A 72089-nucleotide genomic window follows, 5' to 3' on the forward strand; every position below is an offset into this window, starting at 1 on the left:
ATTACATCACCATCGGTGATGCTGTTGTTTTCATTGTTTTTATCAGCGTTTGATTTAAAATCCGAAGGATTTTCCAAGACAATTCTTCGCAGTTGAGATATTCTTCTGACTCTGGACACCGCCAAGTAGACTAAGTTGGACCATTCGATTCGATCATCAATGATCCAGACAGTTGTATCTGAAATAGTTAGTCCTTGAGAACAATGAATGGTCATTGCGTATCCTAGTGTCCACGGGGATTTATTCATCGCTAGTGCATCCTCAACAGCATCGATGTCAACTAGCACAATATCATTCAATACTAAATTCTGTTTCTCTGTCTTTCCTGGAATATCAACATTTATATTTTGTAACCGCGTATCAGTTGGTCTATAACATAACGGCGTTGGCAGCATTGGAAACTTTTTTTTGTAACTGAAATAGCTGTTGTTGAAGTGTGTCTCTGACTATCTTTCTACTCGCCACTATCAAATCGTTTGGTTTCCACACGCGTAAAAAGTCACTCATCGAAGTTTCAGGAATCATCTCTCGCATGATTTCACATTGAATTTTATTCGGTTGTAGCCTGATTAGTGTTTTAAATTCTTTCAGAGTTGCATCAAGTGCTCGGTAATCATCAGACACTTCTTCGTGATAATCAACAAAATTCCTCAGCCAATCATGCGGAGATGCGCCGACAAACGGAGGTGGTTGACCGTGATCGCCGCACATAATCACTGCAGTATTTTTCGTTAACAGCCAATCAAGAAATGTTTTTAACGTTTCCAGCGGTACCGTACATATCTCATCCCAAATTATTATATCATTGATATATTTTGTGCCCATTCGATCTGGCGTCCACTTACCGCCGCTGTATTTGAAAAAGCTGTGATAAGTACAAGAATTGACTCCTCGCTGTTTCATCTCTCTGACAAGCCTGTGTGTAGGTGTTAGCACAATCATATCTGAATTCCGAAATAATTCAATCGCTCGAGTTGTTTTACCAGACCCGCCCGGCCCGTTCAAATAAACAGTTTTATGTCTGGTGATTGGATCATCCACAGACGGTGCGGAAGATATTTCTGGCATTGTTGATTTATAATAATCATCCTCTGTTGCAACATCAGCGGATTCACAATACTCGTGCAACATCTCGGCTTTTATTCTCCACGAACCCCATTCATCTCCGCCGCAGAATTTCATTATATCAGTCAGTGATTCTGAATATTTCTTGTCGATGTAAAATGAATCCGTGGCAACTCTAACTGCGTTACCAGGAAATCGATTTACCATTGATAACAAATTTATAGAAACATAAGCCAGCATTGAAGATCTCAAATGTGTGTATTGAGGCGATTCTCCGTCGATATAACAATTGTGCCCAACTTTTTCCCGTCGGACAAGAACACATCCTCCCTGTTACAAAATATGTCTCTGGCAACCGCGTCGGCGATTATAAAATCCAATTCAGCTTCATCGATAATCAACCGCGAGTGATGCATTTTATGATCAAATGCTGCACCCTGAGTAAATTTACCGATTATTCTTCGTCCAAGATCTTTCGCTGTGATTTCACTGTTTTTGAGTTTGATCTTGAGAATTTTAGGAGCCTCACTGACGATGACATCCATCGGGGTATTTGGGCACTCTCGTGCATACTCGCCGATAACTTCATCGAGAGTTACACGTTCTGGTGTTGGTAACCAAACTGATGTCTGCGGTCGATAACATATGATTGCTTCGCTGACAGTCAACGATACCAGTATGCCGCTGTCAAGCATGTATCTCAGCAACACCATGGGTACCCAGCGCTTTTCAACGAAGTGTCTGCCAAACCAAACATAACAGCACGGATGAAGTCCCGTGGCGAATTCAAACGAAGTCACACGAGCAAATCCTGTCAGGTCAGCGTCGGGTAAACTGCCGTTTACGGCGACTCGTGTCATCGAGTTCGTGGGGTGTCCAAACCGCGCAAAGTATTCGCGGCACTCGCCGTTCCCGAGAAAGCTTCCTGGGTAGCAGGCAATCATATCCACGGAAGTCATATCCCGGTAGTCATATCGGGTATTCCACAACCCGCCATGACCATACTCGACACAACTTAATTGTATATCCGAAAGAAACTGACTTCGGGTTGGTCTCCACGAATTTCTTTCTCTGGCGGCGTGAGCGGCAACACTTGGAACTGTAAAACAATTAGCCAATAACTGCTCATCGCTGACATTTCTCATATACGTTTTTGCGAGTTTTTTCATTTGTTGGTGCAACGATTCTGTTCTGTATAATTCTCCGTTGGGTCTCACAAATTGATCATAGTCGCCATCTTCAGAGCTCCTAAATAACCACACCGACACAGGGTCGGTTTTACTCAGCGCGTAAATAACCTCGTATATGTTTCCACGATAAAACTTGACAACACGGTCTCGTGGAAATATTGTAACCGCATCAGTCCACGCGTGCGAATTATGATCAATAATTTCAATCGGTGTTCCTGACTTTTTATAATGCTTCGAACTGTATAATATTTCCCCGGTTAGTGTTTTTACTGTTATTGAGTATTTTAATTTACTTGATAGCGCAGCAACATCATTTATTGTTGCCCAGGTATTCTTAACCGATTCACCCCATGATGTTATTTTTTTACGTCGCAGGTCGGTTAAACCGTTTCCTCGTTTTGTGTTTTTAAAATGTTCCATTACTCGCTCGGCTACACAATTCAGCGTAGAAACGCTTGCGTTTCCAAATCGCATCGGAGCGAGTTTATCAATTTTTGGTTTTTTTACAGGATATATTCCATAAATGACTGCGGTTACAGGATACGCTCGAGCGTAATATGGTATATCAATCCCGGTCAGCATTCCTAGTTTACAGTTGCTGCTTAACAGAGCGGTCTTTCCGTTAGCAAGAACAGGGTCGAGTTTGTCACGGATAATCCACGTATCGTGTTCAACGTTGACAATAAATTTTATTCTGAAAAAATATTTCTTTTCACGTTGATGAAAATCAATATAATCAATAATTGTTTTTGCTCGGGCATCAGTCATTGTAGCATCGATGATGTCCTCGTCGCGGATAATTTTAAATGTCGACCATACATGAGAGGCTCCGTCGTCGCTGAATTCTTTTTTACCCTCGTTGATAATATTAAACAGATCAGTTAGATGCCGTCGTCGTGGATCCGGGTTTAGCCTGTCAAGATCGAATCTCCCGGCGCCAACTGCGGATAACCTCGAAAACTCCTCCATTGTTATATTTAAGACAAATATTTAAATAAGAAAATATTATATATATATACAATGAACAACTGCAGATGGTTAAAAGTTGGATCTGTAACAGTCTGTGGTAAGCCCTGTAGGAAGGAATTCTGCGGTGAACATATACAGAGCATCAAACGAGGAAGCACAGGACCTATTCGTTGCCTGCGATGTGGCATTGGTGTCAGGGGTAAAACACAATTATGTGCGGGGTGCTGGGGGAAACGATACCGGGAACTCAAGCGATATTACAATAAAAAAATAACGGAGACGCGCTAAAATCCGAAAGTGATTATATAACTAAGTTTTCAGACAAATTATAAATTAGACAAATACATGAAGTATAAATGAATCAAGAATTTGTCCCACATCCCACAATCAAGAATTACGAAGCATCACGACAGGGAATAGTCAGACACTGTAGGTTGAAAAAACCAGTTGGTGTTGTTAATAATGCTGGTTATCTCCAATTTGCTGCTGGAAAGAAACGCTATCTTAATCACAGGGTCGTGTTCGAGTGTTTCTTTGGGATAATCAAAGACGGTCTTGTGATCGATCACATTGATGGACAGAAACTTAATAATAATTTATCCAATTTGAGAGCTGTGACGCAGAGCGAAAATTGTAGGGCTGGTAATACTGGGGGGAAGAGAGAGTCTAGGGCAGTTGTTTCCATAAACTTAAATACAAAAGAAGAATTAATATTTCGTTCAATGACCTCAGCTGGCAAGTATTTTGGTATTTGTGAACCCTCAGTACGAAAAGTCGCAGAAAAAATATATAAATCCGCGTTGGCAAAAAAGTATAATAATCAGAAAATTATATTTCGTTATCGCGATGATTTCCTAACGGAGATAACTCCGTTAGGCATATCTCATGCAATTAGTCCCCTCCCCTTGTGCAATAGGTAAATTTATCGAGCGCAGTATTACAGGTACGAGCAGACGATTTTCTGCACAAGGAAGTAAATAACTTCCCTTGTTTTTCCCCTTGACAAGTCAAGGTGACAGCACAAGAATGATTTTATCTTCCGGATTTTATCAAAGCAAACGCGTATTTATCTTTTTTTTTTCACAGACAATATCGCTATTTTATTACACTTGTTCGGGTTTATGGCTCATCTGTGGTTTCCACATGATCATATTTAAGAAAATACGTTTTAAACAAATCACGCTGAGCTATTTCTGGACTTTCAAGTATCAGTCGGTTTATATACAATATCGTCCTAATACTATATTGGGGTTTCGAAACCCAACGAAGTTGCACACGTACTCCGTTATCGCCCCGTTTCGGGGTAACCTTTTACCCGGAAACAGGGTTGGTTTCCGGGTACGTGTGCAACTTGTTGGATGTAGAATATAACCCCGCATTGTGTTTGTACCGTCCTAGGATAAGTTATGTGTTTGTGCCGTCTTAGGATAAGTTAGAATTAAAATATATGTTTGTACCGTCCTAAGATAAGTTATATATACAATTGTAAAATACAAGTGCTGTAAATAGCTTCTACTGCTGTAAATACAACTGCTGCTGTAAATAGCTTCTACTATATGTTTGTGCCGTCCCTAGAAATAAGTTATGTGTTATGTGTTATCCCCATACGAGCCTTGCTAGCATATCAAATGGTAAGCTAGGAGGTTCACAAATGGGGAATGTCTCGTCGTTTCGCAAACACACCCTCTGGGCTTTCAAGACTGTTATTTGGCAGTTTAGGAGCTCATCGGGGGTAGTGTTTCCGCCCCCTCCTGAGTTTGGTAGGATGTCATAAGACACCCTAGAGACTCAAAGGAGATGTGATGTTTTTTTATTTTAAATATTTAAAAATATATATAAATATGAATCAAGAAAATATCAATAATGTGATTGATGCTATTCAAAAATTAGAAAAACAAGGATTTAAAATATTACTAAATGTTGAAACTATTCTGTCAGATTTTGAATCATTATACGAAGCTAAACGCGCAGGGCGTTATATTCTTCCTGCTCAATATCGATTCATAAAGATGATCCAAAATAATTTGTATAAATCGCTGGCCAGCGTAGCGGAGACACAAATAAATGAATTTGTTCCACTGTCTCGTGCAGTCGAAAAGATCAGGCTGGCACTGGCAGCCGAGTATGAAACTAAAAAAATAATTAACAATCGGGTCCGGAAATTAAAGCATTGTATGTCTGCTGAAAATCCAGAGAATTTAGAAAGCAATGATAGCTTTGTCACGGATGACAAAGTCATTCACGAAGTCAACGGGAAGTAAAAATACCTCACCTTGACTTCGTTAGATGCCTTGATAAAAACAAGGAAGTGAAATCGGGTACCTAGAAGTGAAATCGAAAGTAAAGAAAAAGTAATATTATTTTTTTACTGTGTAAATTATGCAACTGTCCGATTTCGTTGGTTTTCATAGCAAAACTTCTATCAAATCGAGGAAAATGGACAATTTCTTTGAGTTTTACTAGCAAATACCGTTATGAATCTGTGACTTTGGACTGTTTCTCTGGTTTTTACTAGCAATTACCATTATGAATCCGTGACTTTGGTCTGTTTTGTTAATTTTTACTAGCAAATACCCCCATGAATCCGTGACTTTGGTCTGTTGCAGAAAAATACTATAATAAAAAATAAAATCCCGCAGGAAAAATAATTATTATAGTATTTTTTTTGCAACTGTCTGATGTCACTGATTTTTACAAGCAAATACCCTATCAAATCGAGGAAAATGGACAATTTCGCTGGTTTTTACTAGCAATTACCCCTATCAAATCCGTGACTTTGGACGATTTCTCTGATTTTTACTAGCAAATACCCCATCAAATCCACGACGCTGGTCTGTTTTGTTAATTTTTACTAGCAAATATCCCTATGAAACCAGTGAAATGGACGATTTCGTTGATTTTCATAGCAAATACCGTTATGAAATCGGGAAAATGGTCAGTGGTAAAAAATATATATAAAGTAAAATATTTTTAAAGAATTTTCACTGAAGTATCTTATCGAGATGATCCCGTGAAATGCACGAGTGAGCAACATTGAGGATTTGGTCTGCATCACAAGTAATCATCGTGATATTGTTTTCGCGGAGTTGCTTCAGCTGAAAATCTGTCAGTAAAAAGTCATCATTGCCGTACTTATCGATGATTATTTTAACAACGCCCGGGGAATGATTTCCGGTAAATATTTTTCGGATGAATTCTTCAAGCGCGCGCTTGTCAACGATGGAACATTTCACGTGTTGATACATTTGCTATGTTATTCGCGTTCATTTAATATAATTTATTGTGACAGTGCTGTCATTGATGATGATGTCGCTGACAGTGCTATCATCGTCATCGTTGTCACTGTCAATAAAATCACTGTCAGAGACATCTTCATCTTCATCACTGACAACAAAATCACTGTCAGAGACATCCTCGTCATCATCATACTTCTGGTAATTCGAAGATTTTTTGGACATTATTATGATATGATATTATTAATTGAAAGTCTTAAGATGGAAATCGTTTCACGATGAAAGTCCTTAGGACGGAAATCGTTTCACGATGAAAATCTTAAGATTTTACCAGCAGATTAATACTAACAGTCTCCCACGCAGGTCCAACAGTCTATGTTGCTGGTCAGTGACTTTAAAATTTATCCTTGTCAGCGTAGGGTTATGACACCGCAACGATACCGGATTGATTGGCTCTTGCACAATCAAAAATCCAGGTGGCTCTCTAGGAGTAAATGAATACAGCATAAACCCTTGCTGGACTTGATTCGATGTTGTCGTGTCTATGTTGTAACTGCCATCGATGACATCACATACAAGATTGACCGCGACGACATCAGTGATTGCTACGATGCCCGGAGAAATATGCCGGCCATCGCTCGCTGTGGAATTATTGTGTGCTAAGATAACGGGTTCTGGTAGTATTCGTTTGTGTTGTGCAAGTATGTCATCGAAGTATTCATCGACGATATCAGTGACGAATTTTCGCAAGATGACCGGGGAAACATATCCTGGTAATTTAAAATTCGGCAGTTCAGCCTCGGTCAGCGAGTACTTATCCAAAAATTGTTGTTTAATGATGGAGCTACTGTCGGTTACTACCTGAATCATTCGTTCCCTAATATATTCCATATCCGAAGCAATCTGATTTAATATTTCGATTTGCTTAATAATTTCTCCACGTGAACCTGTTACATCAGAAAGATGTTCTTGGAAGCGTTGCCGTAGATGCGCTAGTTGCGTGCGGTGCTCCACATTAATAGTTTTAAAAAATTCAGTAATTTCGCTCAGATAAACACGAAATCCTAATCCTCCCACTCCCGTTGAATATGTTGCACGAGTAAAAGTCAACACAATATCGCCGCCGTCACTAAGAGGCGGGATCCACCTATCCACCGTTGCACCTTTTATATCATCCAGACGCGGCCTATAACCGGGTGTAATTCCGTGATATGACTTCGCGTCAGTGATATAATCGGATTTTTCGGGTGCAACGGGTGGTGTCGGTGGTGCCGGTGGTGGATTTCGAGGCCATCCTAATACTGTTCTGATTGAACTGTTATAGATATCAACGGCGTAACCCGGTGTTGAGATTTCGATGATCGTGGACAGCGTTGGCTCGTGTGCAGTGATTGATATTTTTGCTTCTTTTCCGGTGACACGTTTTATTTGACGCTGTATTTCTTTGTTGATTTCTTCGATCTGATAACTCCCAGTGGGTAACGCAATGACGTTCCAATCTGGGGTTCCATCAGCGTTATTCTGATACGAAAAAACAAATGAGTTATTTGGCAACTGTCCGTGAAATGATGTCGACCTGATATTGGGCCAACTGTGATATACTCGTAATTGTGCCAACGCGATTTCACTTACTGGAATTGCAGTTGGAAAATTAATGCTGAACTCTGGTTGCGTCGAGGATATTGATATCATTGATGTTTTTACCGGAGCTGTATTCGCGACTATGTCGAGCAGCGCTCGATGCTGAAGTATCTCCATCGCTATTGTTGTTCGTTTTCAAATGAAAACCGTTTGCGGTTTCAGTATTCGTTGCGCGCTCGTAATCGTTGTAAATGCTGGACATCAGCGTGAATTCAGAATCTGATATGTTGTTGTCGTCTACGCTGGATGATATCAACGAGGACAATTTCGAGTAGGCGCTGTTGGCCGCGTTGGCTACCCGGGTATACTCGTGTAATTTTGTTATCGCGCACGAAGATATTTTTTTCGCGATGATGTTGGCGACTCCAGCAATCGTCGTTGATGCTGAAATTGTGATTGTGATCGCGATTGCAGCAGTTACTGGTGTCAGCGCAGACAATAGCACACCCGTGGAGGCAACTACCGCGGATACCGAATACACTGTTATGTCCAGCGCGGTCACACGCCGTTTATATTTTTTATTTTTGTTGCGCATCTGTCAATGGTGTTTTTCAACGTTGATTGCCATTCGCGTACCTGATCATACCGGTATTGCTGAGCGCTTAATGACTCTGTCATCGGTGTTGTCGTTGATGATGATTTCATTATTCAATTACGCGGTAACCAATTGAGGCGTTTCTGCGACGAATTCCAAACACCACCAGTAGGATGTTGCGGTTAATTTCTTGTCTGCGACTTCAAGTATAAATATTTCTTTGGTTCCGCTGTTTAGTATTATAGTTACAACCCCGGAATACTTATCGGTGGAATGTCTCCAAGGATATGTTGTGAAGATTTCAAATTTAGCGGCTGAAAACACAGACAACCTGTACACGCCAGTGGCTGTTGCTGTGTATTTGATAGTGTTATTTTGTCGGGACCATGTTGCGAATCCCGATAATACCGTGAATACGATGTTGGTGATATGCCCGGGAGTAACTGTAACGGGGACTTTAATCAAACTGGTTTTGTTAACGATCTCAGGAATTCCCGATACGATATCCTGCTGTGTTTGTTTGATCGTGTCAATGTTGGTTTTGATTTCAGAAAGCTTCATATCGACGACCAAAGGAGCTCCAAAGAACTTATCCACGGTCTCGTCGGTTTTTTGATAATTTCTGCGAAATCTTGCAAACGCGCCCACATGAACATCATACTCTGCCCGCAACGTGGCTAGTTTACCGTCAATGGTGTCTACGTATTGTTTGTTTGCGGCATCTTCGGGACCTTCCGGATTTTTTTTGAACGGTTATTTTGTTGCCGTTCATGCTGAGTTCACCTGTCATTGTATCACCGGATTTTGCTACACGCGTCGCTGCGACTTTTCGTGCATCATCTCGCAGCATCGCAATTGATATCGACGAATCTCTGATTCTGCCGCTGTCAGTGAATACAACAATGTTGTCCGCGGTAGCTCCAAAGACCCTGCGAATTATGTCATTCCACTTAATGTTACTGGTTCTTAGTTTGCCGTGCCTGTCCTGAAAAATAACAACCTTATCTGGGTCTATCCCGGTCAGATTTAAAAGATCATCAATTTCATCTTTGGTCGCATACTTCGATAAATCGATATCTTTTTTTTCTTCCTTGGTTCTGCTTGATCTTCCGTAAATATCAACCATTATCTGTTATGGGGTTGTTTAAATTTGGAAATCATTGATGATTTTTCAACGTGTATTCATGCACGACTTTATGAGGAGGAATCGCTGGATGTTTTATTATCGCGGCCAGAACATTCAAAACGTCATGACCACATATCGGAGGATCAATTAATGTTTGTGTTGGTAACGTTGACTGCCAAACTGGAATTGGAAATCCTTGGACGTACCTGAGAAATTCAACTGGCGGTGCTAGCCCGTACGAATCGAAATAGATAATTCCACGCGGATCGATCGCGTAAGCAACCCAATGAGTCCCAGGGCCTTCCTTGTTGTCAAGATTAATAATTCCTGTTTCTGGATTATTCGGTCGTGCTGGTAATTCATCTCGCATAAATACACCTTTGAAGGATTTTATGCGTAATTGTTTAGCAACATTAAGTAAATCAAAATTAGATGCTGGAAGCTTCAATGCTGCAAGTGTTTTCAAAACCTTTTTGGGTGCCATGACACCGAAGTTCCCGGTAGTCTTAGACCGGATCCCTTTTTTTTGTATCCTTTCCCGGTGGCTTTCTTTAGTGCCATTCCAGCTGCGGTTCCTACTGCTCCTAACGCGGCTGCCTTTGCGACTGCGGGAGCAGCAGCAGCTATCAGTGCTGGTATCGCGGCGAGAAGAGGAAATATACCACCGGTTTTAACCATATCCTTGACCGCGGCCGGAGAGAGATCAATTCGAACTCCAGTCGTGCCCTGCTTCGCGCTGTTGAAATGTTTTATCTGAGTTTTAGTCAGCGACAGCTTGTTTGGACCGCCCGCTAGCTGATCGTGCTTTAACGTTATTGATGTCCCACATGTGCTCGCGTTTTTCGATTGTAATTTCTTCACCTGACCAGGAGTCAGTGACACATTAACGTAACTATATGACATTTTATTTAATACGAGATTGATCTAATTGTTTACACGTTGCTGCTAGCAATGTTACATATTTTCCACTGGAGCATCGATGACTCTCATTCGTCCACCAACACCTTCAAGTAGCATTGCTTTATCGGAGAGTATGACAGCGATCGCTCTAAAACCACCAGGAATTGCAGGTGGACCAGCAACTGCAGCGGGAAACTCACCAACGTTAGCCTTGAAGTGTATGTCAACGACCGATTGTTTGGTTAGATCAAGATGTTCCAGCGAAAAGTAATAAATCGGATACAACGTTGTGAAATCCAACTGTGATATCTGCAAACCGGTATCAACATTTTGATCACGTCCCATAAATGTCATCATACGCACGCGCAACTTGATTATTTTCAAAATCTATCACTATATCCTCGGATGGTTCTTGATGTCCGTTTATTCGCAGCGAAACTTCAGAGACAGCAAGTTTGTCAAATATCATATTCGAACGTATTTGACTACTTACTCTTGCGTTAGCCTGGAGCGCTACGAAAATATGTCGTGGTGCTGACACCCCCTGCTGTGATGCTATGTGCCACGTGAATTGCCCAGCACCGGCGCCCTGAATGGAATCTGTAGATGTTGTCAACCATGATATCAATGATTTACCACCTGTGTCCATGAAAGAGAGTAACCGTTGCTCTTCAGCTAACGATGGGGACATTACTGGCATCCACAACGCAAGCTTGAATAATATTACTTTACCAGGATTAACAGCAGGATCATCACCTTCTCGCCAGATAGCGTCGTTGTCGTCACCTTTTCTAACAAGTACAACTGCATGCTTGGCTCCAAAAATAACCTTTCTGACACCTCTGCAAAATCCAAAGATGTGAGACAGCGGAATTGCACATGAAAATTTTCTGCGATTACCCGATAACATTGATTTACGTACAGCAAAACCTAAATTATACTCTGGACTAGGCCTTAATATTGAAAACGCATCACCTGGCCTATCCGCAAATCCAGCTGGCTGTGGGTCAAGAGCAGTGTTTCGTGCTGTTTGTACTGGAATAACAGACCTGTGTTCAGGATGATCAGCATTATCCTTAGCAAACATCATAGTCGGACCAGCCGATCTAGTGTAATCATCTGAGTATCGTGCTAATCCGACGATTGTTGTGGCAACGTCAACGTTATCCTGAATCGTTTCAATTTCCTTTCCGTCGATGTTATATGAAGCACTTCTGAATAGTGCCATGATGCCGTTGTTGACAAGACCAACTCGAAAATTAGCTCCATATGGTGTATTAGCGACAATATCTGTTACAACTTCACCCGTGACTTCAAGGAATGCTTCAGCGGGTAAGAAATATCTACTTGTATCATGTACTTGTAACTCAATTCGTCCCCGCTGATTGGGTGATCTTGCTTCATAAGAATAATACTGATAATCACGCACAGATTCATCTTTAAGCGTTGGTGCATCCATGTCAAACGCTGGATCAGATACACGTTTGAACATTATATAAAATTATCGTCGTCTAAAACGAAGACCACTTCCTGATATCAGGCTCGTATTTATTTGTTCGGGTATTTGGTTTACTAGCGCCGCAAGTTTTTGATTTGCGGATTGATTTATTACTTTACTGACATCCGCGGGCATAAGTTCAGTACTCGGCAATTTTACTGGTGGTGGTTTAACCGCGCTAGGTCTACGTGCTAACCGTGACAGTCTACCCTTGACTGACGTAAATGCCTTTCCGGCAAGATTACCAACAGCTCCAAGGGCTTTATCCTTGACAACATCAACCGCTTTCATCGCCAATTGTTTCGCAATCGGTAACGCCTTAAGGGCTATCCTTGAAAACAAACCCGTAACAACATCACCGAGACCATCTCCGTAGGTTGCTCTGTAGACCGGTAATCGTGAATTCACTACTCTGACTGGACTAGGTCGAGTATCGTGTATGATCATTTTATTTAATTGTTGCTTTCTCTAACTAGTCGCTGTAATAACCATCTGCGAGTTCATTAACAAGTTCACGGTAGATGCCGATATCCATGATACCACGCTGAAATAGTCGTTGACAGATATCAGCCGCTTCATTAATTATTTCTGGTGAGTTATTTCCGGCACGTTTTCCTCCGATGAGAACTTCTAACCGAGATACATCATTGATGATATTATCAGGGCAGGGAATAAAACCCGATCCAGTTTTAGGTTCAAGCATCCCCAATTCTTCAAGAACATCCCCCTCCGGAAGATCAGAGTAAGACGGCGCTGGTTTCTCTTTTTTAGGTCTTCCCTTTCGTTTAGGTGGTTCAGGTGGCGGTGATTGATCTCTCTGCGGTAACTTTCTTTTTCATTTCCTTCGCTTGCATTTTCGCGATTTTTTTTTCTCTCAGTTCTTTATTATAACCAATTATTCCTGTTTTTATAAAATTATAGGTATCATCATTTGGAGGTATTCGGGGGAGATCTCGATTTATTTTATACACATGATCCCTCCACTCAGCTTGAGACATGCCCTTGGCAGCTTCTGGTTTTAGAAATTCATGTCTGCGACGATAATTTTCTACGATCCAAACAGAAAACTGCCGAAGTTCCTCTACGTTACTCAATGGAATATTTCTTATTTCGTCGATAACATCTTCGGTAAATTTTTTAATAAATGTTTCCTTGACAGTTACAAGTGGACCTACTGCACCTGGATCAGCTGCGGCTGCTACTTGTTGTTCACTAAGTTGTTTTATTGCTTGAAGCAAACCCTGCTCTGGTTTTCCACCCTCAATTGCAGCCTCTTCTTCAGTTCGTCATTTGATAGCAGTTAAAACCTTTCCAGTGACTGCAGTGATAGGTTTAAATAATTCCCCTGTGGTCGTTGCGAAACCCTCCTGTGCTTGCTGTCGTTACTGTAATTTTTCTCTGACTATCTCTGACAGGAATAAATTTTTTGATTGCTTCAAGTCGTTCTCGAGCTAGTCTAGCGGAATGTGCTTCTCCGATGTTGGCCATTATTGTTAACTTAAATTTTTAATTCACAACAGAAATCCTAAAATGATTAGCAGCAGAGAGACTACGCCACCAACGTCGTCGTCGACGTCACCCCGCGAAGAAACTATTTTTTATAGCGAGTTATCGCTGTCGAAATAACCCCGTTAGCCAGAAAAGAGGATTTAGTCATCATAGTTTCTGGCTAGAAGGGTTTATTTTGCGAAATAAGACCTTCTATCAGAAGAGTTTTTGATAGATGGTCCTGTTGGACGAAAAAGTTGGTGGGCCCAGTCTCTCTGCTGCTGCTCCTATTATATATTAATGAACATGAGGTTCTGATTGCATACATTCACTCTTTTCATACATTCATGTCTATTGGGAGTAATTCATTCATGACGGAAATATTCCTTTCTAATATTTCGGAGATTATTAGGTGTGGATTGCCGCTTGCAAAATCATCTTTTCATCAAATTTCATTTAATATAAACGATTCTTTCTGGTTGGTTGATTCATTGAAAATGCAAGCGTTAATAAAAGGAATAACACCAGAATATTCGGATTAATGTTTAGATCCCGAATGATGTAACATATTATATAGGGCAGTTGGAGGTGGCAACTATGATCTTGCTGAGTACTGCATTGATCGATGACTCTTTCTAGCCAAAAATGAAAAAAACTAATTTCAATTTAACTTATGCTCGGTGCTTTGGCTAAATGTTCTTTTCGTAAGTTAGATGATGTGCTAGGATTAAGGTGTGCAAAGACGTTAATGGGTTGGTGTAAAATGAGAAATATGCCCCTTATTAAAAATAACTTGTGTCAACTTATTGATTTGGCACATATCTAAGAATTTATTCTCAGCATTGCTTAATTATCTATTTTTAGAAAGAAAACGAATATAACAATTTTTTTAAATTTGTATGCAGAGGTAGAAATGAGGGGTTTGAAGAGATACACTGACCGGCCCATCTATAGATGGTAGTTTAGACAAGGTTCCATGTGAGTTCTGTTTCAATACATGAAGATCACTTGTGTTAGAAATTCTTTGATTATTTGGGATTTAATTTGCAATACCGTAATTTTTATTTTACATTTTTACTTTGTATCCTATGGAAATAAATGATTTGTTTAATTTTACAATGCTTGTTGCTTTTCACTCTTCTATTACTTGTTTTAAGACCATAGAGTCGTGATAGTACACATCATTGATATGTCGGTGAGTAGTCACTGGCAATTCGATGCATTAATGACCTTTAGCACGCACGAACTGATCCCACAAATGTTTCCAATCGATCAGCAAGATTATTAGGGTCACATAGTCTACCAAGGCCTTCTCTTTTCCTTTCGGATGTACATTTTGGTAACTATTGCTTTGTCAACCTTTGCATTTATTCATCTGTCCATTCTGGTTGTTTTTCCGTTGTGCACTATTCAGTTGCAGATTGTTGGTCTTGCTCTTTTGTTGGTCTTGCATATTTTTGCCGTATAATATTTACTGATGGAGGCATATGTGATGAGCCCTTTTGGTTGAGGTGAGGCTGCTTGATCCGAATATTCTTCTGTCACGGTTGAACAAACATCACCAGTTGATTCTTTTATGTGCATCACTCTCATTAAAAGTATCAATCATATTATCTATCTTATACTTTGTTTCAGTATCTTTTACGGCTTTACCCAAATCAAGTATGACATGATTATTATGATTCTTAAAACAAAGCTTGAACTAAGTTTCTGTGAGACACATGCTTGTCCAGACCCGGACGATATTTACCCTTGCAATTTCCGGTCAAATCGATAGTGAGAGAACTGTTGAGATTTCTTAATGATCCTCGCAAACATGTTACGAAATTCATCCCACGTTTAGTCAGCGGCACACCAAGTGAAATTAATATTTTCTAGACCATGTGAGTCATTATAATGAAATATCAGCTTGTTACAGTTGTCATAAATCACTCAAGGCACATGTGCGTATCGCTAATACTCCTGTGTTTTTGTGCTGATCTCTTGACAATATTTGTGAGGGATGAAATTGGTTCTCAGGCATCACGTCATCGAAGGCGGAAAGATTGTTTTCGTTTGCATCCAAATTGTCAATGGGACGTTGTACGTCCATGGCGAAAAAGAAATAAACGGAGGGTTGCCACTTTTGTTACTCATTACTTTTTGAAAATCTTTCAATACATTATAACCAGGATGATTATCAGCGTATGGTGCAATCACATTAAACCGACCCTACTTCAACCATCGTAAAATCATATTCAACAACAGATGAGTTTTACCTGATGCAGCTGGACAAATGATCAGCGCATGAACAGAGTTTTGAAACATATCACCATGTTTGGATGGTTTAGGTGTTGCCTGTGCAGAGACGTCTATGACGGCGAAATCGTTGACTTTTTACAATTTTTAATTTAACTAAAAGCATCTAAGATATTCCTTTTTGCGATGCCACTGAATAACACAGTATATAATATAAGTATGTCTTCATATTGTATACAATGTCGAGCAAAAACACGAATCGCAAATCACACTATAGTTCAAACACATAATGGACAAGCAGCGATTATTGGTAATTATGATTCTGATTCCGGGCAAAACAAAATAGAATTTATAGGTGGATACAAACGAATCTCACACACAGGGTCTGGTTTTAAACGCATTAGCAGTAACATCGCAGCTGGATTAACAGAGCAACCTCGAACACAGTGGAGTAAATATCTCGGTGAAGAACATATCCCTGGATACAATTAGTGTGGATCTGGTACACTGCCGGATATACGACTTGATTCTAAAAACCATCCAAAGCCTAGTGAAACACCAGTAAATCGTGTTGATTCTGCATGTAATTGACATGACCCTGCTTATTTGGCATAAAATGATATTAGTTCACGTCAACGCGCCGACGTGAATCTAATCCATAACTTTAATGCGATTACGGGACCAGGTGCTGGCGTACGATTATTATGATGATTCGTGAATGGCGAATTGACAGCTAAGATTGCACTTGAGGCTCTGCCTCTCACGGGGAAACGTCCACTCATTAAAAGTAAATAATATTAAAACAATGAACCAATGGATACATAATCAAAAACATTCTACGTAGAAGACACGGTGATAGCGATCCGATTTACATAAGGTGACGAAGACGCTCTTGCAAGGTTTGTTTCAAAGCACGAACATGTGAATATCCAACGTAGAATATTGGGACACATACAGCTTTTGGAAGAATATTTGCAGAAAGAATGCACTGAAATACGCCATATACACGAAGTGTCAGAAACTGACTCAACAACATTCTGTCACGACATTTCCTTTCCATTTATCATGATGATGGCAGCGAAATCGAGCCAAAGACACTGAGGGGTACAAAAAGTCCTAAGATTGACTAAGCTTGTGAATATTATATTTGAAGAATAACATATGATGAAATAGAATGCCGAATAACACAATTCCAGATACTTGTAGAGTTTTAAGAGGAAAACGAATCTACGAAAGAGCAAATGAATGAATAAAATATTTAAGTATAACGCCTGGTGTAACGAACAAGACACTTACATAATTTTAAAACGTGAATTTTCCTATAAAAATAAAGAAATTGACTCATATAGCAAAACAAGTCTTCTCCAGCATTCTGGGATAAAGAAACATTGAACCTAGTTATTTAGTAGCTGACCATAAATAAGAATATATAATATAAATATCAAAGTTTGCTTTTAATCTAAAAAAATTACTCATATCTGCAATACTTTTGAGCTATTATTTATAACTGGAATGATGAGAAATTTTGGACTACACATGAGAAGGCACACATATAATTGAGACTTTGTCTATGTCCCTGAAATTTGCCAAATAGGATAAGCTAAATAAGTAAACAGAAATGCCTAAAGAAGAAAGGGTTAGGAGCAAATCCAAAATATCAACGTCCGTCAGCGATGATAACGTCACTAACTGTTCAGATCATCGCTTTAGGCCCTAACACGCGATATAATTTATTGAACATGTTATGGTTTAATAATAACTTACACTTTGGGTGGTGAAGAACACAGAATCAGAAATTGGGATATATCTCTTTGAAGCAAGATTATGAACGTAATTGAGAATAACTAGAATTTAACAAGAGACAGATGAACACAAGAACAGAGGATTTACGCTAATCTAAACCTTCCAGACAGGTGTCTATCTACAAATGTATTAATAACTAACATCCCGGTAATTTTTGTGACCCTGACTATCCATTCTACTGTAACGGGGGCAATTCTTTATAAAGCTTACATTTAGCGCTTCTACAGTTTATGTACATCAGCAAGCATTTAACATAATTTATTGGACAGGGAGGTGGTGCCGATGCTAGTCAGTGATGGGCGGAGTCAAGCTTCATATAATCCACGCGTATTTAAGCTATTAAAAAAGGATGGAAATAAATGAGGAAAGATTGTAATGTCTGAAAGCAGAACTATATACATAGGAAAGAAATAGGGGAAAAGTGAGCGCATGCATTAACCGGGGAACAAATGGCACGACATATTGAACATTGAGAAACAATGGAATGGGGGTAATGTTAAATTTTGCATATGAACAAGTTCAAAACGAACCGTAAGGCATATCACAACACCCTTCAGGGAAATTATACATTAAATTTGCATCCAGCATCACACTAGTTTTCGCCTATTACTCACGTGGATGCTCCTGGGCCAAATGTGCAATGGTTTTACTGGCAACAATCTTAGTACCTTAATTAAACAAATGGCAGTGAAAGCAAACTTGCCAGAGTAGGCTTTCTAAACGTATTACAGACTCAAGTGTGGAAAACATTTATGTCAGAAACTAAACAAAACCAACCAGTAGTACAGAAATACCGGCTATACACATCACTGGCAGCTAAAATACTCAGTCTCTTAACAGATTCTGCAAACTTAGTAACAGCCAGAAATATGCTATGTCTAACCTATTTCATGATCCCATCCGCCTTCTGCCTTAAGTCCTCGTTTACTCCGAAATGAAAACTGGTGCACATACCTATTCGAGTGGATCAATTATCCGTTCACATTCTATTCCTCAAGCAAATTTTCCTGTAACGTATCGTTGCACCAGTGGTAGCAGCAATGACCATATTTCCAGGACAGAAACTGTACATTTCCCGTGCAATTATGAATTGAAAGTTCGTCATGTGCTTATCAGCTGTCTATCGTGTTTGGGGCAGAAGATGTTGTGGAGGTCTTTCATACTCGGGATTAATATTTTAATTGATATCAATTGCAACACTAATATGCCATTATCATCTCTTCGAATGAAAATGACTTCTATATCATAGTGACACTGATCACAAATTATCCATGAATAGTCCAAGAAAGAAAATTCTCCTACGTTTTGCTTTTCCTTAGATTTGTGTACTTAGCATCGTATAATTGGGTTCCAAAGAACTATTTTTCAAATTAAAAGTGATGGAAATTAAAAGTTATCATTAAGTGGTCTTGAGTACGTGCTTTTGTCCCTGTTAACTTGACAATCCAAATTGCTATCTATGACAATGCGACGCGCATGATGAAGTAGGGTAGCATATATATTGACTGCACCAAACGTTAACATTGAGTCTATAGGCAAAACAAAACAAACAAAAACAGAAACAACACAAACCATATGTCGTATGATACCATAACTTAGCTATAGCAGACGCTCACCTATGCAGTTCAAAATGAGGCTCAATTTCATTTTGTCTGGGGGCAGTGATAACACAGGAAACTAGGTTAATAAAACTATTTGTCAGAAAGCAGGGGTTCAAAGTTTGTATACGAGCTTGACAAGGAAGCCTCTACACCCTAGCTTTATGTACAAATATGGCCGGCCATGAAAGATTGTTACAGTTTAGCGAATTTCAAAACTACTTTTCAGTTCAACTGGCTTTTCGATATCTTGCCAAAGAACTTCACGAATATGTGGACACCACGCTGAAAGAAGTTCACCAAGAGATTTACACAGAATGTTCGAAGTATCTACCATGCAAAGATGATTGTAGTGTAGCTAGGACAGATACGCACAGGTAAGACTGCTTTAAAGACAGAGTTGGGGATGATTATGTAAGTTGTGATGTTTGCTCTCTGTTGGGAAAATAGACAGACGTATGATTAAATCATGTCCCATATCGTACTGAAACGCTGACCTCAGCGTTTTGCTGACCATGAAAACTTGCTGGCCAAGATACAAAACATTGACCAGCTGACCGTTTTTAACGTCCGTTATTTTCGTTCATTTGCATATCGTCAGATTCAAACAAGCTGTTTGAACTATCGTTTGACTGCTTGTTAGAAGGTTGTAAATTATTACAAAAATAAAAGAATTTCAAGATCTGTGTCAGAAAACCTGTTCTGGAATATGCAGAGACGGCCCTTATGCAACGTGTGCGATTTAACAGAAAGTTTAAAAAGCATAATGAAAGTTATTTTATCATAACTCCTGTACCTAGATGATATTACAGAAAATCCTAAGGCGTATTTGCATCATAAAATGAACACGTGTGCAATAAGAGAAAAAGTACTAACCGCTATACCAAATGGCGGATGCAGGCTTCTAAACAATTCATGGTAGTAATTCCATTCCCATGGCAAATCTATGGAAACACTATGATATAAAAATTCAATACCTGAATGTTTATAAATGCTCATGATCAAACCTATACCCTTCAGAATATACCAAAATCATTGAAGCAAGCTACTTTGTGGAGAAAATCACCAGCCTCCAATATACAGATCTGAAGTTTTAAACAGATATGTTTTTACTCATTGATCCTGGAAAGTTTATGGTAATACAATTTTGACACTCATTCAGAGATATTACTGAAACGAAATTCTAGGTGACACTACTATATATAACTAAATGCATATTACATTGGGCTCATTTCTATTGTACACATTAATCGTTTATATTTTAATCAAAATTCGTTGTTATCTGCATATGTAGTGATTATCTTACTTTTTCATGTCAAGCTTTATAAAGAACCGTGACGCAAACATGCACTCCTCATCAAGTAATACATTACTGTGTATTAAAGCAGACATACTAAATTTGAATCTCTCACTGTCTATAAAATAATATTTATTGGTTTACAAAATTCAGTTTTATTTTATTATTTCCGACTGACACAGATAACATACTGTGTATCCCACACATATCTTTCAAATCAAACCATTCAGTGTGATAAATGGCATACGGAAATGATGAAGTCATTGTTCTTTCAGATAAAGAGATGAAGATACACCCAAAAAATGTAAGAGATGCTGACATTCCAAAATTATATTAAAATCAACATATTTGATTTATTCCTCCAAAGTTTTAACCATACTTTAGTTTTTTGTAAACAAAAAACAAGCAAGTACCATCAACTTTATTATATTCAAATTAAATACTACTTATACTATATAACTATGGGATAAAATAAGGGAACATAGAATAAGCAAAGTAGATTTCTTCAAACCTGTGCTGTTAGTAGGAATAACGGGAAATAGTGTGCATTGGCTGAAAATACAAAGCCATTCAACGTCTTTTATGTAAGTATAATAAAATAACAATGGAAAAAGCTATTCAAAGCTCCTCTAATGAAAGTGACAGTAATGTTGGAGACAACTGGCATGTGTGTAAAATGCTGCTGTCCAATACAAAAGTAAGATGCAGGCGGATAAATGTTGGGAAGATGTTGTACTTCCAAGGTAAACAAATGTTTTAATGTAATAAACACAGTGACAGTTTACGAATGCAAACGAATCTGGGTAAACTAAAGAGCTCCATATTAAAGTTCTCGGATATAAAAATCTATATCAATTTTTTGTCAACGTTTAGGCAAATACCATATATAGTAAGAACAAGTTACAAGATCTACTATTTTGCCAACTTTTTTGTATCATGGAGTGTTACATTAAAGCAAAACATGCAATCACCTATTTACAGTCAAAGGGACGTAATACAAATTGTTTTGACACATCAGGTTGCAAAGCTTAATTTACAGCTCAATGAATCTGTATTGCCACTTGATATTTAGTGAAGGGCAATTTTACTTTTCTAAATAACTTGCGTAAACAAGGAGTATGCATGTCTGATATTAAATATTTTGTATTTTATTTAAACTAAGAAGAGACCACTTATTGCTTAGTCCATACAGGACAAAATGGATATGTGCTGAATACAGCATGCAGAGAAAACCAGCTGGAACGTATTGACTGCACTGCTCTTTTTCTTTCTCCTTCAGCCCAAAACGTAAAGAGAAAAATGATCTTGTTTGACAGAAAACGCTATGCTCTATATCAGTTGTTCCCATCCTTTATTGGTCGGGTCCCTAGAAAAATATTTTTGTTTAGCTTCGCGACCATGTCTACATTTTGATAAGTTTTGTCACCCTTATAATAATCCAGGTAACCCTCCGAGATCTTCCTGAACGTCCTCACAACCCTGATTTTGGTGGCGACCTGGGATTGGGAACTACCGCTTTGTATGCAGTTTTGCTTCGAAAATGTTTAATTTATATGATAAGATATAGAAAACCGGGTATGGAAGAAAGACAGCTTGTATTAATAGCTTCATACTAATATGACTTCCGCACGGTTCTATTGGCATAGAAAGCTTACGAACGATGCATATAGGTACAAACATACCTGCTCCATCTTCTAAAGGGATGTAGAAATGAGACAACAATACTGTTTGCAATGAAAATGATGGGGACAGTATGATGACTGGAATTAGGAAAAGTACAAAATAATTTAAGTTTACGAGAGAAAATGATATGAATATAATTGATACGCTATGTGATTTTATATATGCAAATCATAGTGGAGACCTTTTCAACTAGCCACCCATTGCAAATACGTGTTGCTATTCAGCAAACAATAGGTTTACAAAGAAATATTGGAGATAAATACACTTGGGTGTAAAGAAGATCTTACCACTGAAGAATAACAAGATGAGACTCTTTGAAGTTATGTAAATGATCCAACCACTCTAGTTTTTGGTCTGGTCTCAATAATAGGTGGTACGGAGGGAGTAACAAACACAGCTCCCTAAAATAACACAGAAACACGCCATCTTGCTTAGAATCATTTAAAGTGTTTCAGAGGTCGAGATATTTTTTACTGAGTTGTGCCAGGAAGAACTAAAATGCTGAGGTGAAAGTTAAGGGAAAATTTTGCACTTGATTTGAGTAAGAGGTGCTAGGTTGAAAAACCAGTCCAAAAGCACGATAAATGGACGTCAAAATTTAATCAGTAATTGACCACAGAAGCTATTATTAAGCGCTACCAAGGTGATCATAGCGTTTAGCTGTTAATTGTTTAAAAATTATTAAACAAGAATACCCAAAAAGTGGAATCAAACAGTCAAGGAGTAATACTTAGCTTACCCAAGAATAAAACCTCTAGAAAAAAAATTCCACGGTAGGGCAGGTACATAGTGCTTTTCACAACTGTAACTGGTATACCTATCTAGATACATCGGCTGTCTAATTTCAGATTTTGATTCTATGGTTCGACATCTGAAATGAAGCAATATATTGTTATGTATATCTATATTGTGTGTTTCTCTTTTGTTCATGATTGTAGATTGTTATGATCATTTGTAAACAACATATTCTAGAACAATTTTGTGTCCATAATTGTAGATTATATTGTACGAAAATAATCTTTTGTAAGCTATAAAAATAGGTTGTTTACATGGATTTGAGTTTTAAACCTAACTTTGATTATGAACTTAAAAGATTTTAGATAATTAGTATGTTTCCGGTTTGGGGTAAAATTTTCTGTAGAATATATTGCGACATAAATCATGTAGGGATGTATACGAAGGACTTTGTGTTAACTTTGCGAGTGGTTAGGTAACAATTTACACATCGATAATACCGAGCCATGACTATTTTATCCATATAATTCCAACTTTCTTCCTTTCTGTCGTCATAATCGCGGATTTCATCAGCAAAGAATTCGCTTTTCTGCTGCTCATTTATCTTTCATTAGGGGGCCACGAGTGGACGAGTGGTCTAAAGCGCACACCGTTCCGGATCACTGCCATCTCACCTCTGTCTGCGTGGGATCGAGTCAAGGCTCGGATAGCGTGGGTACGTGGGAAAGCCTGCCAGTAGCTTCTCGTGGGTCGGTGGTTCTTCCCTGGGTTTTCCAGGGTTCTTCCTCCACCAGTTATACTGGCCGCCATGTATAGCCTATCTTGTGCTGAAAACTGGCGTTAAACCCTAGAACAACAACAACATCAACAACATCTTTCATTAGCCTCTTCACTGCGCCAGAATACATAGCCTCATCGTCACTAGCCCAGAGTGGTCGACTCTTTATATAGTATTATATGATATCATGGTAGAACGCATCATACAAATAAGTTAGTATAGTCCATTTAAAAAAATGTTTGGTTGTTGTTGTTTAAACCAGGGTATTCCTTTCTAGAAATGGTACACTTGCGTATGGTACGTGTTGCTTAAGCATTCGTTCTTCCTTTCTACTCATTTCGATATTTTTAAAGCAAAATCGGATCCCGTTTTTAGTGAGATCAGCTGTTTGTTAAATAACTATGACCTTTACTAACAGCTGGTGGGATATGGGTGGGTGGATTTGCTCTTCTTATTATTATGGTGTAAGGCCTTGATATAGATTAAAAGCTTTACATAAAATGACCTGTAAACAAATTTAGAGCGCAGAACCGATGTGTACAAAATGTCCAGTTCATTATCACGTGACTGTTTATATTCAATCAGATTGCAATAAACTCGGTCGATTCATAAAATTGCATTATTCTGGTCTGAATTATAAATGAACCTCTTTAGTTTAATGATGAAGTGTTGACACATCGGCGATTTTGACGTATGTGGCGTACATATAGACTCTCTTCCTGTCCATCTCCCAACCACCACCATCTTTGGGTAGTAGCATATGACATTCTGCCATCTGGCCATACTATTGTCTCTTATTTAATAGCCTAAGCAATCTACCGAGTAGATTATGAACAAGGAAAAATAAAACGAAATTGTGGTTTGTACAGTAAAACCACCAACATGATGCCCTGAAACAAGAAAACAACATTCATTTGGTATTTTATTGGGCTCATATACGACCCAGGGCACTAATTCGGCTTCCAAAGTAATCATATGAAAACACCATTTGATTAAAAATACAATAATTTTACTTTTGTTAATGCTCATAGTCCAACCAATATCAATCCTTATAGGCCCAGCCATAATGGAAGTTTTTTTTTCGGTATGGACAAAACTATACTGCATTGCTTTGATCTTTGAAACATGTTATCCATTCCATGCCTAGTGCATCAGGCGGCACTCTTTTTATTGTAGATTGTTCCTAATTGAAATCTTTGAAGACATAAAAATTTAATCAAAATGTTAAAGAGAATCAATAGCATCTTACATGCTTTTCACTTACAGATATAAAAAGCTCTGAAAAGCTTTTTGTTTTGTTTTCATTATTATCTTTCGCTGTAGAGTGTTCGTAAGACAAATCGGTGAAAATCCTAAAATCGCATCCATTCAACCTTGCATCTCTTTTTTCACTCATATATAGGATTAGCAGTTCAAAGTTCACTTTTTAACTAAACTTTTAGTTTTCAATATTATTCAGTTGTGTGCCTTCAAACTCCTATATATTCTATTTTAAGTTTGCTGATTTCGAGACTGCTTCACATGTTTTCCATATGATTAGAAGGGTGTGTCCTAAATGTTTATTCATAGATTAATATTAAGCTATCTCTTCAAAAATCTGATGTAACAATGAAAAGGTTTAAACTATATGATATTGATTAGTTACCTTCCATTGCATATTTTATGTGTACCATATATAAAATATGATAGTTTTATGGACTAACTTCAAGACTTGAATTATATAGAAGACGACGTAATATATGATCTGGCTAATCAAGACGTAAGTGAGATAAATCACTATGGAGTAAACTTCTACAAATATGCCAAATGACTGGATTGACAATCGCTAATGGCAGATGTGGATCAGGTAGAGGGATAGGGAAATTTACATGTATCCATGGCAACTCGGCCTCAACAATGGATTATGTCTTAGCCGACGTATGTGCTTTAAAAATATATCATCCTTTGACATAGATGAGAGATTGGAATCAATACACATAGACATTATATTTTCACTTCTCTACATGGGTAACCTAGAGCAACAGTTACTGATATTTACCATGATGCAGCAAGCACAATGAAAACAATCAACAGAAAGCAAATTCTAGCAGTACTTATCCAAGAAGAATTATTAAATGTTAGGCTTGGTTTAATACAGATTGCACAAACGCCTAAAACAAAGCCTAAATATATCTAAAACAGTTCAGACTAATAAGTAAAAGTGAAACACTTGAAGATTATAAATTTTATAGAAATATGTATAAATCTCTTACAAGAAGCAAGCAAAACTATCATGAATTAACACATAGAAACAGCCTTTTATCTGCATTATACTCTAAAGATACACAACTCTTCTGGCGTCTTGTAAAGAACCCAAGTGCTTTTATGCACAACAGTATCATGCAACTTGGTATGAATATTTTTCGGAATTCTTTAATTTTTCCAATTCTGTTGACCAGATACAGGAAACTGAAAACGTTCAAGTAAATCACGGTACTTGAGATAGAGCAATCACTACAGAAGAGGTACGCCTAGCATTGAGTAAACTGAATCATAACAAAGCTGGTGGAATATATGCTTTATCCAGCGACTTCTTTACCTGTACGAGCAACATAATATCACCAATATTAAGAATATTATTTAATAAACTATTCGATGTTGGATATTAGCCAGATTATTGGGCAACTGTTATCATCATACCAATTTTGAAGAAAGGGGATGCAAAAGAACCCTCCAATTATAGAGGCATTCGTTTACTACCTGTATTAAGCAAAGTGTTTACCTAGATTTTAAATAACAGAATAAATAAATGGGTGGAGGAAAACGAATTACTGGGCAAAGAGGAAGCAGGATTTAGAGCGGGGTATTCCACAGCAGATAATATATTAAATACTATATACATTAATTTGTAAATATTTAAGAAAACGTAATTCTATGCATTATTTGTTTACTATGAAAAAGAGACTTTGATAGGATAGAGAGATGTTTACTGTACCAAAAGCTAGTTAGTGAAAATATTAGTGGAAACATTTAAGAATCATTAGGGCAATTTATATTGATGTGAAAGCATGTGCTAAATCCAACAGTCTTATTACCGATATGTTTGATTGCCCTTTGGTGGTGCTCCAAGGTTGTTTTATCGCCTTTTTTCTTTTTCTTTATTTTGGAATGATTTGAAACCATTTTTAGCTGAAGGAAACAGAGGAGTGTCTATATAAACCTTAGAACTATTTTCACAGTTGTATGCTGCCAATTTAATTGTCTTTGTTGACACCGCTCACCAGTTGCAAAATATGCTCAATCGGTTCTATACATATTGCCTAACGTGAAAATTATAGGTGAACATGAAGGAAAAAACCAAGAGTGGTTGTACTTCGCAGAGGTGGCTGTCTCAGAAGTTACGAAAAGTTGTACTATGGTAGAGATTGAATCATATAATAAGTATTTAGGATGTATATTTTCTTCAAAAAGCTCTTGGTATATGTGCCATAAAACTCTATCCTTGCATGCGATGAAGGCTGTGCATATATTGAAACAAAATCTTTCAAAATTTGGCAGCTTACCTGTAACTGGACGGCTTCGTCTGTTTTTACGCGAAGATAGTTCCCATATTTAATTATGGAGCCGAGGTCTGGGGATTTTATGACGCCAATGATATTGAAAAAGCTCAATTGTCATTTTGTAAATATATCATTGGTACATCTACATGTACTCCAAAAGCATTCGTATATAACGAATTAGGAAGAATTAGTATGCAGTGTATAATATATAAACATATTTTTATATATTGGCTAAGAATTCTAAAATGCAAGAAGACAGATATCCTAAACAATTCTTCAATTTACAGTTAAGAGGGGGGAGGGGCATTGCAATAGCTAGGCTATGTTAAAAAGCTTCTATTTACATTTGGATTTGGCAATGTTTGGTGTACTCAGGATGTAAATGATGAAAACATATTTCTTAGAATGTACATTCAGAGATGTGAAAACATTTTTCGACACAAGCTGCAGGATGAGATTACATTGATGGAAAGATTGCGTTTCTATTGGTCATCGGAGGTAAAATTTCCTTGTCAAAAATATCTAGAAATGTTGGGAGATAACGCTCTTTGTTATATAATCACTTTACTCAGAGCGAGGAACTTGCCAGTCTGAGTTAATACGGGAAGATTTGCTATGAGGAAAGATATTGTTAAATTTGTAAGCTTAACATGAAAAAAGAATTTCATTTTATTACTGCTTTTCCGCTATATGGAGAAATACGAAAAAAATATTTGCCCACCTTTGTGCATAAAAATCCAGCTTTAGAAACATTTAGGTGCTTTATACACAATGGTACTAGAAAACTTCTGATGGCTAATTTAGCAGTGCTTACTATAAAAGCCTTAAAGGTTAGAGAAACCGTTTTATCAACCACTTCTGCTACATACGACTTTAGATCAATATCACGAATCTTGTTCCAAACAAGTTTTAGGGTTACCCTTAAATCCGTTTGTTTGATTATTGTGCAGTATATACTTGTATCTCACCTATATCCGAAAAAGCCATAAAGATTACTTTCATGTATATTACTTCTTCTAAATACGATGTTCTTTTATTACTAACTATAACATCTTTTTGTACCGCATGATGTATGGAAATGTACTATTGGCCAGTGGCCTATATTGTAAATAAACACTATTATTGATATTATTATTATTAAAATAATTATATCATACTTATTATCTTTAATTTATTGAATAAGTTAAAACCACTACTGCTAGTAATAAACAACAATAATAAATAATAATATTATTATCATTATTCTTCTTAAAGTAACGACCACGTGAGTATAATATAAATAGTGATGACTTACACAACATTACGGCTTATATTATTACATGTGTTGTAAACAGTCTGTCAGTGCCCACCGGTTGCATCGAGTACTGGGCAGCGTTTTTGAAAAGGGTTCTGTCAACATATTAAGAAAAAGACAACGACTAGAAAATAATCCAAACAGTCACTTTTGGTCAAGAAATCTGCAAATGAGCGAAATTAACTGACATTTACAACGGTCAGCAAGTTTCGGTAGTCAGCTAAACGCTGACATTGGCAGATTCGTCGGGTATGTAAAATGACCGACACGCCCTGTGACTTCACCCATATAAACAAACATTTGACTTTGCTGGTACCTGAAATAGCAATCCAATCACGTAGGCCCTTAACTAGTAAATGCTGTGTCGTTTGCTTAGGCAGTGACGTCATTGGCACAACATTTGACTACATTCTCACAACTTCTAGTTTGGAAACTTCACCCCTGAACTGCAGTAATTGGTTAGTAATTTAACATCGGCGCAATGCATCATAGTAAAAGGAATGGACCTTCGGTACTTTCACTAAGGTGGAGGAAGATAGTTATGGTATCACTGTACCAATAGCATTTCCACAGAGCACAATGTCAATGTTTTGTGAAGCAGTGACAACACTTAAGAGAGATAATTCTGCAAGAACTAGATATGGGTAGGAGGTAACCAGTCACAATATATAGATTTTCACTGATGTGTATCACATATTTACAAAAGTCATGAAAAATGCAAACATAATCTAAACATAAATTAACTTAATCTCCGATGTATCCAAGTGACTCGACCCTTTCTTAAATATGACTGAAACTACAACTCTTATGCAATGCACCAATCGGAACTAACTTTGATGATTATTTCTTAATACAATGTTCCATGCAATCTTAGCTCACCCGCCTCCACCCGTTTCCCATATTTCCGCAGTTAATACCATTATATCTTTCTCTGCGTTTGCACAAGTGGAAGACGTGTGGAGTAAATTATCAGTAAAACACCTTACACACATCGCATTGTTGATACTTGACGCATGGACGGTCAGCCGAGTCAATAAATGATGATACAATCTTTTTTCTTCTCCAAACTATGCAAGATGAATTCAAGATTCCATTTCCCAACTGTTTCTTTTTTTTCTTTTCATTATGTATTGGGATAAACTTTCATCACATTCCGCAGGGAATCTCGTAAAAAATGAAATAAACATGCGATTTTGAATCCACATCATGAATCATAAAGTTTTCACACTTTAATATATTTTCGTATGAAATCTGTAATATACTGTAGTAATTATACAAATACAAATTGAATATTATATTGTGCAGTTATTTTACATCTCCCGTCTGCAGATGAGGGCAACGATATTTACTTATGACCAGTCCCACTTGGACGAGGAGTCGGGATGCTGGTGGTTAATGCAATAAATTACTAAGTCGATGGTCCAAGATGTCTGATAATTGAGATTATAGACCTACAATCAAATACACACTTGCCGGACATGAAAAGACAAATTCAGATATGCAATCAACATTAGTCCCAAGCTTTATCATTAATCCAGAGGAATTAGCCCATTGGTCAATCTCTGAAAACAAATTCATCCTGACAACACTGAAGAATTACTGGGCATGAAAAGAAATTATGATATACAAATGTCATAACGTCAAATGTCTTTTTGTCTATTTTCACACCAACCCACCCCGGCTTCATAGTAGGGACTTAGCAAAACAGTTACAATTGTGAAACTAATTGATTAATTTACACACACACACACACACACACACACACACACACACACTCACTCACACACACACATAATACATTATATCATATATAGAGAAACTTGGGTGAGAAAACTAATCTTTGTCGGCGTTTCTACCAAGATAATTAAATCCCAGACACTGGGTTACATTATTTATCAACCGACTCTATGGTTTATTGATTATAATGAATCAATCACAGGTTTTTAATTTTCAAACGATTCTTCTCATCACACACACACACACACACACACACACACACACACACACACACACACACACACACACTTTACATACAGCGTGCGTCGGACACCGGGCGCCAATAACCGGGTATGGTGCGCGGAACCGAAATTTTTGTTTTCTATCCGGGGTCTTTGAGTACGGAGAACCAAGCCTTGGTCGCCAAACAATGAGCGCCGACGGATGCTGAACTTCAGATAGAGGTTTTCAGACTGTAATGGGTTTTGTAGACCCGGCTTATAGGAAAGGATTGGTTCCATAATCCCCTTTCCATATGTTTCATAGGGTTCTATGTGGAAACGGGCTTCGAGTGTTGAGGATCTCTCTAGGTAAATACTTCGGGTAGAGACCCCTTCCTTTTCAATGTTCCCATTCAGCCCAAACTAAGCTTTGCAACACTTACCACCCGGTGTTGAGTCGGCCATGTTTCATTTACCGACTGTGATACCATGGATGACTTAGCCCTTACTCCATGAAACAACAGACTGGTGTCGTCCTAGATATGCTCGCTTCTTCAAGCCTTGATATCGAAGGGAGGGAAGGGGACTGCCAGTCGTCGTCCACAGTGCAGAGAAGGAATTATTAATCCATTTGTACCTGAAGAAAGGATCAATGAGATGATTCCTTCCTCCGCCCCGTTGAGAGGAAACGCGACCACCAATTCTTGGTCAGAAAGAGCAATTCTCACGGGAGGGAGATGAGACGAAATAATTCAGCTTCGTCTCAGTAAGGTGGACAAGATGAGCATCTGTTGATTTTCATGAACTCGGACGAGATTTTAAAAGAATCCATCATGTCGAGTCCTTGTCATCTGTTGGGGTCTTTTCTTTCATCCTACCTTATGGGTTTAAGGTGACGGAGGATGAATTGGCTTTTTCTCGCAGGTCAGTGTCCAAAACCCGCAGGATAGGGGTTGATAGAGGCTACAGCTTATATAGGATGTTCGTGATACCGCTTACGTTGGACCTGATATCGGTCCGATACTAGTTTTCTTCGGCTGTTTATCTCCAAATCTTGAAGGAGGAAGCATCATCTCCATCAGTGATGCATAAATTATTTGATGCCCTTGCAAAGACATACGACAGTTGCTGTGAATGCCGTGAATGTACATGGAACTCTCTACAAAGTTTCTTTACCACTGTAGGGATGCTGCCCCGGAGACATAAAAGGTTTTGTAGGAACACATCAAATGTCTTTAACAGGCAACCACTAACAACGCGGAGACGTTAGTCGGATACGGTACTCCATACAGTAGGCTCTCAAGATTGGAAACGTACGCAACACCTGTCCCTGACCATTATATCGGACTCAGCTACATCTGTTAAGAAACAACAACGGTTGCTCTTAGAAACAAGAAAACTATTAGAACTGTCAAACCCAGTCTGAAACTCCTTCCGCACTTCTCTCTTACGACAATATAGCCACAAAGGTCAGAGGAGGAATTCTAGGACATTATTCTTACCTGATAAGGGCAGTAAACGTTTCTCGGGAGTCACGTTTGCTTCTGATGCTCTCTTCTATTTAACATAGAAAAAGATGCTAGTTACAATCTCTTTTTGGAGGCAAGGTTGGACCCCTTAGAGTCTGTTTGGGTCCTTTTCACAATAACAGGTTACCAGTTGTTCCTCTTTCAGAATCATCCGCCTCTTTCTAGGACCCGTCTCCCCTTTTCACCATTCCCAAATGGCATTTCAAAGAGAAAAATGTGTACACCTTTCTAGAGCTCTGTAGTGAATGTGACGAAAATACAACGTCCAGGATTTTATTCCCAAATCTTTTTAGTTGCAAGAAAGGAAAACATTTTGATTCAGCATAGTTTCTTCCCTTTTAAAACAAGTTTCATTGGAAGAGCTTTTCAGTATAGAGCCAGCCGTCTCAGCCAAGAACATCATCAGGCCAAATGTCTCCATAAATCTCCAGGATACATATTTTGACATCCTCATCATCCTGTCCAAAGGAAGTTCCAGTGGTTTGTCCTGGGACAGAAGATCAAAATATGGGGTGTTCCAGCTTCCACACCCATAGCCTTCGCCAGAGTGACTGGTGTAATAGTGGTTTATTTCAAGGTCCATGCGGGTTCGCATGCTCCAGTACGTCAACCGTGGTGGATGCAGTTCGTGCACAGACGAGCCCTACTAAGTGACTTATCAGTATATTGTGCGATGGTGACTCCTCTATGCCTGATGCCCAATCAGGAGAATTCGCATCTAATTAGTTCTCAGAATTTCTTTTACGTGGGAACGGATTTCTTGCCAGTCAATTGCGAGAACATCATTCTTTCCCTTTGTATCGATGCCTCAAATTTAGGTCTGGGGGCTCACCTAAATCCCAAGTGGTCAGTCCTGCCTTTTGTTTCAGGAAAAAACATCCCCATACATTAACAATCGAGAAATGGCAGCTGTTATACAGGCACTTCAAATGTTCGTCAACCGTAAAAGACATAAGTGCGTCCTGGACCTTATACAAAACCCACTGGTCGCAACGTAACTCACCTCAAATAACCACGGGGTGCTCATACTCCTTTTCTCGTCCTCGAGGTCTGACGTCTCCTCCGACGATCACTCTTAGAATCCTCCGCCTTTCCGGCAAGATAAATGTTCTGGCGGTAAGGTTGTACACAAAGGAGACGAGAAGTACTCACGGAATGTTTTCTTCACAAGTCGGTAGAAGAGATCGTTTCTTCATTTATGAGGAAGTTATATTCCAGATTAGCTCGCAACAAAAAGATGTCTATGTGTGTATTTCATATGCCAGACTAGAGAGACACTTTCAGTCTGAAGCGGTATCGACCGTATTTCCTACTATATCCAACCTTTGAAAATAATGCATCAGGTTCGTCAAAGAGACTTAACCTTTTAAAAACAGGTCTCTTCTCAATAGTTTCTCCATGGTCAAAGCAATTGGCCTGTTGAACGACAAATCTCAGGGAAATATCTCTAAGAGTGGATCTGCTTCGCAGCAAAGAGGGTTCCTCATTTCATCACGATCCTCAAATTATCTTTTCACAAAGGTTTTATATACCACGTGAATAATTTTTTTGTAATTGGCGATGTAAATCCACTCCTCTTTTGACTGCAATTGCAGATTGTCTTGTATCAGTTCGATGAAACACATTGCTCAGCATCCTCCATTAAGAGCCTTGGAGCAGACCTCTTCAATACTCTGGAGTTCTCTATAGGTGCTATAATGTGGTAAGACCCACATTTTTCAGGTATTTTAAGCTCAAAGAGATTAGTTCCTTGTACGTTAATCACTGATATAACTTCTAGTGTGTTATTTAGCCGTTATATAAGCCCCCTCATTAACCATTGATTAAAGATACGTTCGAGAACATATCGTGGCCAAGGAGCTCGAATGAAATTAGTGATTTATGAGCGGAAAAGGGTTCTTTACGGTTCAGTGATAGCTACGACGTGGTCTTTCTGTTCTGCTCATCTGGGTTTTTGACCAAGAACCAACATTCGGTTGCTCCTGTTTCTACTGAAATCAGCACTCTCAAATGTATCTGTGCTGAGGATAATCAGGATAGACTCCTTTGCCCAGGTAGAGTCTAAAGTTTCTATATATTTAAATCAAATTAGCAGAGAAAGGATAGTAACCGTCTTTTTCCCCATAAAAACACTTCTAATATTTCGGCAGTTGCTATGGCGAGGGATATTGTGTGTGTGTGTGTGTGTGAGAAAGAGAGAGAGAGAGAGAGAGAGAGAGAGAGAGAGAGAGAGAGAGAGAGATTTTTACGAGAATCCCGATGATCAGAGTTCACGAGGTCAGTTCTATTAATGCGTTTTAGGCTTTTCTTTTAATCGTTCTTTTTTGGATCATACCATGATAGCCGACTTCTGGAGAAGTAACTTCACTGTGTTGTTTTTGCACTCTATACCCTATATCATTACCGCAACAAGGTAAAATCATTTATCCTTTGGCCCCAATTTCATCAGCCCAACAAGCAGTCAAGCCATCCTCCTGTCTGCAGGAAAGCATCATACGGACAGCAATAACACTTGACATCTTATATTAAGGAAACAATCTATCACAGGGAACGAAAATTCAGCAACTAAAAAGATAATTTGGTAATTCATTACAGTTATCACAATGTAACTGTTGTGGTTTTGGTTTTCTTTTTGATGGGGATACTACTTTAAATTAGGTAACAATTCCCTCTTGTCTCCCAACACACACACACACACACACACACACACATGACTTTATGGTACTGAACTAGGTAACAGAACGAAGTAGAACCAAAAAGTTTTGTAAAACAATTTAATTATCAAAATTCTATATGAACATGTGAGAAACGTACAGTATTATGCAGTGAACTCAAAATAATCCTGAAAAAGAATGAATAGTTCCGTATAAATTTCAGAATCGGATTTGTACTGGTTTGCCAAGAATCGTAACGTTGTCAAACTGCGTTGTCCAGAACTACTTTGTATAATTCACAATTATTCAAAATAATATTATAGCCAAATGAACATAATACTTGACCGACCTGTCTAATGGAAAATGGCCTAATCGTGTCAACATATTTAGCAATAATTTTATTATTAGAAACTTTCAACACATACCCAACCATCTGTTTATTGCTCCTATGCAATTTTACGCCCTTTGATATCTTCAAATAGACCATATGCACTGACACTATATCCTCCTACAGATAATCACTGCAATGTACAGGCATGAATAAAAATTTTAAAAAATATAAACACACACACACATATAAGCTGGGTAAATCTCTAATTTTAATCATGTATCAGAAAGAATTACACCTTTCATCCCTACACATTTCACGGATCCATTTGAGTTTGGATGTGACGAGTTTAGTTTTGCTCTGACATATATGCTTCTCGGAGTTAGTATGCTGCATATGTAGTGACTGGCTTATTGGGAAATATTAAAATTCTTAGATTTGTGGCAGACTCAGTAACGCCAGTGTTGTTCAATCATTTTGTATGCTGGGTGACAATTTCTGATGCATCAGTGAAGTCCAGTGTTATTCATTTATTCTGTTTAGTTGATCCAATTACGGATGACATAACAGTTGGGTTTGATAACTCAGTGGTGGTAAGTGTTGTTGAATAGTTCTGCTTACGGGATATATACACGTAGATACACTGGATAAAAAAAAGACAACATACAATAAGCAGCTACAATCGGCATCTGAGTCAATTCTAACCGTCGTATCACGAGAGGTTCTAACTTAGAAGTGGTGTTAAGACTAGTAAGCACTGAAGGACGGACATAAACACGTTTCAATTTTACACTTTAGAGTTTTCCAGACAATAAGATACGAAATCACACCAAACACAACAGAAAATACTGTAAATTGTTTCCAACTCATAGCTCTTACACCAGGCCATCCCGAAAATATTAAAAACGTTTTCTAAATTATTATTACCTTCTGCTGTGTAGAGCTACAAAAACACCTTGCTGACACTTGTAAATCTGACTATTTTTACCACACCATGAGGACATCCAGGAAACGCTTGTACATTTTTAAAATTGGCATTACCATCAAAAGATTTAAAGGAAAATATATTGCCTTGCAGGGCATTTAAGAAGATTTAGAGAAAGCGGTATGAAAATCAGCAAACAGATACATGACCTTCGTGAATATTCTTCTTTCATTCCTTTGGTTTTCTCATACAATTGATTAAACGCAATATATTTACAATAAGAATATCTAAAATTGTTCAGCTGTCGACATCCAAGCGAATCGAAGATTCCAAAAGCTTGTGTATCCTTTAGAGAGTCCAATCAGTCTTGCACACACTTGCTTCGACACGGGCTTACTAAGAACGGAAATCTAATTTGAATATTTGAGTTTCCAGACTGGCTTAAATAGGTATCTACACGCGTAATATATAGGTGAATAAGGTGACATTACAGCTCTCTCTCTTGAAGAATGACACTGAGTACTGGCATGAAAAATTACAAAAGAACAATGGACGATTTGACATTGAACTTTACTCTTCCGTTGCTGCTACAAGAGAATAGCATTAATGTACTGAGCATAATATACTTGATTCACTTAGGATCACAGAAATGTCATTACTTTGCACACTTTGTATCAGTTCTTTATATTTGCGAACTGTCAGATTTAGAATTTACATTACATATTTCTTTCCTTTGTGTTTAATCCTTTTTCGACAGATCATCCATAGTAGGCAGTCCAAAATATAATTTAAATCAAATAAGAGAGAAGATTTAATATTTATATTTTCTTCCCACAAAGTTGTATTATAATTCATATTTCCACAGTTTAAATATTAATATACTCAAATATGTGAATTTAATTCAGTATGGTGTAAAATTGATTCTGAATATTCTTATTTATGATTTTGGTACCAAGTGAAATTTGTCTTTGTTTATAAACGATGCAGTATTAGTTTTATTGAGCAAGAATTGTTACCTCAATAACATTCATAACAAGAGGAATCTTAGACCTTTAGCCTGCGGACTCTGCCTTCAAATGCCCTGACTTGGGTGGTAACCTTCTTTTTTTAATCTCTCAGCATTAATGTGCTCTGTATGTAAAATTTATAATATGTATCATGCCGTCAACCATAATTGTATATTGTTATGTCTCTATAGTCTTCAAATATGTAATACTAAAAAGCGAAACCATCATGTTTAGTAACATTCAACAAAAAATTGATTTCCCTAGAACGCAAAAGCGAAAATTTAAAAGGAGCTTACATTATTGTGAATTAAAACCCAAATAATCCTAAAAGTTATATCACAAGTCTAAAATTGTATAGAATGTTCCGAATGAATTGCAATATTGAATGTGATGATGTGCCAATAGTCTTGAATGAGCAGATGTGCAAATAATCTTGATTTATCACAATAATATAATCCACCATATCTTTGAACAAACTCACAATAATCCCATAATAGTGATTTAGTTAAAAGTGTCAATGGACACTTTGTAATTCCAATGAATAGCCTTTAGATAAATGATTCCTCTCAAATTATATCGGAACACAAACACAATGATTCTTGAGACTGAACTTAAAGTAGGAATGAATAATTCTGTTTATCAGAACTTTACCCTTATCAAAAATTATTCGACACAACAAGATGGCCCGGACGTGGGTCATTAGTTCTCTTCAAGAACTGTCTAAGGTCAAAAGACCATGTCAACATATTTACAAATATAATTGTGTGTAGTTAAAATATATTTATTGGGGGAGTTAACGTTAAAATGTGCATATCATTGCGGGTCATGAGGAAACGTTGGGAATATATTGCGTTTGTTTGGAGAACACAGCCCAACAATTTAAGAATTAAATTAGTGTTAAAAGCAGACATATTTAATATTAATTTATATACAGAGGTGCTGTCATTGGAAATGTGGCGTTATATGTTACAAATATCTTTCTTGAACGATTGACCTGTTTTCTTCAAGCTACTGATTGAATTCCTTTCGGAATTTTAATACGAAAATCTTGCAGAGTGATACAAAGTATCTGAAATAAGTGATGCACCAAATGTTTCTTTTTGACAATAAGCTTGTCATTCTGACCCCCACCCCACACCCTCGCACCGGTATAACTATTGCTAAATCTGTATGTCCGTTTCTCTGTCCATAATCCGTCAGTATGTAAACATTTTTATTTGTGGTTCAAGACTGTGGAACCGTTCAAGTTGATTCAACCATACTTGTTACATACGTTAATCAAGTTGCATAGAGGTATCTTTAGGTACTGAAATTTGTGTTAACGCGGAAACAAGGTAAATATAATATGTAAGTAGGGTCTACACAATAGGGTTCTATCATATGTAGTATACAAATTAAAACGAATTGATCATAGCGTACTTTCAGCGAAAGTTTTTGCATAAGCTGTGGAATGGGAGATAAGTCATCTTCAGATGATTCTTGTTGAAAAAGATAAACATGAGTGTGCTATTTAATCGACCTTTCACAGCATTTAGCGTTTAAATTTGACGAGAAATGTACTTTAAATTTATAGAATTAACAATGTGTACATGTTTTCATATAACATCAACTCATCAGGTACATACCATCATGAGAAGATTATAAAATGAAATTGCATTGTAAAAATGGACCATAAGACTATAAACAATACATTCAATATTTTATTATTGTATTTTCACAGTAAGATCTATTCTGTTAATCGTTCACAGGTGGTGTGAAGCGTGCAAAGAATGGAAGACAAGACTGTCGAAACATGTTCGGCCTAGATCGAGGAAGATTTATTGGGATAAAACGCGTTCAAGCGAATGGCCAAGTAACTACAGAGAGCTTGGCAAGGTTTTCGCCCATCAATGCTGGGAGGAGGGGAAACTGAACGATGCGCCGACCTACCTAGGAATAATCGAGAGTTGTGATGCTTTCAGACTCTCACAGTCTGTTTTAGGTCAGATAAAGAAAATCAGAGACTTCAGAAATAAATATATCGGGCACAACGCATCTATGGAATTATCCGACAGCGACAAAACACGAATATTTACTGTGCTGAAACAATTTGTACGTGAAACTGAGGTCGCTCAAGCCATTAATGAGTCATCATTAATACAAACGTTTCATAACATTGAGAAATGGGATATATTAGAAAACAATAAAGAAATTTTCAATCGCATACGACACATAGAAAAACAATTACAAGTGGCAAATTTGCAGGAAGATGCAAACGTTCGTCTTCAAATTGTATCAAAAGCTGTGTCAGTACTTGAAAATGACATAATAAGAACAACAATACCTCGTAACAAAATGAACATTGCCCCCAATCGTTCAGATAGGAAATTTCGATCGACAAGTATTTGGATCTATACTGTCTTGATCGTTCTCCTCGCCTTTCTGTTTCCTTGGACGGGGAAGGACGCAATGCCAGGCAAGAAATATGAATCTTTAGTAAACCTGTCTAACTTCCTACTTGTCTAGTGTCACATCTGCTCTTGCTTATTTCCACTTTAACGGCTTAATGTCTTGCTTGAAGTGTACCATTGCCCACGAGATATCATTTTGACATAAATAGCAAGATAATGTGACTGTTGTGACTGGTGTGCATCTCTCTCTCTGTGTACACACACACACACACAGACACACACACACACACACACACACACACACACACACACACATATATATCACAGTATGTACGCTGTGTCATTGATACCCCAAGAGATGCCTCGTTTCCTTTTAATGAAAAATTTATATAACGATTGGTATATCAATGATACAGCGTAGATACTTTATTTGTATCATATACAAATGCATGTACTAGCATTTCCTACGGAGTTCAGATTGAATACAGTCAACTGTGTATTGATGGAGCGAATGAACCTTTCACATCCCTGATCAGCCTGTCCGCTTAAAGTGTAGTTGTGTATCTTGTTTTGGCTAATTATAATCCTCTTGGCAAATTGATAAGTTCCTTATTTGTTTTCTCGAGCTTCCAGTTTTATTGATACTGATTAAATAAATATAACACGAACTTGTGATTTAAATATGAAATTTCGATTAAAAGAAGAAAGTAGAGCACTTGAAACACAGGGTAAAACTTACTGAACGCGCAGCGATTTACTTACCAGCGAGTATATTGAAACGAATGTGGACTGTAAACTAAGCAAAATGACGAACCAACAAGAGGCAATAGAAGCATTGAAATGTATATACAGTCAATCTGAGTAATTATTATGCTTTAATAAACAGTGGTAACCACCATAAGGTTGGTTTGATCTTCCATCTATATATTTACCCTTTTCGTTGGTCGGGTTGTCTGTTAATTTTACCACCATTCAAAAGGTCCAAAGACATCGTCGAATAGCACAAGGAAAAGTCCACTAAGCTCGTTTTTAATGTCTTGCTACAATGGTTCAGAGAGAGAGAGAGAAAGAGGTGGTGACGGTGGTGGGAGATTTGCTATAAGGTCATATCTCAATGTCTATTGCTATGTTTCTCTGTTGATCGATTAGTCTGCAGCCTGATCAATCAACACAATGCGTGAGGTAGAGGGGGAGAGCGGCCTTCTGACATTTTAATAGTTAGAAGTAATCTGTTTTTTTTTTTGTAGAATCCTAATGTAGATTTTTATAGTAAGTATCTGCAGCCTTGACAGGCTATTGCAACATTGTATCATTCGTATTGTGAACACTATAGATGAATCATATGCATAGTGTACAAGTACTGTTACAACGGCCAAGGTTCTTGTATGTTCCTTGATTAAGTTCAGTTTGAAAGGTTTCATTAAGGCCATATTATTTTTCTCTCGCACTTCACAGATTTGCACTTTGCATGAGCCTTGTCCCTAACTCTGTGTGTGTGTGTGTGTGTGTGAGAGAGAGAGAGAGAGAGAGAGAGAGAGAGAGAGGTAACTCAGAAAATATTTCCAATGAAATTGTGTAGCATGTCTCAATCAAGTAGAAAGCGGGCATTATTAATATTTGTATCGTTCTTCTTCATAAGTGGTTAGTGATTAAACGGTATAAATTCATGGCTGATCTAGAGAAAATGGAAGCGATAGCCTACTATTGAAACGTGCATCTTAATGCGCTGGTCACAGTATGATTTACTAATAGTTTGGTATATCAAATTGCTTCATTCCAACACTTTAAAAGTCATATTAGCTTTAATGTATGTGGTATATATTTTGTAGGATGTTTATCGGAAGATTTTTCTCATCCTCTGCAACCAGGAGTACACATGTCTCATTATATACATGAACACCTGGAACTTGTTGGAAGACAATGGCTGTTAAAGAACATCTCTGAATCAATTTTAAAAGAAGACTTCTACCATACCGGTGTATTGCTGGTTGCAGATATGGGGTTCGGAAAGTCTGCTTTGGTTTCTCACATTGTGTGTGCTGATTCTGATCAACCTGGAGCTGAACTGAGAGCTAAACTTCTTGCGTATCATATCTGCAGATTTGATGCCTTCAATACAAAAAGAGCAGATCTGTTTATTCGAAGGTTAGCTGGAATGATTGCGAATGCAATACCGCAGTTTGACGTCGTACTCGAAACTGAATGCAACTATGATCCGGTTGGATGTATGGATCAGAGCATACTTTTCCCATTATCAAAAATAGAATGGAGTATTGATAAAAAACAGAGATTTATTATAATTATTGATGGTTTAGACGAGTGTGAAGACACAGAAAATACTAGAAATGAAATACTTAGTGTTTTACAGCGTACGGCATACAGATTTCCAGCTTGGATTAAATTTATTTGTACAACCAGAAACATTCCAAGTATTGTCAGCAAAATGAGAGATTTCTATGTCATTCAGGCTAGTGCGAACGATACTAGAAATGGAAAAGACATTTATGATTTCATAGACAGGAATATGCAGGATGATGAAACAATTGTGACAAAATTATTAAAATCATGGAGGTTTGATGTAAAGATGGATGTAATTAATAAACTAGTTGATATGACCGCTGGAAACTTCTTATATGTTCACCATGCTCTTAAATTCTTGAAATTGAATGATATTTTAAACATGGAAAATGTACCTACTTCACTGGACAAAATATATCAACTTAATTTTGAGCGCGTCTATGGTAAAAGAGGGGAAGGTTTTCAATTTGCAGAAAAGGTCTTGGAAGTACTAAGTGCATCAAAAGATCCAATGAAAAAGGACAGCATTTTCAAAATAATAAACTTCGAGTACAAACATCTTAGCAGAGATGTGTATGACAAAGAAATGCATTTCCTGAATCATTTTGTGACAACTACAGCTGATGACTGTGTGTTTTTCACGCACATTTCCATATATCATTGGTTAATACATATAAATAGAAAGGGTACGTTATTTTTTATCAACAAAGAGAAAGGGCATTATGTCATAGCAAAGTACTTGTTCAGTATTGTCAAGGAAGAGAACAATAACATTATTAAGTATATTATAGACCTCGTAGTCCATGTGTCTGAATCGAAAAGAGAAGACCTGGTCATACACTTCAAATCCCTCCCACCTGAAATATTTAATAACAAATCAATCTCCACATCACTGCTTCACACACTGGCTGGTCAGGTAAATTCCTACCTAGCCACTGAACTTTGTCTTCACTTTGTTAAGGAAGTTGACAGCCGAAATGAGGATGATGTAACCCCAGCTTTTATCGCGGCGGGAAAGGGGAACGTAGATACTCTTCAAGCCTTATTGAATTCTGGAGCTGATATTTCATTTCGTAGACAGTTACCGGCGATTTTGGGCTATCTAGAAGATCCCGTGTTTATTACAAAGACCCGAACTTTTTGGGGATACGGTTTACTAGATATTGCGGCGCAGTATGGCCATGTAGATATAATACATCTTCTGCTCACCAGAAACATAAGTTTGGCAGATGTTGTAAATGAAATGAATGTAAGACCGCATCATCTTGCTTGTGAGTTTGGGCATATAAAAGTGTTGGATGCGTTTCTGACATTTGGTCCCCAGTTTGCTGATCAGCGTTGTCTCTACAACGCGGCATCCCACGGACATAAACAAATTGTGCAAAACCTTCTTCATTTAGACGTAAATGATATCTGCGTTCCCTGCAACGGTAGCATCTACTGGGTGAGAGAAAATGAGAACAGACTGCAGGCCGAATATTTAACCCTTGATATTCCAAAAAATGTGTTTGGTAAAAGAAACTTAGAACCCAAAAGGAAGCCTTTTGATGACTGGTGGACAATATCATGCGAAACAGCCCTTCATGCAGCATCAAGAATTGGCTTCGCTGATATCGTGCAACTGCTTGTATCTCGGAGTCAAAATGCAATGTCATGTCGAGATAGAGCAGGGAGGACCCCCTTTCTTACCTCCGTAATATACAACAGAACAGAAACTACGCGCATTCTATATCCTATGGCAAACTTATCCGATAGATGTGTGGAAAGAGGCCTAACAGATGATGAACTCACGCAATTAAGTAAATTGGAGATTCAGAAGCTTTCGGAGGGGAAATGTTTGAATGGATTATCTGTGGTGCATCTCTTAGCAAGATATGGGTTGGCTAATCTAGCGAATAGTTATTTATTCCGTGATTTTGATTGGGAAGGGGAAGATAATGACGGGAACAGGCCAATTCATCATGCGGCTTGTTATTCTGATGTAGATATGATTAACACTCTATCTAAAGTTCTAGATGTGGATTTGTTTTCTCGAACACGTAATGGATCAACTGCGTTTCATCTCGCGGCTTTGTGTCGCCCATTCAATTTAATCTGGCTGCATGACAAAAGCCTTGGACATCTGCCTCAGTTGTATGACGTTATGAACCGTAGCATTTTACAATATTTGTACATTTCTCCGTTACCTAGTGCTTCAATTGATGGTATTCAACTGGATAAAGATAGAAGAGACATGATGGAATATCATTTTACAGCGGAAGATATTACCCATTTGGATTCCAGCGGTGCTAATATTCTTCACTCAGTAATTGGTAATGGATACTTTTTGTCAATGATTAACATATACTTAAACTATCAAGACGAATTTCTGCGCCTAATTATGAGAAATAATAGCTTTAACAGAACTCCATTAGATGAAGCATTCGGTAATTTACCTAATGAAAATTTCGTAGTCGCAAAATCGCCTCACAGTTCGATAGATCAAATGATATTTGAAGGGTTAAGCAACATTAGCGCGGGGAATTTTTTGAATCATATATCACCAGTTGAACAATCAATTCTATATTTAGTAAGAATCATGAGTCAGCATACTGAACACAATAAATGTTTCGGAAAGTATGTCCACGATGCGATCAAAAGGTCTAACGTTTATTTGACACGTACGTTCTTATTATATATGAAAGCATATGACGTTCTGGATTACAGAGGTTACTCCCCTTTGCATACTTTCATGTCTATTGGAAACAATCCATTCATGGCGGAAATATTCTTTGCTAACAGTTCTGAGTTTATCATGTGCGGACTGCCGTTTGAAAAATCACCTCTTCATCAAATTTCATTGAACATAAACAATTCATTTTGGTTTGTTGATTCGGTGAAAATGCATGGGTTGATAAAAGGAATAACACCAGCATATTTGGATCAATGTTTTGACGCGGAAGGATATAATATATTCCACAGGGCAGTTGAAGGTGGGAATTATGAGCTTGCTGAGTACTTCATTGATCGAGGACTCTTTTTAGCCAAAAATGAAAAACTAATTTCAATTTACCTTATGCTTGGTGCTATGGCTAAATTTTCTTTTTATAAACCATCCTTACAACATTACGAAGTCCTATTGTTTAATGGATCTAAACTCTTGCATACTGTACAGCACGTTGTGCATAACAAAACAAATTATGATTTGACATTACTTCTGCTTCTTAGAAAATTTAATGAGGGTGGATATTTGACATACGCTACTATTTGTAATGCAACAACTGCCACACTCTCATTAGTACATCTGGCTGCTGCTAATGGGCTAAAAAAATGTTTGGAATACATCAACGACAACTGGGGTAAACGAGCATTGTTGTGCACAAATATTAATTTAATATCTCCAATGTACCTATCAAATGTTTTTAATCAATATGAATCTGTAGTATATTTCGAAACGCAAAACGTTTCTATTACTTTTCCTAAACTTCAGAGTGAAATAGTTTTGGCATTAATTTTAGGTTTGGACATAGACAATCTAAAGCAGGAAAAATTAAATTGCCTTCAAGGGATCCTGCGGTGCTGCAGGCAAATAAACTTTTCTCCACATAATATTTTTGTGTTTGTGGGAGCGTATAGGTGTCTGCAAAGGTTGAACTGTTCGAAGTTATTACCAGAAAGTATCCGTATTCTGGAATCCCATAAAAAATTAACTTCTTCTTCGGTGGTGACTTCCTTGAAATTCTTACATGCATTCAGCAAGCATAGAAATTATTTCCAATTAAAAGATAACGTACACTATAGGGCAATTGGCACACTACTTGCTCGAGAATATAAGACTACATTTAATAAGATCTTTGGTCATGAAATATGTCACTCAGGATCAAAATTCATGTCGGAATGGCTTCGTAACCGTATTCTTCACTTACCAATTCGTAAGTCGTGTTCTTACCGTTCTTCTTTTTATTATAACAGTTTATCTTTAATAATTGACTCAAGGTCATACACAAATGTTACTTACATGAGACTTTTGACTCGAACTGGTCGTTATCGGGAAATGGAAACCGGAGAAAAGTTATGTTTAAGTGACATACATGCAGCAAGAAAAATAAACGTCCAGTTACCAAAAGTTATAGCTGAGGTATTTCCAACACTGAAAGACTTCTCAAATTCATCTGCAGTACCATAATGTAAATGAAAACATTATTTAGAAAGATTTCTGCAGACGTATGCATTCTATGTTTCTCTGTGGCTTTAAATACGCGTTGCAGTTAAAATGTCTTGAATGTTAGGCATATGTCAGAAATTACGAGTCTGTGTTGAAACGCATGTCCTTTCCCGACTTATGGGCATTTACATAACATTAGTATAGTCGATGGTCACATGACTTGTTTCTTTGATCATACAGTTAACAACATTTACTACCTTAATGTACTTTCTTATGAATGTAAATTGACCCTCAGTTACAGTTTTTCATTTATTAAGAGCAAGGTAACCATAAACAACACAGAACATTGTTTATTAGAACATAACAGGACTTGATAAATAAATAGCAACTTGATGCACGGCACCATTAACATAAATATTTTCACGTTGCAATGTATTTGCGATCTTTCAATTTTAGGGACAGTCAGCTATTTTTCGCAACATTATCAAATGCTTTTCAAATAATCTAGCATAACATGTGTACACAGTGTCAGATATATAAGATTTTGGCAGACTGTTGGCTATCTATCTGCAAGATGCAAACGTCGCAAGGAAAAGTCAATTCAAATACTTTCAAATATAGTACATTGAATTTGCACATTTTAATGCCGTCGAAATCCCTTATAAACAGCTCTCTGAGAAAATATCCTATTGATTTAAATTCTAGTTCCTCATTTTGTACAAACAATCATAACCTCCTTTAAATTAAATAACTGGTCTTGTGGGTAAATTCGCACTGGCTTGCATAATAACACTACCTCCGAACAATCACCTAGATGGTTCAAATCCTCATATGTACAAAAATTCCGTACGCAATAAATGCTGAGCAAATTCTTCAACATATATTATGAAGATATGCACAAAGAAGCTTACAATTGCTGAGAAAATCTCGTGTCAATATAAGCTGATGTTTTAATGAGGTTTATCATTAAAACAAAACAAAATTAAATACTTCAAACCAAAAGAAAAAAAACCCACCCCCAAATCCCCAAAAATCAAAAAAAAAAAAGTCGACAACAAAAACACATTACAAATGAAACCAAATGCATTTCTGAAGGCTTCACTTTTGAATGGTATAATCTTTTTGAAAGATTTAGGTGGAATTTTATAGTGATCTCTACATTTTGGATTCAAGAACAAAACTTCCAAATTTCAGTTCCATGGAATCAACAGACATATTCGACAAAGATCTAAATATATAAAATTTAAAAAAAAATCGAAGACTCAATGTGGACTATTATAATTGATAATCAGAAATATTTCATAAAAGGAGGTTTGTTCGCGAAAATACTAGAATTTTATATGATTGTATGAATTACCTTGATGAAACAGATCAGTCGGACATTTGAAAAAGCATTTTTACTCTCTCGAATGATGCTTTCTGGAAAATGCTCCGAAATCTTTCAATTTTAGTGTTTCTATTTATCAGTGGTTTAGAGTATTTTGCAATAAATCCAAAGAACAGTGTAATCAGCAATGGTCATCTGTCCCTATTCTTTTCTTTAGAGAGGGTGTTGGGTGTATGTGTTTTATCAGATAGACCCATTAATTCCATAGTTATTTATGACAGGAATATAACCTCTCCATAAACCTAAAAAAAAGAATTTTACAGGTATTTCGTTATAATGACAAAAAATTAAAACTAGGTCTTTTTTAGCTGTTTATTTTACTATTAAATTTGATCTCTACATACGTTAAGGTCTATCATCGAAACTCGGGAATTGTTCACCAGTCTCTGCTCCATATTAAAATATATTATTATATATTCTCAGCATTGCCTAATCATCTATTATAAATAGGAAACAAATAAACAAAATATTTGGAAAAATACTTATGCAGTGTTAAAAATGAAAGGTTAAAAGGAGATACGCTGACAGCCCCATCTGCAGATTGTGGTTTATACATGGTTCCATCTGAGTTCTTTATTCAGGACATGAAGATCACCTGGATAAAACGCTTCATTGCAAAATTAAGAAAGACTTTGTTTAAAATTTTGTTTTGTACAACATGTTGGGGAAAATATTTGCAAGGATAATCTTTTTTTCCTGAGGACTGAATGTAGTTAAGAAAGGCTTTCATGTCTTTTTACCTTAATGTTTTTATGAGATGAGAAAAGACGATAATGTTTAAAATGTCTTATCAATTAAATAGAATGGAGCCAAAACAATTTATGGAAAAGAGGTTTCTTATTAGCATATTTAAACGCATAAATAAAATGGTTTGCTAAAATTAATACCAAATCAATTAGGTCATTGTCATTTCCTTGTACACTAAATAACTGTTAAATACATTGGCAATTAAATCTATATTATTTTTGTTTTAAGAAAATCCTGGACCTTTCCAAAGAAATCTTTTACATGCATGCATTCTCAAAATAAGTGAAGCATATTCTATTCGTTCATTCCGCAGAAATCGCACATTGATGTGCCAAGAATTTAACATTCATATAAAAGCCAATGCGTTGGCTGCTATAATACACATTAGAAACGTGTATTGAAAAGTTCTTAGTTTTGTATCCAGGGTATATGTAACTTGTATCTCTTGCATAAATGTCCAGTTTTATAAGAATAGATCTTTTTGGTATGTGTCCCACTACTTCATGTAGTATTAATGCCGATTCATTATGCTCTGTCTTATGTTTATAAAGAAGATTACATACTTTGTTACTTTTCATGCACATGTCCATTATACATTCTTGTTCACTTACATTACGGTGGGGCTTGCTTTTAAGTGATGTTAGACACTCATTAAAAAGATTTTGTATCTTTTATTTCAAAATAGTTTACTGAATAGTAGCTACAAATGTCACTGAAATGCAACAATCTGTTTCCGTGAAGGAACATATATCACCAATGTATTCAATTCATCTGTATACTCGATATCTGTATGCTAATATTTTTCTTCTTAATATAATGTTATCTTTGTTACATGAGTGGTTGTTTCAGAGTCAGCGGTATATATCCTTTGAAATTAAAAACGCACCATGCTTCTAGTATCTCTTTGTAAAACTATTTATATTTGTGTTGTTAGTTCCCTGCGGTGGCCAATTTCTAAAAGATAAGAAACACCGCCTATATTTGTCACTATTTAAATTGCAGCTATCTTCAAAATTTCAGCATTGTCTTCATTGAAAGCTTTATATTCCCAGTTTATATATATATATATATATATATATATATATATATATATATATATATATATATATATATATATATATATATATATATATATATATATCCAGCATTTAAGCCAATTCAGCACAGCGGTTCTTCTAGACACGCAACCCACTTTCGAGCACCATGTAAAACGAAACTATTTAATTTTATTTCCTTCATCTTAGCTGTATAAACATATACAACTACCATTACTATTGCTGTTCTTTTCTACACAAGGAATCCACATTCTAGCACAGAATAAACGAATAATATTGATTTTGCTTCCTTCATCTTCTCATCTATGTGATTTGGAAAAATCCGCATTGGTAATATCAATTTAATTATTGCACAATGGTACACTACTTATCGTTTTAATAAATTATTGCAGCAATTTATGATAACGACAATAACACAATTCTCTATGCATTTTGGTAAAAATAATAAACATAATGACATAATTCTGGTCCCAAACCTTATTATGTTCCCCAAACTGAAGAGTATGGAAGATTCATGTTACCAGCTCATGTGTCTTTTTGTACATGCTGAACGATCAATTGTACCACAGTTGGTAATTCAGTTTTCTAAACTTTATTAATTTTTGAATCTTGAATTTAAATATCTAGCCACATTTGTGTTATCCTAATAATGGTTTGAATGTAAAATGTAAGAAATCTATGACTTTGGTCTAGTATTTTCCATTTATGTAGGCCACAAGCCACATTTAACTGCTTCCTTGTATCCTGGTTGCAATATCAACAATATCATTGCAAATGACTACACTGTACAACGATAACACATAATTTATACAATGTTCAAATGTCATGCACAAAACAACATAAATAGCTAGCCATAAAAATGCAGAAAAATGTATCTAATTCACCTCTAACATGTACATAACTGATTGTATAAAAATAATTGTCATGGCTTTCTTTATTAGTGGCCTATTCGACACATCACACAATCCAATGTCGAAAAACATACGGATATATACGTGAATACATGCCATTTTCACCGTCCTTAAGCATCTTGCGCTGTACTTCGTTTACCAGTCACGAGTAGTGACGATTGAGACATCGAACTGTAAAAGTACCATCTTGTAAAGTATGCAACTGCTTATAAATTTTAACTAATCAGTTTGTAATTTCGTTCAAGTTTGTATTTTTTAAAGATTTTATTCACACTCTTCTTTTCCGGGAAGTGCCTACACATATATAGCACAGGAAATAAAGCATGCTTTAGGTCATTAAAATTGGATTTGTCGTCAACAATAACTAAATGCAAAATCGATACTTAATCTTTATACATCAGTTCCAAATGTACATTAAAATTAATTCACCTAAAATGAGTTCAAAAATATCTTGAATGTAATTTAATTTTACATAGAAAGTGACCACCGTTCCCAGACTTAACTATTAGCGCCGCCAGGTATATTTACATATGTTTACGAAAATATTAGTATGAATAATAATATAACATAAAAAATAAATACCCTTTCAACAAAATTCGATTTTATAAGATTCGGAAAATATCAAGAAGCCAGTAGGATGGAAGAAACATACAGATAATCAGCGGAGAGAGAGAGAGAGAGAGAGAGAGTCAGTCGTAAGCCGTGATATTACAAAGGTTTTTCAAGTTACATTCTGATATATATTGTGTAGCATTGTTACATCTTATAAGACCGAGATCAGTCGATTATTCGGACAGGACTTGAATGGCTGATTTCGCCTGAGATTAGACAAGCTCTAGATTTAGGCTTGTGTTTTTCATGTTTAGCCTAAAAGAAAACTGAACGAAATTTAGCAAAGGAATTTAATAAGGATCTACCCTGATGTAGTAGAAAAGTAAAACATTATTTATCAGGGCGAATCGAACTGATGAGTTCTAGACTTGATGTTTCATAAAGTAAGTGATGTCATGCTACGTTGGAGTGTGCAGCATTGCAATTCTCTCATAATCACACATTAGGTTATGATGTCCATGAAAAATATATAGGTCTAAATTGTTTGGCACTTAACGATGATATTTTGTAAACAACAAAGATTACAATTGCTTCGTTTTTCGAGTCTTCATTCTTAGTAATCACAAACAGACCCCCTCTTAAGCTTTAGAAAAGAGATTTGTTATCAGTTCTTATCGTGGCAAATTGATTTAGTGTTGAGTTTGTTGATCACTTCGTGCATTGATCAGGACCATAAACAACGGCCTCTCTCTCTCTGTCTCTCTCAGGAAGACCATGTTAAATATATATTGTTTTAAACATTTCCAGCAAACAATGAAAAATAATGCAAAATCTAAAGAATACAATCAATTTTATTTAATAGTGAATGCTGTAGACACAAAATAAATCAACATTAAGGCTGCAGTTTAATCATATACCTATTTCCCAACCGTGGATTTCACTTTGGAGGCTGCAAATATAATTATTTATTGACCAAGGGTCAGCTTGTGCCATGTTGTCAGGGAACTGTTTCTGTCTACTCATTGGTGCTGTGCAACTTACGGATCCTGATTGCTGTTTTATATGTATTCATGCACGCCTAGCCAAGATTAGAATGGTCTATTTAATAAACTAGTAAATTGTTTAAAATTTTGTTTCCATTACATCAACACTTTAATTATAAGTAATGGTTTTCATTGTCCGTGAAGTGTGCCAGTACGCCAGGCCCATCGTTTTCTTCACGTAAGGTCTTCTGCTATTTTAGAGAGTTGGTTATCTAGAAGTTACCTGACCTTATTTGATGTACGATTTGGGTTAGTGTGGTAAATGTTGGACTGAAAATTAAATCTGGGACTGAAATGTTTCTGTTAGATAGATTGATAGGCTTGTTTAGCAGAAGTTTTGCGCTTGTTTTATGCATCTAAGCTTTGTCTGACAGATGAGATGCACAACGCTACGTGGTGTTTGTATTCCCTATACTTATTTACATAGAGGACAGACACGGTAAAGAAATCGTCAGGATAAATATGAGTCTTGACTTATCTGATCAATGCCTATGTAGAAGGCAATATATATATATATATATATATATATATATATATATATATATATATATATATATATATATATATATATATATATATATATATATATATATATATATATATATATATATATATATATATATATTTATTTATTTATTTATTTACATAACATCATATATAATAGAAGGCGCCCAAATTTACAAGCCATGTATGTAGAAGGTACCACACATGTTTACAAGTCATCAGATTGTTATGTATATTTAAATGTTACCACATATTTACAAGTCATCATATTGTTATGTATATTTAATTTACATTGTTTGTTAATTATTTTTAATCGTTTATTTCATTATGTGCTATTGTAATTTGGCATTGTATGTAAGACTTGTTCTTGTTCAAAATCATGTTTATTTGCCGCCTGACCTGAATTGATTTTTTTACAAATTATGTTCTGTAAGCAACTAATACATATCTAAATTATTCTCTATGTGTATGGATTTAATATCAGGATCATTATTAATAGAAGTAATTATGTTTATTTGGGTCTAGGTGTAGGTTAACGGAATTCATATGGTGTACCTGACATAGTTCATGTTCGATAGTCTAATTATAGTAATGGGTTTCCAATAATAACTTTCATTTTATTTTGTAATCATTCTAGAAGATTATTTTCCATTAGGCATTCTTATAATTTGTAGAACATGTTAATTGTGACCTGATGTTGGGCAGAAGAAGATACAATCCTTTTATTGAAATGATTATTCATTCGTAGTTTAAGGTCTAGAGCAACCAACTTGTATTACATTTTTTGTCCAGTAATTCATTTTGGGTTGGAATTTATTTCCTCAAATTACTGAATTCAAGTGATTTTTTTCTCTCTGGAAATACAAACATTCTCGGGTACCCCAGTGGCCGAGTGGTCTAAAGCGCTCACTGTTACGGATAAATGCCATCTCACCTCTCTCTGCGTGGCCCATGTGGGTATGTGAGAAAGCTTGCCAGTAGCTTCTCTTGGGTTGGTGGTTCTTTCCGGGTCTTTTTTCCGGGTTCTTCCTCCACCAATAATACTGGCCGCCATGTATAGCCTTTCTTGTGCTGAACAATGGAGTGAAACCACACAACAACAATTCTCTGATAAAACTTTTGAACAGATTCATTCACTACAATTTTTAGTTAATTCAAACCTGGAATTATGTTAATGTGATTCAACAAAGACTGTTGACACATCAGCATTTTACAGGTTACATCAGGCACATCGACACTTTCGTCTTTGGATCTAATTTGGACTTCTAGCAAAGGCTATTCAGGACATTAAATTATTAGGACTCGTGTCTGTAATTGTAGGATTATTGTCGGTTTTAATTCGCAATACCGTAAGTTTTTTTTTCATTTTCACTTTGTATTCGTGAGAAATAAATGTTTGTTGAATTTTACAAAGCTTCTTGCTTTTCACTCTTTTTTGTTACTTATTTTTAAGAGCATGGACTCGTAACGATATATAGAATAGAAGGCACACACATTTACAAGTCATCTGTATAGAAGGGAAGACACTATTTGCAAGCCAGTAGGTGTAGTTCATAGTGCACACACATTTACAAGCCAGCATTTATGTAGGAGGCAAAATACACATTTACAAGTCAGATAATTTATTCCAACCATTTCTTTTTCTTTCAACTTAAACTGTTTCAGGGCAGTTTCAAAACAAAGTTACATGATTGCAACTTATGAAGTGCATCGCTCTTAAATGTTCAACAACGTAAACATGAACATGATTACTTCTACATACATATAGTCCCTAGGTGCAACAATACTTGTTTTTTTTTAATCATGTATAAAATATAGTTTCATGTGCAAGAAAGCTATGTAGGATAAGAATTTTTTCATCCTTATGGACGTGTCATAGTGTTTACTCATGTAATAAGGCCATGTGTCATTAATAAAATATTTGTGATGCATCTGTGTAAGATATAAAAAATTCAACCCGAGGGTCAGAATATACAGTCCTTAGGTGGGATTGACCTACCCAACACCAATGCATAATGAACGATTTGTTTCTCCAAAATCTGAGGGCAAATTACGATGGAAGTCAAAATGGTGTTTTGTAAATGTTGGTGTTAATTTCAAATAGTAAAACATGCATTGAAAAAATTCGTCACTTTTCAGTATGGTTTAAAAGGTTCGGTTTACATGAAAACTTCACTGTAAATTTTAAGTGAAGTTAAAATGCAGTTGATTGTTCAGATATAATTGGTTGAGACGGTTACGGTAATATCAACAAGCAATCAATCAGCTTCCTGGGTTTGGTAAGCTATGCATCATTTAATTCGGAAGAGTTTGTACTATAAACACTTAATAATAAAGCTCATACCAATTAATTTTCCATTAACGATTTACTCTTCGGGGGAAAGGGGCCTGCGACTTTCTTTCTAATCAGAATATATTTTCCTCTTACACCAGTCTTATTAAGTTTTTTTTTCAATAATATAACATATATAATAAGTTTATTTTGATTATAAATCAGAACAAGAATATTTCGTACAACTATTTGGTCCAAAATGTTTTCCTTATCCCAGACCTATCCCGAACTCATCCCATCACGCCACCACCCCTCTCCGAAAATTAAAACTATTTGCGTATTTCAAGGATATTTGTAATGAGGGGCGAATGGGTCATGTTGGGCACTGTAAAGAAAAGCAATATAGACCCTCTTTGGCCAACCTAACCCAGGAATGGAGTCAAGTGATTTGTTCAGCCAATGGAACAGTTTTAAGGTGTACGAATATATGGGTCAGCATTCTTAGCATCACTTGCCTTGGTATATAGCTTCCTAGGTTGTAGTTATTTTGTAAATAACTGTAGGCATGTTATATCATATGAACATAACTTGTTACAGCTTCAGATGAATTCCTCAGTAGTAACATTGTATGATGAAGGTGTTCACACCTGTACGACACAAATTATTGAAGCGTCACAGTTCTTTCGTGTCTTTGTTTACTTTGTTATTTATATATATTTGAAAAGATTTTTTTTTCGAAATGATATGGTTCTTTCTGTTACGTGTACATTATGGCGGTCTCAGCTCCTAAATGGATTGTTTTTGGTCTGATGGCTTAGAAATTTACGTTCAGGTCTGAAGCAGTTTATCACATACTATGTTAAAGTAATTGTTTTAAATGAATTTATGTATGTTAGATCACATGAACACAATATTATTTTCAATACAGTTGTCACTTATGTGGCCTGCATCAACAAATCATTTTCCAGCGTTATTCATTATGCTCAAATTCTTACTTTCCTCCTTACGTTTATCATTGCTGTTGTTCTACCTGCAGCCGAGCAGTACTGACTTGTAACAAGCAAACTACATCATTCAACAGTCTGAACATATTTGCTTCGTAGTACAAATTCTGCAGACAAAAATCACATTTTAACTTATAATTTTTAGATTTCGGATGTAACAGGCAGAATAAGCTTTTAACAATTATATCAGAGAGAGAGAGAGAGAGAGAGAGAGAGAGAGAGACAGACAGACAGACCGAGAGAGACAGAGACAGAGAATGAGATCACGGATGTGGTCAAAACAAACAAAAAAAAACCCAATCATTCATATTAAGCAAATTTTCCATTTAATCTAATCATTTTAATTACTCAAACATTCATAACATTTTTATTCCAACTTTTTCACAAAAATATTTTTTTCTTCCACAAATGCGGGAACACGTTTTCAATGTTTCATCGTCGTAATCATCATTTTCACATTTGAATAGTAATTTGCTCCAGAATTATACGAATTTTCAATCAACAGCCATCACAACAGGAACCTGTATGTGTTTCACACTCGTTCATTATGATTCATGTATCAGTGGTGTTTCCATGGCATTCATAATATCATATCTCGTACAGAAAATTATTCTCTTTTGTACCTGTAGACAGCTCCATTCCCGTGTGTTTCTTGTATTTCTTAAAGCTTTTTCTGAGAATTTCTCATTGTTTATAAAGAGTAGTACACAACGTTACTTGTGGCTAGTCATTCATGATTTCACATCATTCTGTCTCTGTCAACCTATCCCAAAACGATTTCATCATAATTTCCATTTCAGCATGTGATATAGTTCCACAACTAAACCTAGGAGTTCCATTTCGTCATTTCCGTCACTGGATGTTCTATAAAGAGGCAAAATTCGGGGAAGGAGAGCGAGTTATTTTAAATATGGAGCCATAGTACAAATGTGTTGTCAGACTGTTCGCAATGAATAATAGATTCATTGATATCACTTATTCTACTCTTAAGTCCTCTCTGCAATTTTTTTTGTACATGGGAATATTTGTTGGGCTCTTTGTTGATACTTTAAACCCAAATTCACATTGTTCAGGAGGATAGAGATCATCTGGACATGCTGGTCGAGTTTGATCACTATGGGACAAATACTGACAATTTCATTGCTTTTAATGATCGGAAGAGTTAATGAAAAGGTAGTATATATTCTTAAAGTGAACGTCCATATTAGTCAACCGTGATTAATTACATTTTTAGAGCAATTCGGAACTCTAAGTGTGCTTTCTGTAAGATATGTACTTCCATGTGTTTAAGTGTGTGATAAGGCAGTACACGAGTTCACAGGCGAAGAAACCAATGCAAGAAATAGCATTGTGTTTTTGTGTGTTTATCTTGAACAACGAGCGCGCAGTCTAAAAGAAAAGTAATCAAAAGATTGCTGATATTAGATACAGTGACTTAAAAGTATAATCCATATACCGTAACTAGTTATAAAAATAACTTCTAAATCCTATACGTACAGATTTATTGTTAATTTCAATAAATGTCCTCCAAAATTGTCTTGTATATAATGTCAGTCGCACAATAACATCGTCTCTTAAGCTTAGTAAGTATAAACAAATCTGCAATAGTTCAACACATGCAAACTCAATTTGATCTGGATTACATCGCAACCATCCTTACCCCCACCAGGTTATGTATGAATGACCTTTTGTACTATAAAACCAAATATATGTTTTTAAACAAATTACCAATCGGACTAGTACTCTGTGCTCAGTAAAGAAGCAGTTGAATTATTCTTATGTCGCAATTTTTATATTTCACCTAAATCATAACATTCCCATTTTCTGTGAACTTCTTCGCTTCGGTATCGAAGTTTTGTGTTCAGATTTAATGCATGGTGGAGCTCAATGCCAAATAGTCTATGTATTATGCCTTGAGTTGGAGTGTACTAAATTTGAATATATGAGAGATTCTATGGACATAATTATCATAATCTCCTTTACTCAAATTCTGCGCAGCAATTGCGTTGATATTTGAGATGATTGAGTGATTTAGGTTAGGGTTCTTTGCTGAGAAATATGCATTAACATTTATTTGTTGAGTGTGGATTAGGGTGGCTTTGTTAATTCCTGGACAAACAATGTATGGAAGAATTGAGTTTGTCAGCAAAATTATATTTACAATTGGTTGTTTGGTAGGAAAATACCTTTTTAAATAATTCACCAACATTTATCAATGGAGAAATGCTTTCAAAATACTTTGAGATTAACTACCATTGTAGCTAATATAATTTGTTTCACAAAATAATGCCATCAATGTCCCTTAGAGAAATTTGTTAGAGTGAATATGCTGTCACCTCGCATTCAGCTGTATTCAATTTTAAATAAGAAGGAACTAGACCTATCATGGGTATAATGATAAATGATGCGTAAAACCAGACATTTATCTAACTCATTACATCAAGGGGCATACAAACATTTTCGAATGCAAATGGTTGCTACAGAACATCTCTGATACAGTTTTTGGTAATCAGTTCAACATTACAGGAGTAGTATTGGTAGCAGAAATGGGGTTTGGAAAGTCGGCTCTGATTTCACATATTGTTTGTACTGAATCTAAAGAGCCGGGGTATGAACTGAGAGCACGGCTTCATGCAAATCATGTCTGTAGATTTGATGCTCTGAATACTAAAAGAGCAGTATTTTTATTCGAAGACTTGCAGGAATGATAGCAAATTCTATTCCTCAGTTTGGGTCTGTTCTTGAAACCGAATACGGTGTTCTGAGCTACTTAAACTCAACCAAATGTAATTATGATCCGGTTGGATGCATGGATCAAAGTATAGTTTACACATTATCCAAAGTGGAGCCACGTATTGATACAGGAAGGACTTGGATTATACTCATCGACGACTTAGATGAATGGAAAGACGCGGATACAAATACGAATTAAATAATAAATGCTTTAGAACGGACATCGCACTTCTAGAAATATTCCGACTATAGTTAGGAGACTGGAATATTTTTGTCGGATGGAAAAAACCTCTAATGATGATAGAAACAAGAGAGACATACGTGATTTTGTTAGCAAGCATGTGAACAACAACCAGTCAATTTTCCAAAAACTGTCAAGCGCCTTTATGCTGGATAATAAAAGTGATATTGCTGATAGACTGTGTGAAATGAGTTCCGGAAACTTTTTATATATTCGCCACGCTCTCGAATATTTAAAATCGACAAATGTTCTGAGTGTAGAGAATATACCTAATACATTAGACACAATTTATCAACTCAATTTCAAGCGGATTTACGGCAAAACGGATGAACGTTTTCATTGGGCCAGGAAAGTACTGGAATATTGTGTGCATCCATTGAATCATTAAAAAAGAAGCCATTTTTGACATGTTACGTTTTGAAAACTCAGATATTAGTAATATTACATTTAGCAAGGAAATGCAAACGTTAATGCATTTCGTCAGATCCGATGAAAGATTATCCTTCACACACATTTCAATGTATCATTGTCTGACAGATGTTAAAAAAGAGGGAATGACTTACTTCATTGAGAAAGAAATGAATCATAATCTGATGGCAATTTGGTTAAGGAATCAAACAAGGACAGTGATAAAAACGTTATAAATCTTGCGCTCCATGCTTTTGAATCAAAGATCAGCAGAGAGGGTGAACAAACTCTAATTGGTTCACTCTCCGTTTCGCAAAATAAGCCTTCCTGGAAAATCGCAAAAAAATCGCGATTGTCTCAGTGCCTGGTATGAGATAACCCTGTCAACGAACTTAAAATACTCTAATTGACTTACCCAGCCTATCGCTGATCGCGAAAAATCTCAGGAAAATGCGCGATCGCTTCGGTGCCAAGTTTGAGACAGCATCCTCTCTGCTGCTGTAAATTAAATCATTATTATATCAATAATGGCAAACATCGGAGAAGCATATACCACTAGATTAGCTCGAGAGCGACTAGAGACAATAAAAAATTCTTCCCGTACGAGACAATGTCAAAAATTACAAGCAAGACAAGACGCACAAGTTGAATTTGCAACGGGTGCAGAAAAATTATTTAAGCCTGTTACAGCGGTTACTGAAAAGTTGCAAAAGCTACTGAAGGTCTTCTTCCACTTTCCAATCAAACCGCTGAGCAAACTGAAAAAATATCAGCGAGAACTAAACAAACAAAAAAGATTTTACGAGCACTTCCAACTGAGATAGCTACCGCAAAATCTCAACCTAAAGAAGAAGCATCTGAAGGTGCTGTTGGTGAAGAAACAAAAAAGGGAATAAAAGGAACTGGTTTTATGGAGAAATTTACTGAATACGATATAATAATAATAAAAAGAATTCAACCAATGAAATCTGGTGAAATAGTCGATTTTGGTGAGCTTGCTGCTATAAGTTATCCTTCAAGAAGAAGTTTTTTATAACCCGAATATGTTAAAGATGTAAGTCGTGATGCATGAATTAATTGGGTGTTTAAAATAAGTCGAAATGTTGATCAGATAAAGAAACGTGAAATATTTTATACCACATATTTATCAGGAGTAAACAAATAGGATAAAATGATGCAAGAATAGAAACAAAAACTAGAACAAGAGCGAGAACAGAAACGAAAAGAAAGGGAACAAAAGCGAAAACAGAAACAAAAACGACAACAAAAAACTTCCCAGGAGGAACCATCATGTCAACTTCCTTCACCATTGCAACAAACGGAAGATGAAATGTATTATCCAGATGAAGAAGAAGGAGAGTTTTACAACATACCTGACACCAGTGTTACTGGTAGTGGTTTGGGAAGTGGTCTTATTACCTATCCTAACAATATCCTCGAGGACGTACAACGACTAGAAATTCTGACTGGGGGTAAACGAGCTGGAAATACTTCTCCGGAAATAACCAATGAAGCAGCTGATATTTGTCGACGATTATTTCAAGGCAGTATCATGGACATTAATGTCAACCTATTGATGAAATCGTTGATAACTATCACAGTGACTAGTTGATATCGCGATTAGATAAATGAATAATAAATAAGATGATTATACATAATGCTCATCGTGAACCTGTAGCGCTTAGAGTGATAAATTCACGATTACCTACCTATAAAACAAGTTACGGAGAAGGACTCGGTGATGTTGTTCGGGGTTTATTCAGAAGGATAGCCCTGAAAGCAATACCGATCGCAAAACAATTATGAATGAAAACTATTGACGTTGTTCGTGATAAACTTACTGGTGCTGTTGGTAATGTTGCCAGTAAAGCGTTTCTGGCAATGAAGGACAGACTAGCACGATTAATACGTAAATCTCAAAGAGGTTCACCAAAAGCGGTCCAACCAGTGAAATTACCAAGTACTGAAGTGATGCCTGCAAATGTCAGTAAAGTAATAGATCAAACCGCAAATCAAAAACTAGCAGCCTTGATAAATCAAGGGGCTGAACAAATAAATAAAAGTCTGATATCAGGAAGTGGTCTTCGTTTTAGACGATAACAAATAATAATAAAATGCTTAAACGTATATCCGACCCAACGTTTGACATGGACATGGTTTATCAATATTATTCTTATAAAGCACGACATCCAAATCAGCGTGGACGAAATGAATTACAAGTTCAGGATACAAGTAGATATTTCTTGCCCACTGAAGCATTTATTGAAGTCGAAGGTGAACTTGTAACAGACGTTGTCGCTATTACAGAATACAGAGCTAATGTCAGAATTGGCTTTGTTCATAATGGAATCATGGCGCTATTCAAACGTGCTATATACATGATTTATGGAAAAGAAATTGAGACAATAGAAGAAAATGTTGACGTTGCTACAACAATTATTGGTCTAGCAAGATTTTCAGATGATTATACTAGATCAGCTGGTCCAAATATGATGTTCGCCAAGGATAATGCTGACTATCCCGATGGGAGACCGTATAATATAAGACGACCAAGAAACTTTGCCGACAACGCTGACGCCAATGTGGGACCGGTGGTTCATGATGCTAATCCAAATTACAATTTAGGTTTTGGAATACGTCAATCAAGGCTGAAAACTAATCGTAGAAGATTTTCATGTGCAATTCCATTGTCCCACATATTTGGATTTTGCAGAAATGTCCAAAAGGTTATTTTTGGAGCTAAACATACAATTGCACTTGTGCGAAAAGGTGATGATAATGATGCTATCTGACGAGAAGATGGCGCTGCTGCTGGTAAAGTAATATTATTTAAACGTTTGTTGTGGATTCCGGTTATGACTCCATCATTCGATAAATGGATCAAGGCGGTAAATCGTTATTATCATGGTTAACAACAACTACCGATAGTGTTCAAAGTTCCTGGCATTTACCTGGCATATAGCATCACAGCAAGGCGTTTCTGCACCAAGACATATCTTTGTTGCTCTTCAAGATGTTGCGCGAGTAAACAATCAAGAAAGAAATCTAATGGTATTTGACAAACTTGGTGTCTCTGAAGTATCTTTAAGAATAAACGGACATCAAGAACCATCTGAAGAGATATTATTGAATTTTTATCAAAATTATGTAGCACGTGCATATCATCGTTTGATGACACTTATGGGACGTGATCAAAATATTGATACTGGTTTGCAAATATCACAGATTTTACAACGCTGTACCCGATTTATTCCTTTTCGCTGGAACATCTTGATTTAGTTAGGCAATCTGTCGCTGATATACATTTTTTAGCTCGCATAAACCCATGTGGTGTTAATTACAGAGCAATTGCTGTTATACTTAGCGATAAGGCAAATTACTTGAAGGTGTTGGTGGACGAATGAGAGTCATTGATGCCTCAGAGGAAAATATGTGGACAATTAGATCAATCGCGTAAGTTATAAATGTCATATAATCACGTTAATATCACTCTGACTCCCGGTCAGGTGAAAAAATTACAATAAAAAACGCGAGCGCATGCGGAGTAAAAATAACATTAAAGCGAGATCAATTTGCTAGTGGTGGTCCAAACAAGTTATCATTGACTAAAACTCAACTAAAACATTTCAATAAAGCTCAAAAAGCAAAAACCGGAATTCAACTTCATTTCGCTCCAAGTGCCATCAAAGACATGATTAAAACCGGTGGTATATTTCCACTTCTCGCAGCAATATCAGCATTAATTGCTACTGCTGCACCAGATGTCGCAAAAGCACCAGCATTAGGGGCTGTTGGAATCGCTGCTGCAATCGATTAAAGAAAGCAACTGGGAAGGGAATTTTACGCAAGGAAAGCTTGAAAAAAGATCATCACGGACACAAAAACCAACAAGGCGTCCGTAAACGTCAAATATGCCTCAGCCAGGTCGTCTAAGACTACCATTGGAACAATACGGAGCGGGTCTAAGACTTCCAGGAACTCCACCATCATGGTACCCCAAACGTTTTTAACACAGAATGTTTCACCGATGTTGCTAAACAATTAAATATAAAAAAATTTAGAGGTGTTTTTATGCGAGTTTATTTCTCGAGCCAACCGAATACCAGCGAAACTGGAATTATTAATCTTGATAACAGCGATGGTCCATGAACTCATTTTGCTGCTTACGCGATTGATCCACGTGGAATTGTTTATTTCGATTCGTATGGGTTAGCACCGCCAGTTCAATTTCTAAAATATGTTGACGGATTTCAAATCCCAGTTTGGTATTCAACGCTGCCAACACAAACATTAATCGATCCACCAATATGTGACCGTGAAGTAATTGATGTACTTGATGCGTTATCAAAATCAACCAAACCACCTCACAAAAGTGTGCACGAGTATACCGCAAACAGGTCGTCGTTTTACACAACCCTTAAAGATAATATGTTTGATATTTACGGAGGATCTCTCAGCACGAGGAAAGGCAAAAAACAAGATATTTATTTATCAACATAAGCGACTAAAGATGAAATCGATAATCTTTTAAACTTATCCGGGATAGACCCATATGAGGTTGTAATTTTTCAGGATCGATATGGCAAGCAAAAAGACAGCAATATCAGATGGAATGATATAATTCGACGAGTATTCGGTGCGGTCACGGATTACATCCCTGTGTTTACTGACAGCAGAAAATCAGAGACTCAAGTATATCGTTTACAACCACCAGAGATGAAATTGCAAGAAGTGTTGCTAATCGTTTAAAAAAATACCAGCTACACAATGACAAGTGAACTCAACATGAACGGAAATAAGATAGTGGTGTTAAGAGATCCAACATCCGACGAAGATACCGCAACAAAAAAATATGTTGACGTTAACTACAGTACCGTTGATGGTAAATTATCCACGTTGCGGGCCGAGTATGATGTTCACGTATGTATGTTTACAATTCTCAGTAGAAACTTCAGAAAAATTAATGAAACCGCAGAGGAATTCTTTGGTACTCCGAGCACCGTTGACAAAAAACTCTCTGATATCAAAACAACATTGGATACGATTAAAAAAAAACACTCGATGATGACGTAAGTGGAATTCCTGAGATTGTTAACAAAATTAGTCTGGTTAAAACTCCAACATCGTATACACGGTATCATCTAGATTCGTAACATGGTCAGCGCAGAATAATACTATCAAATATACCGCAACAGTCACTGGTGTGTACAGGCTGTCTGTGTTCAGTGCTGCAAAATTTGAGATATTTACAACGTATCCATGGCGTCATTCAACTGACAAGTTTTCTGGAGTTGTGTCTGTTGTGTTAAATAGCGGAACCGAAGAAATATTTATACATGAAGCAGCTGATAAGAAATTAACCGCAACATCTTACTGGTGGTGTCTGGAATTTGTTGTTGAAACACCTCAATTGGTTACTGCGTAAAATAATAGTGGCCTTTACGGAGTTAAGGACGAAGTCAGCAATATAGATATCATCAAGTACGCGAATGGCAATCAGAGTTAAAAACCATCAGTGACCAGTATACGTTGAAAGTATAAAATACAAGCGGCGTGTAATCGCGCTGGATGCTATAGTTTATTCGTTATCTACGTTAGCTGCATCCACTGGGGTAGTATTATCAGCGCTAACGCCAGTAACAACTGCAGTAGCAGTAACAATATGCGTTTCATCATCGGCTGCCATCGCTGCTGTTTTTAATATTATCGCGAAAATTATATCCACGTGCACGAGCACAAAACTCAACGACGCAGTTGAAAAATTAATCACAGCCACGGGCGCATACTCGAAATTATCGTCGCTAATATCATTAAGCCTCAGCGACGATAAAATATCAGATTCCGAATTCGCGTTAATAGTTAACACACACGATGAGGTCCACCATTTAAAAGAAAATGAAATAAATAATGACAAAACTACCCGCATTGATACCAGTAAGCTTCACCAATGAATTTTCAACCATCAAGACAAACTTCCCCGACGTCGCCGTGAATATATTGAAAAGGCCTGAAACATTGCCACCAGCGAAGTCTGATTATGTCACGGACAAACACTCATATCATATAATTACTCTGTCGTACGAACCGCATTTACTTGCTATAAAAAGCGCAACGTTGGGTAGTAATTTTATCTTTCACGGTAAGGATCGTATTTGGTGTGGTTTTAGTTATGAACGACTCCCTAACGGAGGGAATAAATGTGTTTATATTAACATAACTGAAATTATAAAATACTTTGAAATCATTAATCAAGAACAGAAAACGCAACGAGATCGATTAGGGCAAAATTTCCAAGAGATAGCACATAACGAAATCATTAAACAAATTGAAATATTAAGTCAAGTCGTATCCGACATGGAATATCTTCACCGGCAAGCAATCAAGGCAATAATTAACGATAACGACATAAATCTCGATAAACAACGATTTTTTGATGAATACTCGATAACAGAAGCTGATCTACCAAATTAAATTTCCCGGAGTTAAGAAAATTAGTCAACGATATCATTAATGAGTTCTTCCCTGAAATACATACGCGGTGGAGAAAACGCCATTTGAAAGATAATAAAAACAATAATGACAGAACTACTTCAGCAGAAGCCGCAAATTCAACCCTGCCGAAAACACAATGATAACAGTAAGCTCAACAAAGCCTGAATTCAGTATTAATTTTCCAACTGCGATTCGGGTAAGCGAGATCGTGTTAGCACAGCTGCGTGTATATCACAGCTAGCCAAATATTAGATCAAAATCATTTGATGGATTACCAGCAAATAATTCGTTTTTGGTTGCAAATAAAAATAAACAAGATGGTACACCGGACTGGAACGTTGTTGGAATACCAACCGGGTACTATAAAATCGAAGAAATCAATGAGGAATTAACGCGTAGAATAGAACATATTACCTGGAAGGAATCCAAAATAGCAATAACAGCTCACGAACCAACGCCGTCATCTGCAATCGAGATAAACTCTCCCGACTACGCCGTGGATATATACCAGTCATCGATCATATCATTGTTAGGATGGCCTGAAATTCCACCTGAAGTCCCACCAACACCTGACTTCGTCCGCGATGAATTTACCACGGATGTGAAAAAATTTATAACGGAACCAGAGTACACAAAAAAGGGAGTGATTCCAAAACATTTCTACACTTATTCTGGCAACCCAGGACAAACCGTGGTTTGGAGGTTACTTAAGAGATCAGATGATGATGAATCAAGATTCTTTGTAAACGAAGAACATGTTAATTATTTTTCAGAAAAAATTACTCCTGAACTTACACGCTCATTTGGTAAATTAAAGAATTTATTTTTAAGTATTACGCAGAATTATTCTGATGACCTAAAACAACAAATTATCGAAACAATCCAGCATGTAAATCAAATCATGGACGATATCGAGAATATTAATCGAGTAATTCGAGACATGATAATTAATTTTAAACAAGAAGATAAGACAATCGAGTTATATAAGGTATTTCTTGATAATTATAAAATAACCGAACAACAATTACTGACATTTGTATTTACAAGCACTTGCAACCAATGAAATCAAGAAAACTCTCAACGATCTAATCAATCAAAACTTCCCTAAAATACTCGCTGCAATGAGAAAGATAACATCAGCCCAGGATAATATTCTCCGATACAACAATAATCCACATGGAGAAGGACAACATGTATCCCCAGAAATAGTAAATATAACTCCAACGGTCGCGGTCAATCTTGTGTGTGATATCGTTGACGGAAGTTACAAAACAGACACAACTTTATCAAATCAGGCGCAGAAAGGATTTATTCTTTATTCGTTCACACCGAAAGAACCACCCGGATATTGCAATGTACAAGAACCGATCAATACAGTCTATCTCCGATGTCATAACCCACTGTTATCAAGAATAAATTTCAAACTAACTGACCAGTCCATGCATTTGTTGGATTTAAGAAATAAGACTGTAAATATAAATTTATATGTAAAATCGTAAAGATCAAAGATTTTCGAGGATTTCCAATCGTGAAAAAGCAGCAAAAAAAAGAATTTTCCATTCCGTTGATAAACTCAACGAGGCGGATTGACAAATGCTCTTCAGATTTCACAAAAATATTATAAGAAAGTTATTTTTTACTGATAATCAGGCTGATTTGTTAATTCTGATAGGGTAGTAGGTAGTCAAAATTGTGCGAAACTGACAGATTTCACAAAAAAACACAAAAATTTTATATTTGGTCAGTGGTGAAGGAAACAAAATTATTCTCCTGACAGAGTCAGGGACATACTTTCATTTTTATTTCCATGAATGCGTCTAACTTTCATTTTCATTTCCGCATATAATCTTTCTTAGTTGCCTCACACGAGTATTAATTGTCTTCTTTGCCTCATATTCACAAGATAAATCTGATCTAATTTTTCGATTGCACGAGAGAGAGAGAAATTCCTTTACTCGATCTTCTTCTATTGTAGCTAGTGATTGAGACATTGCTGTCTGAATCTTCTTTATGAATCGATATTCAGACGGTAGAGTATATGCTCCATATTCTTTTTTTTCTTGCAGTGTCTCAAAATCAGAAATAATTTTTTCAGGATTTAGTTCATCAGATATATTTATGTCGTCGAATTCTAATTTTTTAATAGCATTATATTATATATACCGAATATTATATATTAAAAAGAAAAAATATTTTACACCAAAACGACACAACCCCATATGAACCTCTAGGGTGTCATATAACATCCTACCAGGAACAGGGGCACGGAAACACAACCCCCGTTGTAAACCCCTAACCTGTCAAACAACAGTCTAGAAGGTTTAGGAGGGCATGTTTCGGGAGACGTCACAACACATAGTATTTACACTATTTACATTTGTAAACTCCTAAGGTGCCACCGCATCTTAGTGATTTTACAAGAATACAGTAAACCTTAATAAAGGGGCGTCGCAATACATAGTAATTATATTTGTAAACTCCTAAGATGCCACCGCATCTTAGCGAGTTTACAAGAATACAGTAAAGCTTAATTAAGGGACGGCACAACACATGTATTTACACTATTTACAGGTATTTACACTGTTTACAAGTATTTACAGTAGGACGGCACGGTACATGTATTTACACTATTTACAGTAGGACGGCACAACATGTATAGGACAGCACAGACAGATAGGGGGTTATTTTCTACGCTCAACAGATTTGCACACCCTCCCCCAAATCAACCCGGGAGGGGCAAAATAGCACCCCCACGTGGTGACATGGCGGAAAGGTGTGTTTGTTGTTGAGTTTTTAAAACCCCAATAAGAAAATGGGGTCGTATAGTATATAAGCTGACTGATACTTGGAAACTCACGCGATGGGCGTGGCTTCTTTCCTGTTTGTTTTCTTAAATATAAATGTAGAAAAATATAAATAAACCAGAAAACAAGACGGATTCAGCAAAACTAGTATATTGTCTGTGACAAAAATATTGTTTGTCTTAAATAAACGACTACACCTGGCCGTGTTGACAGTCCTTGATTTTATCTACGGGAAGTAATCGTTTATATTTTATTTCTGTGTTAATCCGTACAGGTATTCTGATATCAAGGACAGATAATTATTTACCCCACAATAGAGAAACTAGGGGACGGTTACGCCACGAAATATGTTTCAGACAGTTACTTTTGATTGCACAAAAAACAATAATACAACTGGAATTTAGTTTACCTTAACAAGTCAGATTTTTTTTCTCAGGATAATATGTATATTTGTGCAATCTTCTGAAAGTCAACGGAGAGAACTCTTTCATCGACTTTTACAGAATCGGGGCAGAGTTATGTCCGTTATCTATATCTAACACTCTTGGGACATAAGAGAACCAAAATTTGTTGTTTGTATCTTTATGAGTACGCAGATTTGCATATTTTATTTGCGACTTTTTGTACGGAAGGCATGCAAAATACTTGGCAGCTGCGTTCATTGACTTAAATATTCTCTCTGTATTTAAATATTTAACCGCTTTAGGACTCTTTCTCTATTTCTCAGTCCCACCACGTGCAGAATTCTCACTCTGTGTGATAGCTTGAAGGTTAGATCAATTATTATTAAGTTTTTGTACATCAATATCATCAATTACAAGACCGTCTTTGATCTCCCTGTAAAAAAACCTCAACCTGTGACTGTAATAAGTGTTTCCCACGACTTTAAATCTAAGATAACCAGCATTACTAACAACACCAATTGGTTTTTCCGCTGACAATGACTGATTGTACCATCACGAGATGCTTCATAATTTTTGATGATGGAATGTTGGACAAATTCTTTTTGCTCCTTTATATGTAATATTATTTGTCTAAATTATAACTTATCTTCAAATCTTGCTATATAGTCTTCAGGAGTTCTTATAACGTTAATGACCTTGACACAGTCAAGGGTGTTATTTTTCTTCTCATAATAACGTTTTAACGCTCTATATCGTTTATCGTCACACTGCACACACAGCTGTGTTTTACCTTTAACTCCAAAACTACACCTAAGCAGGTTCTTTTATACCTAGATTGCCCCTCTTTACACTTTACGAGTGTTGTCCGCAGAATTAATTTACGCAGGATTTGTTACAAGGAGTTGCAGATCCTATCATAAGCCATTTAAACTGATTTCATAATTAAGTCATGATATATATAATATATTTTATTGAAATACTTGTCTGAAATATAGTATGGATCAGTTTGAGAGATTGTCTACAATCCAGCCTCGGAAAACTTCTAGATTCGATCTTGACAGACTAACCACTGACTCACGGAGACGAGCTCTGACTGATCTGATTAGTATTGTCATGGATACTAAAAAAGAATGTCGTGATGATGGGGCATCTCACACGTGGTCTATATTTACAATTGTACGCGATGACTCTGTCAAGTATGAAGTTATTGATGCTACAATGAACGACACGCGAGCGGAAAAGATAATCGATTACCTCTTTGATATTCATCAAGGTGATCAGAAATATTTTTTAGAATAAAGTTTATTGTGCTAGCAGATTCCGCTACTTGGATTATCCGTGACAAACGTGACCCTGTCCTTGCTAATGGAAAAACCATTCTGTTAGGTGAAAATTCCAAGCTAGGAACACTGAGTGGTATTGACAGACCATATTAAGCTCGAGCGTATCCTGTGACCGCGATTGTTTATGGAATTTATCAGCTAAATGATAAATCCAACATCAATGATCTTGCGCCAATGAGATTTTCAAAATTGAATTGTGTTGCCGAACGAGTAATTGAGCATTTTACAAAAGCGAATCGTGGAAATGGGTTAACTAATCAGCGACGTGGAGAAAAAGCCAAGTTGGCTGAATAGGTCAATGTTACAGGAGCTACAATAAATGATGTTGTCGAGTTATCAAGTAAATTAAAATTTCATCAGTAGTAAAAACGTTAACCGGATAGATTTTATATGAATCAGCGAATAAAGGAAAGGGACACCAATTGAAATTATGCATCACGCGTGGACTAAAGCAGTAACAATATTTCCACGGGATCGTACTGTAAGATTTTCCCGTCGGAAAATTCAGTAAAAAAACATGTTTGATTTTAATAACGCGTTAAGTAGAAACGATCCTGTGTCAGTGTGGTTATTTAAAAGTTCTGATGAAGAATATGATCAATTTGTAAGACCTAACGGTGATTTATATGGTCGAGAATCTTTTCATGAAACAATGAGAAAATTCGCGGGAAGATCTTCAACAGAAAACACTAACGTGTTGCTCAGCAACTATTTCACAGTTACGTCAGTCGCGGCTCATTTTGGCGGGGAGAAAACTTCGTGGGAACCAACAAGAACTCGATTTCTCGAGGATGTTTAAGCTAGTTGTGTCGAATACGGGCATGGTGGTTTGTGGAATACCAAGTATAACCACAAATACATGATATCGGTAGATGTGATTGAGTGTTATCCGGGGAGTTTTCTAGGGATGAGATAGTGTTCTGGATCTTATAAAAGATTTGGACATCCGACGCAGGAGATGACAAGAGTGGCAATTAATGGACCACTACCCGATTTTGATCTGACAGGATTCGCTCGTGTGTTGTCTTTCGAATTCGCTAAGGATCTTCATCCGGTTTGTTATGTTTGGTTTGGTAGACACTTCTCGGAAAAACGCTGGGCGCCAATAGTGTTATTACGATATATGCATGACAGCAAAATATTAATGTCGTTGACGGTCAACGAGGCATTTATATCGTATCGGACACAGACTGATGTTTGGTTACCAACACCGGAGCGTATCAGTCTTGATGATGTTATTGAAGAATATAAGCAGGAATGTCCAAATACTCCTATAGATGTCATTGTCGATGATGCTCCTAATATTCTCAGGATTAAACTCGGTAACAGTGAAAAAACAACGAAAGATCTTGGTAGAAAAATAATCGGTAAATTTACTCAGGGTGGTGCATATGATCATCAACGGCATTGTACAAGATTGATTATGGATCCCGCCGAATATGAATTCGTGGTCGCTGATGCAGCAGCAAAAAATATATTTTGTAATCCGGAAGACGCTTACTTATCTGACGGAACACGGTTGGGTACTGTTGTTAGTTTTATCAGTGGAGAGTCTCCTCAGTATACTCATTTAAGAACTTCAATGCTCGCTTATGTGTCTGTAAACCTGTTATCGATGATAAACAGATTTCCTCACACCGCAGTCAGAGATGGCACGGATTCATTTATATCGATAAAAAATATTTAGAAATACTGTTTCATTTTACTGATCATAATGCATCATGGGGTTCGTGGAGAATAAAGCAAGGAATGTTACATAATTATTGTGAATCCGTTGGTGTTACGATCAAAGATAATTATCTCCGCGATCAGATATCAGAATTATCGTCGGAGCCATCCCTGTATGATCCAGTATCCGGACATAAAACCGTTTATTTAAGCAGACCTAGAGGTTCTGGTAAGACAACTCGAGTTATTGAATTATTTCGATAGAACCGAGATGACATGATTATGCTAACACCAACACACATACTTGCACGAGAAATGAAACAACGAGGAGTAAATTCTTTTACTTATCAGTTTTTTTTCAGGTACAAGGGTGACGCATGGACTCCTGATCGAATGGGAGAGAAATATGTTCATGGTATCATCATTTGGGATGAGATATGCACAGTGTCGCTAGATAAATTAAAAATGTTCCTCGTCTGGCTGTTATTGAAAAATGTAGCTGTGATAATGTGCGGCGATCACGGTCAACCACTACCGTTTGTGGGGACATCTCCACATCATTGGCTAAAGAATTTTCTAGATTACTATGAAGAAATAACTGATGATCATAGATCTCTTGATGCAGAATGAAGCGAATTCAAGAAATTAATCAGACTACAACCGAACAAAATTCAGCATGAAATAGCGCGTAAAATAATT

The 72089-nt window shown here is 36.7% G+C and overlaps 1 protein-coding gene across 1 annotated transcript; it reads left to right on the forward strand.

The window, feature by feature from the left end:
* Positions 1-19439: 19439 nt before the first annotated feature.
* LOC149789445 (uncharacterized) lies at positions 19440-48986 on the forward strand. The gene is made up of 3 exons (XM_089973605.1): positions 19440-19661; positions 38739-39445; positions 41210-48986. The coding sequence occupies exons 1-3, from the start codon at positions 19459-19461 to the stop codon at positions 45841-45843; spliced, it is 5544 nt and encodes a 1847-aa protein (XP_089829731.1). The 5' UTR covers positions 19440-19458; the 3' UTR covers positions 45844-48986.
* Positions 48987-72089: the final 23103 nt, after the last annotated feature.

The sequence above is a fragment of the Sinohyriopsis cumingii genome, chromosome 11 (genome assembly GCF_028554795.1).
Source record: "Sinohyriopsis cumingii isolate HCF-2022 chromosome 11, ASM2855479v2, whole genome shotgun sequence".
In the NCBI taxonomy this organism is placed as follows: domain Eukaryota; kingdom Metazoa; phylum Mollusca; class Bivalvia; order Unionida; family Unionidae; genus Sinohyriopsis; species Sinohyriopsis cumingii.

Coding starts and splice junctions, on each gene's coding strand:
- LOC149789445 (XM_089973605.1), top strand. CDS start 19,459: ATGGCCGGCCATGAAAGATTGTTACAGTTTAGCGAATTTCAAAACTAC. Junction 19,662..38,738: donor GCTAGGACAGATACGCACAG/GTAAGACTGCTT, acceptor AATCGTTCACAG/GTGGTGTGAAGCGTGCAAAG. Junction 39,446..41,209: donor GGGGAAGGACGCAATGCCAG/GCAAGAAATATG, acceptor TATATTTTGTAG/GATGTTTATCGGAAGATTTT.